The sequence below is a fragment of the Zingiber officinale genome, chromosome 4B, assembly GCF_018446385.1.
Source record: "Zingiber officinale cultivar Zhangliang chromosome 4B, Zo_v1.1, whole genome shotgun sequence".
Taxonomy (NCBI): Eukaryota; Viridiplantae; Streptophyta; class Magnoliopsida; order Zingiberales; family Zingiberaceae; genus Zingiber; species Zingiber officinale.
The window spans coordinates 13,572,727-13,644,815 of record NC_055993.1 but is presented as its reverse complement, the minus strand read 5'-3'; the positions used below and the strand labels follow the sequence as shown (position 1 = coordinate 13,644,815).

Genomic DNA, 72,089 nt, shown 5'->3' with positions numbered 1-72,089 from the left:
CGAACGAATTAGTCAAAAGCATTATTCACCCCCTCCCCCTCTAGTGTTTTTCAATCCTACAATTGGTATCAAAGCTAGACCACTCTGATTTGGTGAAACCACCAATCGAGTAGGGGGATTCTTTTTCAAAAATAAAATTACATATTGGGGATTAAGCACAGGCCCACCGTCCTCGATACAGGGAGTAATCAAATTGACTCTCAAGGGATGAGCAGAAGCTGAGCCGAGCGGCTCCTCCGCTCAGTCTAGCATCAGACTCGACGAGCACGCTGATAGTGAACTACTCACCGAGCGGCTATCCCGCTCGGCTCAGCAATCGAGCATGTGGGCAGTGGGCTTCCGGCCGAATGGCTGTTACGCTCAGCCCGACAACGGACGACACTTGGACAATGAACTTTAAGCCGGGCGGCTATCTCGCTCGGCACGACAGCGGACTTTTAGTCGAGCAGCTATCTCGCTCGACGTGACAGCAGACAGCATAGGGATAGTAGAATTTCGGCCGAGCTGTCATTCCGCTTGGCCAAGCAACATACACAGTAGGATATCTTTCGATATCCTTTTGGGAGCTAGTGCCATTGACAGGCGGCATGGTCAGACAGAAGATCGTCGACGGAAGCTTTCACTATCACTTCAGAAATATGTTCGGCCCGTTAAAGTACTGTGTTAGTGACACTTTACTGACACGCCTTTTCAGGGAAAGCTTTAAGATGCATGCTCATCTTGGGAATCATGCACGTATGCTTCCAGGGCTCAATATAATGGGGGTCTAAGTATCGACGGAGGTATGCTTGACACACGATTTCTGCTATTGTGCTACAGTTCTTTCTTCTTGTTTCTTGCTTTGTCGAAGACTGACTTGAGCGTCGGAGGGCTATCGCCGGAACCTCTTCCCTGGTTCAGCATTGACACTGCTTGTGTTGCAGGTGGGAGAGAAGTCCATAGGAGGTCAGCAGGAGCGCCACGTCCCCAGCATCCATCTCATCGACCTACGGACAGGATCAATTATTATTATTATTATTATTATGTCATATTTAATATTTTTATTATTAGTTAAATAATTTATATAAATAAGTCTTTTAATTTTATTAATAAAATTATTCAGAAATAATTTTTTTTATTTACTTTATTTCAATCTCGGGTAACTCGGCCACATTTTTTTAGACTAATGTATCTCAAATGTGTCTTTTAGAATATATAAAATTGTCATTTTCTAGACGTCAGTTTAAACTAGATTACTTATCAATAAAAACTTTGATGTTAGTAACTTTTCAGGAGGGGCTGAGGCACCACTTTGAACTTTTAGCTGGTTAGGAAATTTGGTCGCTCAAGAAGGCGTATGAAGAAAAAGTATTCCTTCCAGTGTTTGTTGGAGGTCGACATCTTGTTGAAAAAGACTAGACCAACTCACGACTAGAAGAGGAAGGTCCTCGGATCAGACAGTTTAAGGTAATAAAAGTAATGAAAGACCTGGGGATAAGAGGAATACTGTGCAAACGAAATAAGATAATGTCTTCGCACAGCAGCCGAAAGCAGTTCGACACAAGTTGAGGAAGGGAAATGCGAAAGTATTTACAAACTGCTGGAATGAAAGGATGAAGAGGAAATCATAGACCGACAACAAATTGGTCTCAGAAGAAACAAAGGCAGCCGGTCGGCGGGAAATTGGGCCGATCAGACGAAAAAGGTAGAATGATCTGATGATCGAAAGAAATTTCAAAAGCCTCGCACAGGCTCTCTGCGTCACCCCCATCAAACCTAGACTCCATTGATGAGTACCAGAGTCCAAGGATAGGAGCAAGCGCCTGAGAAGAGTTGGCCATCGCAAAAATAGGCGCAAAAAGGAAGAAATGCGATAGAAAAGATAGAAAAAGATCGTTGGAAGGTCGCCGGAATAAGGAGAAAGGTCGATAAAGGATCAAAGACAAACGTGATGGGGAGAAAGCTTACGAGAGAAGGGTCACCAGGAAAACCGGGATCGCCGGAGAAGAAGCACCAAAGATTGTCGGAGATCGAAGGAAGCCAGAACTCAAGCACCTGGAACTCGCACGTGAAGTGTACGAAGGAAGCGGCGTAGCGGGCATATAAGGCCCAGGCTTGGCCGACCGAAGCCGTCCAATTTAGGTCGTGAAAACCCAGACCAAGATCTCATCATTGAATTCAAATCGTCAAATGCCACATCATGCCTGTCATGTCAGGCGTGCGGCGACAATAGGCACGACATGTGGCGTGCCACCACGAGTCGACATTTAATGATGGCATGGAAGCACGTTCAGCTTTAATGTGCAGGGATTTGCATGATTTCTAAGAAATTTGTGTGACGTCAACCGAATCACGCTCGCCCGAGTCAGCTCAAGGAGAATTTTTACAAGTGCAAACCTTCGTCATGTCGATCAGATAGAGGGAGCGCACTTATGCCCATTCGACAAGCTCCAACTGGTCGATCGGCTAGGTCGGGCCCATCCCGATCGGAAGTCACGTAGTAATAAAGGCCGATTGGAAGGGAATCTACTCACACAACTGTCCAGTCAGTCGGACTACAGCCTCCTTCTACTAGACTTGAAGGGGAGGCTTGTATGCGGTGATGATGAGGGGCCCCATCCTACTACCACGGGGGAGGTCAAAGTCATGATGGTCAACGGGTGGACGGTGTTGGCCGGTGGGGCAAGTCATACGTCGATCGAGGATTAAGCACGAACTCACCGTCCTCGGCACAGGGAGTAATCAAATCGACGCTTAAGGGGCGCGCAGAAGCCGAGCGGAGCGGCTCCTCTGCTCAGTCTAGCATCAGACTCGACAATAGCTGAGCACGCTGACAGTGAACTACCCGCCGAGTGGATATCCCGCTCGGCTCAACAATCAACCATGTGGACAGTGGACTTTCGGCCGAGCGGCTATCTTGCTCGGCCCAACAACGGACGACACTTGGACAATGGACTTTCAGCAAGGCGGCTATCCCGATTGGCGCGACAGCGAACTTTCAGCCGAGTAACTATCTCGCTCGACGTGACAGCAGACAGCGCAGGGATAGCAGAATTCTGGCCGAGCGGCCATTCCGCTCGGCCAAGCAATAGATACAGTAGGATATCTTTCGACATCCTTTTGGGAGCTAGAACCGCTGACAGGCGGCATGGTCAGACAGAAGATCGTAGGGCGGAAGCTTCCACTGTCACTTCAGAGATATGTTCGGTCCGTTAAGGTACTGTGTCAGGAACACTTTACTGACACGTCTTTTCAGGAAAAGCTTTGAGATACGTGCTCTTCTTGGGAAGCATGCATGCGCGCTTCCAGGACTCTATATAAAGGGGGTCCAAGTATCGGCGGAGGTATGCTTGACATGCAATTTCTACTGTTACGCTACAGTTCTTTCTTCTTGTTTCTTGCTTTGCCGGAGACTGATTTGAGCATTGGAGGGTCATCGCCGAGGACTCATTCCCTGACTCGGCACTGACGCTGCTTGTGTTGCAGGAGGGAGAGAAGTTCACAGGAGATCAGCAAGAGCGCCACGTCTCCAACATCCATCTCATAGACCTACGGACATGATCAATTAATATTATTATTATTATTATTATTATTATATCATATTTAATATTTTTATTATTATATTTAATATTTTATTATTAGTTAAATAATTTATATAAATAAGTCTTTTAATTTTATTAATAAAATTATTCAAAAATAATTATTTTTTATTTACTTGATTTCTACCTTAGATAACTCAGCCACATTTTTTAGACTAATGTTTCTCGAACGTGTCTTTTAGAATATATAAAATCCTCATTTTCTAGACGTCGGTCTAAACTAGATTACTTATCAACGAAAACTTAGGCCGTTATAGGGATGATAATTTTCTCTACGGGTTCGGGGTCCCGCAGGAAAAACTTGAAATGGAGATGAAGATCCCTGATTTTTCAGGGATGGGACGGGTTTGGGACGGGTATAGGAATACTATCCCCATCCCCGAATCTACCCCGAATATTATTATTATTAATAAATACTAATAAGATTTTTTTTAAAAAGTATTAATAATAATATTATTAATAATATTGATATTAATATTATCATTAATAATAATAATAATAATTAAATATAGGAATGAGGCGGGGATGAAGATTTGATCCCCGTAGATTCGGATTCGGGGAATTCTCGAATCTAAAAAACATGAGAACGAGACGAAGATGGGAATGACAAATCCACCCCACCCCGCTCTATTACCATCCTTAGGCGGTTAGTAAATTTTGGAGAAAATTCAAAGGCGTTCTTTCTTTTAAAATCAATAATATTATTTTATTTATTGTATCTTCCATCATTTTGTCTCTTTACCATAACTCTTAAATAAAAAATTTCGTTTAATTTTGGTAGAATAGTAGATGCACTAAATAATCTTTGAATCAGTAAGAATAACTATAGGTTAAACAGAAAAATCTGAATAATAATCCAGATAAAACAAAAAGATGTAATAGATATATTAAAGTCTGTAAAGCTCGTGTCCCTTCAAATAAAAATAAAAATAGGAGCATTTATTTTATAACTTTAAATTTTCCCTTCCTTCCAACTACCCTCATTAGAAAATACTACTTCATAAAAATTTAAGGTTAGAAATCATCTATAAATATAATCTAACAAACCGCAGATGGCTCTCAGGCTTTTCAAAATTATATACAAGTCATGGAACTTGTTGATACTCCATCACTCAAGGCTTTCGAAGACGTGGTTGTTGATCGCCAGGTTGCAGGTTTCGATCTCAGTTTTTGGGGTGACTACTTTATTACAAATCAGAAATCACAGGTATCTATTTATACACATCACTATTTATTTGTATCGTTTCAATGCTTTGGATGATGTATCATTATCTGTTTGGAATGATATGGAATTCAATTCCTTTTAAAATTGGAATTGAATTACATGCTTTGGAATGATTTTTTAGCTAAGAATTGATATGGAATTCAATTCCAATTCCATCAAACAAGGCAAAAGTAAATTACACCTCTTTATGTGTGATTTAGATAGGGAATTCAATTCTTCATATTATGTTCATTGTGCCCTCATTCTCTCTTCTTTGTAAAAAAAAAAAAAAAAAAAAAAGAGAGAGAAGGATAAAATGGTAAAATATAAGAATTATATAACTTAAGTTGCAATTCATTCCAAACATGAGAATTGAATTCAATTTCTTATGGAATTTAATTCAATTCTATGACTTAAGTTATTTCCAAATAGGTTATCAGAAAACATAGCATATTAATTAGTATTGCATTATATACAGTAATCGATCAATATATATAATTCACTATATAGTTAATATATCAATTCCCCCCTGCATGTAGTCTGAGGCATGGATGAATGAAAGAGCTGAAGAACTCAAGAATGAAGTAAGGAGCATGTTCCAAAACGTGTCAACTGACGTACTACAAACCATGAATCTAATTGATACAATTCAACTTCTTGGACTTGATTACCATTTCACGGAGGAAATAGACAGAGCTTTAGACCATCTCAAGGATATTGACATGAGCAAATACGGGCTCTATGAGGTTGCTCTTCATTTTCGACTGCTTAGACAAAAAGGATTCAACATTTCTTCAGGTATTTAATTAATGTTACATTCTTATATATTTAAAGACCTAGCTAGATGATTATTTATATATTTAGTGCATAATATATACATATTGTTTAATTTGCAGATGTATTTAAAAAGTACAAGGATAATGAGGGAAAATTTATGGAAAAACTAAAAGATGATGCTAAGGGGCTTCTGAGCTTATATAATGCGGCTTACCTTGGAACTAAAAAAGAGACTATACTCGACGAAGCCATTTCATTTACTAAGGACAAGCTTACATCTTTGTTAAAAGATCTAAATCCTACATTTGCAAAGCTAGTGTCTCTCACTCTCAAGACACCTATTCAACGAAACATGAAACGGCTTTTCACAAGATGCTATATCTCTATTTACCAAGATGAACTGACTCGAAATGAAACAATACTTGAGCTTGCAAAGTTGGACTTCAACATGTTACAATGTCTCCACCAGGAAGAACTCAGGAAAGCATGCATGTAAGCTTGTCGTACAAGAGTTCAAGTACGTTTAGTTTGACAAATTTATAAGGCACCTTATTGACATGCAGGTGGTGGAAGAAGTTGAATTTAGACATTATGCATCTAAATTTTATTCGAGAACGAGTGGTGGAATGTTATTGTTGGTCGATGGTGATACGTCATGAACCTAGTTGTTCTCGTGCTCGACTGATATCGACTAAGCTACTTATGTTAATTACTGTCTTGGACGACATCTATGATAGCTACAGCACACTAGAAGAGAGTCTACTACTTACAGATGCAATCCAAAGGCATATTTGACATCTATTGTGAACTGTAACTGCTACAATGAAATCATGTTTTATTTTTTTAAGATTAGCCAATTTTTAACTCATGCAGGTGGAGCCCTGATGCAGTAGATCGACTACCAGAGTACATGAGGGATTTCTTTCTCAAAATGTTGAGCATTTTTCAAGAATTAGAAAATGAACTTGCACCGGCGGAGAAGTTTCGAATATTATACCTCAAGGAACAAGTATGTCGACTATGCTTCCCGGATGCATTTATTTTCACACAGGTCTTATTATGATCTGTTAATTATACTATATGTGCAGTGGAAAATTCTAGCACAACATTACATCACGGAATGCAAATGGAGGGATGACAATTATGTGCCTAAGTTAGAAGAGCACATGCGTGTCTCAATCAAAAGTGTGGGATATGTCTGGTTTTATTGCTCATTTTTGACCGGCATGGAGGAGGCAGTGGCCACAAAGGATGCATTTGAATGGTTCGCAAGCTTTCCTAAGATTGTGGAAGCTTGTGCAATAATTGTTCGTATCACTAATGACATAACTTCAAAGGAGGTACACAATAACGTAACCATAACTTAGAGATAATTCATAATCCAAAAGGAAATCTAGAACATATGCAAGTTCATATATAAATGGTTGATAGATTTTTTTTTTTTTGGATGAAGCGAGAACAAAAGAGGGAACATGTTGCCTCAACGGTAGATTGCTATATGAAGGAATATGGAACATCAAAAGATGTTGCATGCGAGAAGCTCCTAGGCTTTGTTGAAGATGCATGGAAGACTATCAACGAGGAACTCCTTAATGCAACTGGATTGTCGAGGGAAGTAATTAAACTATCACTCCACTCTTCGCGATCTACCGAATTGATATACAAGCATGTCGACGCATTCACAGAGCCTAATACCACGATGAAGGAAAATATATTCTCTCTACTTGTTCATCCTATCCCTATTTGATGACAGTAGTTGCTGCAGATCATGATATCTTATATTTTTGTGTGCTTAAGTTATTATTACAGAAATAAAAGGGCGAGAAATAACTTGTCATGTTATTGCTGAAGCCAGATAAGCAGCTTATATGTACAAGTTGTTGTACACAATGTCATAAATAATGATAATATTAACTATGGTATGCAATCTTAGAATTATGGTGACAAGAATTATGATAATTGCATACCTAATATATTAAATTGTATGTTAAATTCTTGTTGATAGGAATAGATTGTAAATTTTGTCACAACTGCTACAATGATGCTATATATTGGTGATGGACATTGAGTTTAGTTGCTAACAAGAAATCATTGCAATATTAATTGTGTGGTAATGATATCAACAATCTCATCATACATAGAGATAGAGGATATGAGTAGTACATTTTGCCACATGCTCCTAAAAAATAATATTTAATTTTAAGAAGTCATAGAGGCATCTTGGCTTCGGAAATCATGAAAGTTCCAGAAACAAGGAAGTCTCAATCATTTTTGAGACTCCAAATGAAAAAAAAAATTGATGCCTTAATAATTTTTTTAAAAAATTAATATTAATTTTTTTAAAAATGTATTTTTAAATAAAAATTAATTTTTTGACTTTTTGAAAAGTTACTAATTAATTTTTTTTATTCAAACTTTGATAATAAACATTTTTCAATTGGTAAAATTATTAAATTATTTTATATTTCTTGAAATATTGTTAAGTGTAAATAAGATTTATTAATTTTAATTAAAACAATCTTTCTTTTGAAACTATACTGACAAGTGATCCAGTTCGGAAGTTAGGGGGTTGGTGACGAGAGTGAGAACATTAACGGAGAGAAGACTGGGCTCTAGGACTCGAAGACGTGTTGCAAGATTTAGATCTTTGAGAAGAGCAGGGGAGGAAGTACTCGTGGACCCGCATACAACACAGAAGAATCACACAAGATCGTTAAGGCGAGAACCAAAGAAAAGATCCCTGGTGCAAGCACTCAGATGCTCAAGTCAGAAGCAGGATAACGTAAAAAATGTAGGAAGAAAATAAATAGTAAAACTGTAGTAGATATGTACGTGCGTGCGTACCTGGGCAACAGAGAGAAACCCTTTTTATACTACTTCTCATAACTTTCGTCATAATGAGACATTAAAAAATATCTAGTGTCAGGGTATGCCAGATGATAGAGGTTGTATGATAGACTTCTATTGGGTAGAGTAAGGTTCCGTGGCATGCATGTGGTAGAGTATCAAAATATTCCCTGACAAATAGCTGTTATTTTTTGACAGGTGGTTGCGATTCTCTAACAGAGTTGTTCCCTGGCGATGGTTCAACTGGTGCAGAGGCCGACTGGTAGTAAACTGGGAGCCGTTCTCAAGAGAAGTGAGGGACTAAGCCCTGGGGGTCCGATCGACGCTTGGGGCCGACAGGGAGTAGACTGAGAACCGTGGCCATGAGAAGTAAGGGACTGACCTTGGGGTCTGACTGATGCTTGAGCTGAATGGGAGTAGACTGGGAGCCATACCCATGAGAAGTGAGAGATTGAGCCTTGTGGGTCCGACCGGGAGTAGACTGGGAGTCATGCCAGCCCATGAAAAGTGAGGGATTGAGCTTGAGATTCCAGCCGACTCTGGGGCCGACCGGGAGTCATGTCTAGGAGAAGTGAGGGCAAAGCCCTGGCTGACCGGGAATGGACTAGGAGCTGTGCCCATGAAAAATGAGGGGCTAGGCCCTGGAGTTTGATCGGCTCTAGGCCAGTTCGAATACATACTCCTTGGCCTTGACTTCTATATTCTCTTGACTTTTGACCATCACATCACCTTGATCATTAGCCCCATATTATCCCTGGAGCCACCCACTATGCGCTTGTGATCTATGGGTCGTATCACAAGCCTCCCTTTCAAGTCTAGTCAAAAGAGGCTCATGACTGACTGACTAGACTCAAGTCATGCTGCCATCCTATTGTTTGACTGGGCATCCACTCCGATGGCTTCTCCTCGACGTAACTGAGAACCTTATCTTTTTTAAAAAAAAATGCTCGTCAAACATTTGTCAGCCATTTTAAATGCAAGGTAGGGCATCGGTGACAACATATCAGTGCAATGATTTGTTGTACCATCCATAAAAAAAAACAATGCTTTTTAAAAAAATTGTTGTCTTTTAAGTGTTTGAAAATCTCAATTTTCTTGTAGTGTTCGCCTCTGACTCGTCCTTGGTATGCCCCTTTTGCCACCGCATCACAAGTCTTCCCCTCAAATTTAGTTCGACTGACTGGAGAAGCAGTGTCTTCAGTGATCTTTCCGCCCGATCGGACATTCTCTATTCTAGAGCCGTCGATCAGCTCACATCTTCGTTAATCAAGAGTTGTGAGTCTTTGGTATGCCTCTTTTACCACCACATTATCTATATTTTTAATTTATTTAGGAATTTTAGAATTGTGATTATTTTTCCTTTTTTATTAGGATTCCTTTCCTTTCTTCACAAGTTAGGAATTGAGATCTATAAATTGAAATTTATTTTCTTTTTTAGATATTAGGGTCTAGAATCTATATAAACATTTGTTTAGCTGTTGAGAAATTAATCCAACTCAGTTGGTATCAAAGCTGGCAATGTCTGATTGAGGAAACCGAGCGACAGATCCAATGGAAAGTTAATTGTGGTGGTGGTGCTTGTCGTCATGCCAAGCAGGTTCCAATTGAGGAAGCCTCGCACCATTGTCGTAGCACCCAAGACGTGGTTAAGGATTTATAGAGGCAAGTTGTAAATTCAATCTAGCATGATTTACAGAGGCAAGTTGCAAATATATCCTAGCGCCTAGCAGAGATGGTGCAAATTCGTGAAGATAGTGAGGTACGTGGTCGAGATGATTGATATGGAGATCTCAAACTTTGAGTTGATTTATCTAAATTGTTGGTATGTTACAGATAGAGAATTTTGTTGATTGGATCAATAAAGTAGAGCAGATTTTTAACTATAAGCAAGTTTCAGAACGGATGAAGGTAAAGTTGGTTGTCTTCAAGCTGTCCAACATTGATATGATGGGAGCACTTGCGACGCTTACGGAATTGACAAGGACAATGCCAAAATCAAGGATTGTGAGAAGATGAAGAAGATGAAGAAGAAGCAGATGAAAGGTCACTTTCTTCTCTTTAATTATACTTAAACTTCGTCCAGGAACGATTATGCTTTGTCATAGAGAGTGATAGCTTCGACACTCAAGATGATCTTGATGGATTTGAAGATGATTTAGAGGAAGAATTTGACTAGAAAAAGTTAATGAACCTGACATACTATAAGTTGAGAAAGATGCAATAATTGAAGAGGAATCTTGATCTTAAATTAGAGATGACGACGAGATCGAATTATTTAGTGATCCAACTTACGACGAAGATGAGACCAAGCCAACTAGTGAGCCAATATATGATGAGGTACTTGATGATGATGATGATGATGATGATGATGAGGGTAATCAACAATGCAATCAAGGTTCGATAGCTGCCAAGCTGTGGAGGTCTCAGGTGTGACCATCTCTTCTCTTGGTGATCGTCCCAACATGGACAAAATTCATTTACAGAACTTTGTGGGTGTCATAATCTACAATTGGATAAACATAGCAGAAATAGTTGAGCAAATCATAACTGAGGGTGTCACGCCCCGAGAGTAAGGTTGTCCGACGAAAATCGGATAGCACCTCCCCTGTAGTAGTGACAAAAGAAACCGGTATACATCACCAACAGATAATACGTATGCAAATAGAATCACAACCACGCAGATAATATACAGCCCACACGGCTGGAAAATCAAACACAGCGGAAAACAAAATAACAAGTATAAAGTAACAAAAACTCACCGCTGGCCGGCCCGGCTTGACTCCTCGACAAAACAACCAAATACAAAATAAACAAGTCCACTAGCCAATTATTACAACGCTAAATTCAAAGGTTCAACTCACAATAACATGAAAACCAAAATCATAAAACCGTCCTCGGAAGTGATGTGGGACTGGCAGTTGGGATCCTCCTCCAAGCGTACTAGCATCGCTATCAGCTACCTGGTGAAATTACCAATGCGGGTGGTGAGTATAAAAACTCAGCGGGTAATAGAGTAGACAGTGCATGAGTATCATAAATAGCTAAGAGTACAACAGGATACAGTCTCGGGAAAGATAAATAGCAGATACTACTGTGTAAACAAAGTACATAACCATACCTGAAACCATATTCTAGGCTAACAGTGTAAGGTCTGAGATAACAGAAACTGCTACAGTACTGCTCATAACTACATGGTATCGTGTGAGGTATATACATGTCAACAGTAAGTAAGTCAGTATCTAAACACATATCACAGGTATAAATCTCAACCGAAGTAAACATAACAGCATAAATAAAAGATAGCAGAATAATCTAATAATGGCAGCATAGATAAACAACACCAGCATAAGAAAACAACCAGCAGATATAAACAAAAGCGTATGTACGAATGGTCACCCCGCCCACCTCTCTGCACCACGACCCCTGTATGGTCGAGAGGCCGGATCGATGACAAACTGTACCACCCAAAGGCCGCCACTACTCTCGAGTGACCGGATGGACAGGTGCATAGTAGCTGAATAGCTACGTCTGCGATGGGGGTCCCTGCTGCCGCAACTCCAGCCGCCACTACCCATGAGTGACCGAGTGTGACAGGACAGGACAAGCGGCACGCTCCAGCTACCACTACCCATGAGTGGCCGAGCGTGCGGCCCAGGCCAACGACCGCCTCAACCACAAGGGAGACAGGGTCGTCGGCAATGCATGCAATGACATGATGCAAACAATGCAACAGTCATCATATATATATATATATAAACAGAAACAGGTATGCTACATGAAGCCAGCATGCTCAGTAAGGTGTGTAAATAAACAGCAATCAAAGCATATAAACATGGTATCAGGTGTCTATATATCCAATACCTAATATCTAATGTCTGACATCTGGTATCTGGTATCTGATACCTAGTAATATAGTATCTGCTAAATATCATCGATAGCAACGAGAGACTGTATAGATACAGAAACGAGTAGCTCAAAGATTGAGTGGATAAAGTATCAAGCACAAGAGATAAGACGAGTGGAGTCAAGATAAATACTACGTATATGAAACTAACTCATGCACTAAGATCGATATCTAAAGAAGCAAGTCAAGAAGTACCCGCCTCTAGGTGTAGGTTGAATCCGACGTCTATCTCGTCACGACGCTCGTCCTGATCAAAGTCCTGCGTCAACATATCAATTTTAGTTGATCCAACACATGAGACAGATAACTAATCCAGATTTATTCATTACTTAAACACATTATCATTGATCTACTCCCAACCAATCCATAGCCCTAATTTATGCCTTCACATCACAAGATTTCCAGTAGGATCTTAACACTGCTAGAATTTCCAAATCACCACCTTGTTTTCTTGACACAGGTGAACAATCTACTGAATAACACATCCCTTAAACAAAACCCTACAGATAAATCTTCTAGGTATCAATCAAACAAACCTCTCAATTATTTCCACATTTCAAATTTCTAACAAATACACATACCTTACCACAACTCCCCTACATTGTCCTATCAAAATTGAGCTAGCAAATCATGCATTCATTCCTTAAACCCAACTATCACTGTTACAGCTTATCTTATATCAAAACTTACCTCTGGTGATTCCCTGCCCGAAGGTAAAAATTGCTGGCACAGGTCCTCTAGTGATAACTGCTGCCAAGAACCACAAATAGAGCTCCTACAGTGCTACATACACCACAAGCAACTCAAATCAATACATAATCACCTTTGGTGCACAACCCCTATGCCTCAGATCCATGTTCAAGGCTGAAAATGCCTTACCTAACAATCCATGGCCGGAAATCCCACTGCTGAAGAAGTCCACCGGTGTCCGTCTGCTGCTGGAGAATCCCGGCCAAGCTCCTCACAGTGTGACACTGCCGGGACAACACCTCAATCAACGCCACATCCCAATCTAACCTCAAATCACAAAACTAAAGTCTTAAAACCCTAATCGAGCCATTCCATAACACCACTTACCTCACTGGCGGAAACCCTCACAGTCGGTGACAAGCACCCCACGGAATCAGCTCGATGCGAGGCTACACTCCGGAGAAAGCTCCACTGTTGCAGCCCTCGTTAAGGAGTTGAGAAGCTCGGAGACTCGATTTGCGACTAGATGCCGGCGATCGGGTGTGGTGTGAGTCGGAGCTGTGTCCGTCGGCGAGAATCGGGGGAGGGTGGCGAGAGGTCGGCGGAACCAAAGGAAAGGAAGCACGAGCGGGTTAGGGCACTGTTGCCCTTATGTAAGGGTTTAACTTAACTCCCAATTAGCCCCTTCAAACAATAAATTTTCCATTGCCTCCCTAGACTCAATAATTTATCCTCTTAAACTCTACCTCACAACCTCCAAATAAGTCGGGAAAAATATCTAAAAATTCCCATAAATCATTATAGGTTATTTTGTTTTGCCGTATCTCACATTCTCCCCCTCTAATAAAAATTTGGTCCCCAAATTTACAACCTAAATGTGTTAAACACAAATGACATGTTTCCCGGCCATCCACTCAAGGCCCAAGGAAAGGTCAAGTCCCATCACTTCCAACTTATAGATCCACCACCCGTGTCTAACCATCGAAAACCACATAACAACCTCTGACTTCTTGACGTACAACAAGTACCTCTCCAGACGGTAAAGATACCGCTATGTCACGTGTCTAGCGTATAGATAACACCCCTCGAAAAGATACTTGAGAGATGAACAAATGGGTTCCACTAGCATCTATCAACAGTCCTATAATAAACGTATAAAGTAAAATAATACCTCGGAAAACCGATCTCTCAGCTCCCTGTGCCTCCTCTCGTGTGACAGCATAAACGCGACCCTCCTCTGAGCTCAGCTGAGGCATGCCTGGGGTGGTCTGTGCTGGAATCGAAGGTGCAAGAATCGGCTGCTGCTGGAACGCTGAGTAGGGCTGAGGTGGATGAAAAACCTGCTGTACCGGAAATGCCTGATGAGAAGATGCTGTGGCAGAATACTGTGTAGTCGCTGGTTCCTGACCCTGCACATGATATATCTGTCCCTGAGTAGGCTGAGGTCTCTGCTGACGAGAAGCACCCTGATTCGTTTGAGATCCTCTCTGCTGCCATGGCTGAGTGGGTCGATCTCCCTGACAGGTAACTTTAGTAGTCTCTAACTGAGCCTTCAAGGAACATTCCTGACTTTCATGGCCCGGAAGCTTACAGTAGAAGCATATCGAATGATCCAACGGACAATCGGGTTTGAGGTGACTTTTCGAACCGCACTGGAAACACCTAGTTCCACCACTGTCCTTCTTCCGATCTCTTAGGAAACAAGTAGACCTGCTCGTGGTTCGCCTCGATTGCGGGTGAAGATCCTTCGGAGGTAACTTGCAAGTCTGACCCTTATTCTCTCTTCTGCGACAACCGCTTGTCATTACTTTTCCCGACACGCCGCTGTTATCTCGATAAATGGCACGATCCAAAACTTCTGTGAGGAGCACCGGAAATCCGACATCCCGAGTCGAATATATGCTGCTAAACCTCGGGTGAAGCTGTCATCCGATCATAATCCGCACCACTAAGTGAGGACAAAATTCGCCAACCTCCGAATTCAAGATTGTACTCCATCGACCCGTCGCCCGCTTGAGATTCAAATCGACGCCGCCTGACGTAAAGTCGGAAATATTGCCGCCAAACGCGCCTCTAACATCACCCATGTGATGCGCCGCTCTCCAAAGATCGTCTTCGCATGTCCCACCATGTGATTGCCGATCCCGGAGATGATACGCCAGTTCCACTTTCTCCTCGTCTGCAACCAGTACCAAAGGTGCTCTAAATTCTTCAACCACTGAAAAGAGGACTGCCTCCGCCCAAATATAAGGTAAATCTGTCCTTGACGGACCTCGCTAGCAACGGTATCCGAGCTTTATCCCTCATCCAATCAGTGGTAGCAGGAGTAGGAAGTGCTGATGGTATCCCGGAGGGAATCCCCTGAGGCTGAAATTCCCGATCTCTACCCAATGGTACGACTGAAGGGATCTCCTGAGGCTGACGTCCCTGATCTCTAGGAGTCTGATGGGTCTGTCCTCGACTAACCGTCTCAACATCAGCTGGATCCCTAGAAGAATCTGCCTCCTGAGTCATTGGTTTTGGTTCCTCAGCCTCAATTGGTTGTTTCCGTGGTCGTCCCGGACCACGACGAGGACCGGCTACCGCTCGACCACGTCTCATACCTGGTGTAAACCACTAATAAGTACTACAAACAATATAAGTTCGTACTTATAAACTTACTGCCAATAACTTGGAGGTGTTCCGCCGCCGCCTGGTCCCAAATCCCAAAAAGTCACTTCGAGGAATAAAATAATGAGAAATCTGACATCGTAAAACCTGTAGCTCTGATACCAATAAATTGTCACGCCCCGAGAGTAAGGTTGTCCGACGAAAATCGGACAGCACCTCCCCTGTAGCAGTGACAAAAGAAATCGGTATACATCACCAACAGATAATACGTATGCAAATAGAATCACAACCACGCAGATAATATACAGCCCACATGGCTGGAAAATCAAACACAGCGGAAAACAAAATAACAAGTATAAAGTAACAAAAACTCACCGCGGGCCGGCCCGGCTTGACTCCTCGACAAAACAACCAAATACAAAATAAACAAGTCCACTACCCAATTATTACAACGCTAAATTCAAAGGTTCAACTCACAATAACATGAAAACCAAAATCATAAAATCGTCCTCGGAAGTGATGTGGGACCGGCAGTCGGGATCCTCCTCCAAGCGTACTAGCATCGCTATCAGCTACCTGGTGAAATTACCAATGCGGGTGGTGAGTATAAAAACTCAGCGGGTAATAGAGTAGACAGTGCATGAGTATCATAAATAGTTAAGGTATACAGTCTCGAAAGGAAATAGCAAATACTACAGTGTAAACAAAATAAGTAACCATACCTGAAACCATATCCTAGGCTAGTAGTAAAAGGTAAAGTATAACAAAGTCCTGCTACAGTACTGCTCATAACTACATGGTATCGTGTGAGGTATATACATGTCAACAGTAAGTAAGTCAGTGTCTAAACACATATCACAGGTATAAATCTCAACCGAAGTAAACATAACAGCATAAATAAAAGATAGCAGAATAATCTAATAACGGCAGCATAGATAAACAACACCAGCATAAGAAAACAACCAGCAGATATAAACAAAAGCGTATGTACGGATGGTCACCCCGTCCACCTCTCTGCACCACGACCCCTGTATGGTCGAGAGGTCGGATCGATGACAAACTGTACCACCCAAAGGGATAAACTACCGCACTATCCGAAGGGATAAAACTATGATACCATGAATCAAGGGTAGGAAGAGTTGTCCCCATCCTTTATCAATAAAAGTAACATGAATATGTTCCAATTAGATCAATTTGACCTTTGACCATCATTGGCAAATGTGATCATGCCGATAATCAAAAACATAAAGTGACTAAAATCCAGCCGACATGCTAATATATTTTATAAATTTGGTGTGAGATAATTTTTCTGTTATATCATCATTAATATTATTTTAAATTTATGGATGAATTTTTTTAATATGGTATGATTGATATAAGAGAATTTATATATTATTATTATTATTTTAATAATTTTATCATTTTTATATTTTTTTATATTTAGGATACTTTTATTCTTTAGGATATTTTTAATAATTTTTTACTTTTTATATTTTTAATTTGTTGAAGGATTTTAGAATTGTTAGTTGTTTTTCTTTTTTTTTTTTGGAGATTTTATTTTTTTTATGAGTTAGGAATTGAGATCTATGTTAGAATTATTTTCTTCTTTAGATATTAAATTTTAGAGTTTATATAAATATCAGCTTAGTTTAACACGGTGTTATTTCATCCTCTCCTTAAACTCATTTTCTTATTAATTTCACATAATAATTATTATTCTATCCGGCGTTAGAGACAAATTTATTTTGCGCTCCGTCAATCTTTGAACTCTAGTCACATAGGAATTCTCAAGTTGTGCTTCACATTAGCATATAAAATTTTAAAGACGACAACGGGCCAATCTTTATCCTTCGAGGAGGCTCCCACATTAGCATTAGGGTGCTGGTGATTTTTCAACGCTGATATGAATGTTTGCACTATGCTAAAATATTATTCTTCTCAATTATATTCGTGTTTTTTCTTCTTATTTTATTTTATTTTATTTTGATAATTCCTGTATTCAACTTTTATTAATTCTATGAGTGTTCATCGACCACTAAATTAAATTAAAAAAATATAGATAAGTTTGTAATCGACTATTCAACATCACAAATAATTTTAATTCCTTAAGTATATCCTAGTGGTTCAAATGTAGACGATAAATTTTACTTACCACCGCACAGTCCGAGGGCTCAAAATGATGTACTTATGATATGTACCGTTTAACCAATAATTTCTCAGTATCAATAATAATATTAAGGTTCGGAATATTAATTATATATAAAATATTAAATAGAAAAAAAATTCTCACACCTTTTGATATTCGGCAATTTATCAATGGGCAAATTTCTAAATTTACCAAAAGACGTATATTACTTTTGCATTCACCAAAGAACGTAACTTTTTAAGTGCATTTTCTATTTTATCCTTCTGATTTTTTTCTTTTTACTGTCGTTTCTTACTTTCTCTTCTATTTACATTTTCCTATGCACACAACCAATCTAATTTTTCCTCTCTGCTATTCGCTTTCCTCTTTTTTATTCCATGTGTGCATGTATAACATAGGCTTGATATTTAAATCATATCAGGCCACAACGTTTAGAGTTTAGTTTCTTTTTTGATAACATTTTAATATATTTGGAGAAGTCGAAATAATCAATAGATGACATATTTGAATTATTTGCAACCCCAGAAATCAACAGAAACTAATCCATTATTTATTTTGGCTTCTACGGAGGTATAAAATTATAATAATCATGAATTGGTAAATATCCTCATGTGTGGGCCTGATATAATTCATATCAGGCTCAACGTATAGGGATTATTTTGTTGATTTTTTCTTATTATATTTTAATATCTTTTAGAAGTCAAAATAAATAGTGGATAGTATATTTGAACTTCTTGTAACATTAGAAATACACAGGAACTAAAATGGGTGCAATCAGAGTTCTCTAAGTCCATCAGTGAGTTTTAACCGAAATCCACTGATCGACCCAGAGACCTCAGATTGCAGCCATTTAAGGTCATATGGATTTTTAAAATTGCAAGGAGTCTAAATATGTTCTCCATTATTATTTTTAATATTCCTAGTGGTAGACCAGAGGTTTTGAAAATACTAAATATCTCTTTTTTCCTTTTTTTCCTTTTTTCTTTTATTTTTCTATTATTGGGTCTGATATTAAGAGATATCAAGCTCACGTTAGGCCTGATATCTCTTCATATCAGGCCCAACAACAAAAAATAAAATAAAAGGAAAAAAGAAAGAAAGAAAGATTTAGTTTTTTCAAAACTTCTGGTCTATCAGTAGGAATGTCAAAAATAACAATGGAGAGCATATTTGGACTCCTTGCAATTTTAGAAATCCATAGGACCTGAATTGGCTGCAATATGAGGTATCTAGGTTGATCAATGTGTTTCGGTCAAAATCCACTAATAGACCTAGAGAGCTCCGATTGCACCCATTTCAGTTCTTATGGATTTCTGATGTTGCAAGGAGTTCAAATATACTCTCCATTATTATTTTTGGCATTTCTAATAGTGGACCAGAGGTTTTGAAAAAGTTATATCTCTCTTTCTTTCTTTTTTCTTTTTTTCTATTGTTGGACCTGATATTTCCCTATATTAGGTCTACATTGGGCTTGATATAGGGAGATATCAGGTCCACATTGGGACTGATATCTCTTCATATCAGGTCCAATAATAGAAAAAAAAAAGAAAAAAGGAAAAAAATAGAAAAATGAGAGATTTAGTTTTTTTCAAAACCTCTAGTCTATTATTAGGAATGTCGAAAATAACAATGGAGCATATTTGGACTCCTTGCAATTTTAGAGATCCACAAGACCCGAAATGACTACAATTTGAGGTCTTTAGGTCCATCAGTAGATTTCGATCAAAACCCACTGATCGACCTAGAGACCTCATATTGTAACTATTTTAGGTACTATAGATTTTAAAAATTACAAGCAGTCTAAATATACTCTCCATTGTTATTCTTGGCATTCCTAGTGGTGGACCAGAGGTTTTGAAAAACCTAAATCTCTCTTTCTTTCTTTTTTCCTTTTTTTTCTATTGTTGGGTCTGATATCTCCATATATCTGCTCCACAAGCCCAACATAGGTCTGATCTCCTATAACAGGATTGAGAAAAAAAATTGAAAAAAAAAAGAAAAAGATAAAACAGAGGATAAGAAAAAGAAAATACTTTGCATGCATGGGAGAAAAACAAGAAAAGAGAGAAATTATAAAGAAAAAAAATAAAAATAATTAAATTTGTCAAGAGGATAGAATGAAAAAATTATTATAAAAATACAACTTTTAATAAATATTAAAATAATATCTACGTTTTAGTAAATTTAATATTTAATAGTGGTGCGGTTATAATTTTTTTTTTTTATTTTGAGATGGATGTCATGTGCAGGAGAAACATAATCATATCGTGTTTTTTTTTTTGCTGTATATAAAATATTAAAGACGACATCGTGCCATCTTTATCCTTCGAGGGGGCTTTCACATCCATCAGCGTGAGTTGATTTTTCAACGCTAATTAATGAATGTTTACAATATGGTAAAAGATCTTTCTTCACAATTGTATTCTTCATTTTTCTTCCCAATTATTTATTTATTTTATTTTATGATAATTAAGATATCCGGCCCTTTTAAATCATTGAAGTGACCGATTGACACTAAATCAACTAAATTAAATTGGAAATGTAGATAGTGCTAAGGACATCTCAACGCTACAAATAATTTAAACTCATTAAGTGTGTCTCATTCGTTCAAATATGGAAGATAAATTTTTTTGAATTCCTTATATATATTTTTGAATGCTAAGTTCATAAAAAGTCTGACGATATTGATGTTCTTATCATTTATAGTCCAAAGCTCAAAATGATCCATTTATGATATGTACTGACTCATAATTTATAGGTAACTAATGGTTACTCTAATGTTTTGGGTCAATTTTTAACGAAAATAAAATACATTAGATTTCACCTCATATAAAAAGACTCTAATCGGGTCTTTCGCTCCAGCTCCGCTAGCTTGGGTGATCTCGGTCATCCAGAATAGGGTTCACCCAAACTCAAGTTCTGACCTTCTCCTCGAGCAGTCTTCCTTCCCGGTTTCTCGTCCTTCGAACGTCGCGTACGTTTTTCTCATCCACCGGTGTACTCTTCCGCGGTCACCTCATCCCTCGGATGCACCGAGCCCGTCGGTTCTCTCCCGTGCCATCCTTCTCGCTAATCGCGTCTTCCGCTCGACTTCTTGTGTTCCTAAGCTCTTGTACACTTAGACACAAAGGTTAAACCACACAAGACCTAACTTAACTTGTTTGATCACATCAAAACACCTTGGGATTCCAACAATTTCCCCATTTTTAAGCTAGGGTAAAATAAACATAATATAAAAACAAATAATGTTGAAAAATAAGTGTAAGTAAGATTTTTCAATGAAAGAAAATTTAAATACACCTCCCCCTAGACTTAACATTCTTCTCTCCCTTTGATCACATAAAAAATGGGGTGCTTTAAACAAGTCTAAGGTAATTTTAAAAAAAATTCTAAGTAAAAAAAACACATTTTAAAAAAATTCTAAGTTTAGAATTTAGTGCAACGGAATAAGAAAAAAAATATTTTTCAAGGTTTTAGACATATTTCAACATTTTCAACATAAAATCAAAATTTTCATAAGTGTTGAAGTAAAAATTAAAAAAAAAATTCTAAGTTTTCGTAAACATGAATATTTTTGAAAATATTTTCTAAGAAAAAATGTTTAAAAGACTTTTTAAAGTATTATTAGATTTCAACCTTAATGCTTTGTCAAAAAGTTAATTAAACATTTTATTTCAATATTTTGACTTCCAGGTCATGACGAGGCACTAGGCCTTCTTAGTTATTGGAGCAACAACCGCTTCCTTAGACAAATCCTTATAAAGAAATTCACTGTTTAATTTTCTCACGGAAAAACGCTAAATTTAATTAACAGTTCAAGTTAAACATGACTTTGGAACCCAATATAGATTCCATCCTACAGGGTTAATCAGGTATTTTCTAGGTACATAAACTTTTGATTTTTTTAATCTGACTTTTATGAAACCTATAGTACGAGTTTAATCCCTTATAATTTCTAAAAGCAGAAAAATTTGAACAGATAGAGTTTTTCAATTTTTCTATTTCTTCTTTTAATTTAACATTTTTAAGTTTAAGTTTATCAAAATCCTCTATTAGACAAGATTTTGCTAAAGTTCTTTTTATTTCTAAGTTTTCATTTTTCAATTTAGTATTTTCACTTTTTAATTTATACATAGACTTTGCCATAGCCTTAATACCGAAATAAATCTGATCAGGAGGTAAGAGACATACCTAACTTACCATATCAGACTTGAAGCCTGACTCTCCCCCTATTTCGCTGCATTCATCTAAAGACTCTGCCCCTTCATCGATGCTGGGTTCCGATGTACTTTGCCCTTCATAGCTTGCCATCAGTGCTAGTCCAGTATATTCTTGTACTTCAAATTCAGATGATGAAGTGTCGTCCCAAGTAGCTTTTAGATTCTTGTGCTTCTTGGGTATCTTGACTTTATTTTTCTTAAGTTCTGGGCAATCCTCTTTTAAGTGTCCTTCCTTTTGACACTGGTAGCAACGAACCCTTCCTCCATTTCTCGGATTCTTCTTATTTTGCATTTCTTTAAATTTATTAGATCGAATGAATTTTTTAAAATTCCTTACCATATACGCTTCTTGATCTTCTTCTGAGTCTGACTCAGATTCATCCTTTTTGGTTGCGTTTAGCGTCATTATCTGACTTGATTTCTTTGTTGTCCCTGCACATCTGGTTTCATGTAATTTAAGAGTAGAAAATAACTCCTCGAGTGTACTTACCTCCAGGTCTTCTGAAATGTAGTAGGTGTCGATGATTGAAGTCCATTCTGGAGTTCTGGAAAAAGCGTTGAGTGTGTAACGTATGGTGTCCCGGTTGGTTACCGTTTCACCAAGATTCTCGAGTCCAGTAATTAACTCTTTTACCTTTGCATGTAGATCGACTACTTTCTCACCTCTTTCCAGACGGATGTTCATCAGTTTGTTCCGAAGTATATCTCTCCTTGCGAGTTTGGCTTCGGATGTGCCTTCGTGCTCTAGGAACTTTTCCCCAGAGTTCTTTGGCCGACGAGTAGCTTCTGATGCAGTTGACTTCTTGATGTGGCAACACGCTCAGCAAGTGATACTCCGCTCAGTTATTTGGTACGGAATTATTTTGCTCCTTCTTCGTCTAAAGACTCTCTTCTTTTTCTTCTCCATTTTGATTTGTCGGAGCTACAAAACCGTACTTTATTATTAAACGAATTTCAAAATCATTTTTTAGAAATACCTCCATACGACGCTTCCAGTGTGCGAACTCCCCCTCGAATTTTGGTGGAACGATGTTTGGTCCGGCCAATGGTTCCTTGCTTCGATCGGCGATTAGTCCTTCTGAATCGTCCTTGTTCTGATACCACTTTTTGGTCCCTCTGGAGGCCGGCAAGAGAAGGGGGGGGGTGAATTGCCCTAAAAAATAAAATAACCCTTTGTCGGATTTTCAACTAAATTAATAGGACCTGTAATTAAAACAGAAAGAGACTAAAAGAAATAGACATAAAAGAATTACTTGGTTTGCAATTAGAGGATTGCTAATCCAAGGAAAGTGTAGCGCACTATCTGACGATCTCCTTCGGGCGGAGTAGCCTCTTTACAGCGTTTACAGCACAAACGAAAATGTAGAAATGAAAGAACTGGATTACAAGTGAGTTGCTTTTTGATTGTTGAAAAGCTTCTGGACCAAGGCTGTATTTATAGTCTTGGTCGGGGCGCCCCGAAGGGGTTCCGGGTGCCCTGGGGGGATAAAACTTTATCCCCAATGCAACGGATCACGTTTGACGTGATCTGGTCAAAAACCCAACTCTGAGCGCCCGGAATAGTTCCGGGCGCTCGGACAGTCCGGGCTCCCGGAATGGATCCGAGCGCCCAGACCACTAAGTCAACCCTATTGACTTTTTACGGTCCGGTTCTTATGCTCTGGTTCAGCTCGTCTCGGTCCAAGTCTTCCGCTCCGGCTCCGTTAGCTTGGGTGATCTCGGCCATCCGGAATATGGCTCACCCGAACCCAAGTTCCGGCATTCTCCTCAAGCAGCCTTCCTTCCCAGTTTCTCGTCCCTCGAATGTCGCGTACGTTCTTCTCATCCACCGGTGTACTCTTCCGCAGTCACCTCGTCCCTCAGACGCACTGAGCCCGTCGGCTCTCTCCCGTGTCGTCCTTCTCACTAGCCGCGTCTTCCGCTTGACTTCCTGTGTTCCTAAGCTCCTGCACACTTAGACACAAGGGTTAAACCACACAGGACCTAACTTAACTTGTTTGATTACATCAAAATACCTTAGGGTTCCAACAGAGGGTTGGCAGCGTCTAGTGATTATGTGATGATGTCGATCGGCTGCATCTAGCAATGGCACAAGAAGGGCGATCAGGCAGCGCAGACACGACGATAAGATCGGGATCGACACATGGATGCATGAGGGAGAGGATAAGAAAATCGAGAGAATGAGATTATAAAACTTAAGTATTAGGTTTATATACTTTGGTTATTAATAACAACTTTAGGTTAATTAATCTAATCAACTCCCAACTTAATTGGAGTATCCAAATAGGCTTTCTCCAAGTCTAATTAATCTACTCCATTAAATGCCTCCTTTGATCCCAGATTAAATCTAGAAAAAATTTAAAAAATTCCCAAAAATTCCTATAAGTTTATTTCTCAGATAACTTTATTATTTAATTATTATTTGTGTGTCATATTTTACATAGTCATTTGACCTGTTAAAACTTCTTGACTAATATTCGATCAACCTTGACTTGCCCAGGCTTCTTCACAAAGTGTTTGGTTCTCCTTGATTCATTTGGACTTTTCTCTTACTAACTTCTTGTTGGACTTCCCTTTGGATAACATCTAATTAGGATTTTGTTTTACCTAACCTCCAGTTAAGACTTTTCGTTAGATAATCTTTAGTTAGGACTTTCCTAATTAAATAGTTAATCTTTCCTTGACTTATTTTTTGCCTTGGAATTTCTAGAGTTCTCTTTTTCTTGAAAAGCATGCCCTATAAGTTTATATTGTGTAAACTTTGTGAGATCTTTTGTTTCCTAATAACAACAACTATGTGCTCAAATTTCTAAGAAAACCCTTCGACAAATTATCAAATTCATTCCATAAGTTTTGTAAATTTATTTATTAGGACCAAAGAATTTATATATCTACATAATGATATGATATTGTCCACTTTGAACTTAAGTCCTTGTGAATATATTTTTGAACTCTACCTAAAAGGTTTCATATCAATGGAGAAGTATATTTGGACTCCTTGTAATTTTAGAGATCCATAGGACCTTAAATGGTTGCAATATGAGGTCTCTAGGTCGATTAGTAGATTTCGGACAACATTCACTGATCGATCTAGAGATCTTAGATTGCAATCATTTTAGGTCCTGTGGATTTCTAAAATTGCAAGAAGTCTAAATATACTCTCCATTGTTATTTTCGGTATTCCTAGTGGTGGACGTTTTGAAAAGCCTAAATTTCTTTTTCTTTTTTTTTCCCTTTTTTTTTCTGTTGTTGGACCTAATATCTCCACATATCAGGCCCGCATGCCCAACGTGGGCCTAATCTCATATAACAGGGTTAGAAAAAAAAATGAAAACAAAGAGAAGATAAAACGGAGGACAGGAAAGAGAAGATGCGTGACATGCATGGGAAGAAAGAGAAAAGAGAGAAATAACAGAGAAAAGAAAAAGAAAATCAGTTAAATTTGTGAAGAAAGTAGAATGGAAAGACCATTATAAAAAGATGTGTCCTTTAGTAAAAACTAAAATAGTGTACATCTTTTAATAAAATTTAAAATCTAAATATATTTTTTGATAATTTTTTTTTTATTTATGAATAGATAGGAAAAACGTAATCATATTGTGTTTTTTTACTGCATATAAAATATTAAAGACGACATCGTGCATCTTTATCCTTCGAGGAGACTTTCACATCCATCAGCGTGACTGCGTGAGTTGATTTTTCGACGCTAATTAATGAAAGTTTACACTATGCTAAAAGAACTTTCTTCACAATTGTATTCTTCATTTTCCTTCCCAATTATTTATTTATTTTATTTTATGATAATTAAGATATCCGGCCCTTTTTAATCATTGAAGTGACCGATTGCCACTAAATCAACTAAATTAAATTGGAAATGTAGATAGTGCTAAGGACATCTCAACGCCACAAATAATTTAAACTCATTAAGTGTGTCTCATTCGTTCAAATATGGAAGATAATTTTTTTTGAATTCCTTATATTTTTCAACGCTAAGTGCATAAAAAGTATTACGATATTGATGTTCTTACCATTTATAGTCCGAAGCTCAAAATGATCCATTTATGATATAAATGTACTAACTCATAATTTATAGGTAACTGATAGTTATTCTAATGTTTTGGGTCAAATTTTTAACGGATATAAAATATATTAAATTTCTGACCTCATATAAAACTCTTATGTTAAAATAAAATATCTTTATAATTTATTTATATATGTTTAATTCAGTAACGATACTATATTAATTTTTTTTCATAATAATCTTTAGATTCAGAATATTAATTATATATAAAATATTAAATGCGACAACGAAGAGGCGGCTTTCACATTTTATTTTATTTTTTATGAAAGAGTCAACAAGGTGACGGTTCCATTTTTACTTCCATAAATAAATAATAGATAAATTCTTTTAATTTTTAGTACAATGATAGATTTCACCGTCACCTTCAAAAAATAATACATGCATTAACATGTTTAGAGATAGCCCACACCTTCATAAAAAACAAAATAAGAGCATTTATTTTATAGTTATAAAATAAAGAATAACGCCCCTGGTTTCCTTCCTTCCGACTACTCCCTTTATAAAATTCAATTTTCATTGGGAATTAAGACTAGAATTCATCTATAAAATCAGACCAACATGCAGATGGCTCTTCAGGCTTTTCAAAATCATATTCAAGTCATGGAACTTGTTAATACTCCATCAGTCAAGGTTTTGGAAGAAGACGTCGTTGTTGATCGCAGGCTTCGATCCCAACTTTTGGGGTGACTACTTTATTACAAATCAAAAATCACATGTATCTATCTATACACATCATCCAATGGAGATATTTTTTATCTTTTAAACTCATGATCTCTTTTATTATTTTCAAGGTGAGATTTTTATTATATTTCTAATATTTTTGACCCTTGATACTCTATTTTTAGAGTTTCTAAATTTCTTTGGTCTTCTTGATGTCAAAAATCCTTGGATAAATAATTTTGCTTATCCCTTGTTGGATAATCCTCAATGTTGAAATATTTTTCTTCACATTCTCTTTGTATTCCTTCTCTTTTTCTTTCGTCCGAGAAGAGGTACCATGTCTCTCTTTGTATCCATCTTCAATCATGTTCTATATATCTTGTGAAAAAAGATGATTTCCATTTGAAAATTTCAATAATCATAATGCTCTCCTTTAAAAATTAGAATCTAACTTGCTGGGTATAAGAAAATAGAGTTTTGATAAAATCATCTTTTCTTATAATTAATAGATGCGAATGCTGTTTCCAAGCACGCCTCTTTTTTTTCCAAGTTATTCCAAGCACGCCTCTAGAATACATTATCGTTCTATTCAACGGAGACATTCTTTCTTTTAAAATCAATAATTGTACTATTTTATTTATTGCATCGCATCATGATCAATATGTCTCCCTTTTGCAAAACTTATAAATAAATAAATAATTATATTTAGAATTATTTATTTTACCAATTTGATATAAACAATAATTTTGATTTTTCATACAATAGTAAATCTACTAAAATAATCTTTTAATCAGTATGAATAAGTATAAATTATAACTTAAATGTTAAACTGGAAAATCGGAATAAAGAAATCCAGATAAAATATATATTAGATATATTTTATAATTTTAAAATCAAAATAAAAGGCATTTATTTTATAATTTAAAATAAAGAATAACTGCCCTTTGTTTCAATTGTCAGACATACTATTTAAATTTCCTTTTCATCCAACTACTCCCTTTGAAAAATTCAATTTTAAATTTAAGACTAGAAATCATCTATAAAATCAGACAACAAACAGGTGTCTCTTCATGCTTTTCAAAATCATATACAAATCATGGAGCTTGTTGATACTCCATCACTCAAGGCTTTCGAAGACGTGGTTGTTGATCGTCAGGTTGCAGGCTTCGATCCTAGCTCTTGGGGTGACTATTTTATTACAAATCAGAAATCACAGGTATCTATACACATCAGTACTTAGCTTGTTCGTATCGTTTCAATGCTTTGGATGATGCATCCTTCAGATATTAATTAGTATTGCATTGCAGTAATCGATCAATATATACATAATTCAGTATATATATAGTTAATATATCAATTTTCTCTTGCATCCATGATGTAGTCTGAGGCATGGATGAATGAAAGAGCTGAAGAGCTCAAGAACGAAGTAAGGAGTATGTTCCAAAACGTGACTGGCATCCTACAAACCATGAATCTAATTGATACAATTCAACTTCTTGGACTTGATTACCATTTCATGGAGGAAATAGCCAAAGCTTTAGACCATCTCAAGGATGTTGACATGAGCAAATACGGGCTCTATGAGGTTGCTCTTCATTTTCGACTGCTTAGACAAAAAGGATTCAACATTTCTTCAGGTATATATTCAATGTTCTATTCTTATATATTTAGAGACCTAGCTAGATGATTTATCACGTCCCGGGGGAGTCTTTGTCAGAAAAAATTTCGATAACATCTCCCCTGTACGAATGACAATATGAAACTTGACTACATCAATACAGATACCTCGGCCAACACGCTTGGAACATATGTATAATAATATACCACGCAGTTTAGTATCACAATCCACTAAAACAACGATAAGGAAAATCATCCCAAATATCCTACTCCACTACACTCATAAAACTCAAATCATATTCCTACTCAACTACACCCATAAAATTTAAATAACAATGACGCAAATAAAATCAACTCACATTTTCTGCTATCCAGACAGGCATGTAGCAGAACATATCCAAATAAACCCCATCGACAAATAAAGGACCATACAAGATCCAAGTGCCAAAAAGATACAAGTCTAAAACATAGTATAGATAGTATAATAAGAAAAACCAAAAGACTAAAAAACATCCTTGCGATCTGCAGGGGGACTAGCGACTGAAATCCTCCGAACAGCCTCAACCTGAAATAATAATATCAACGGGCACTACAACAAAAACTACAAACGACAACGGATATTATCCGTTGTCGTAGGGTCAAAAAATCGTTGTAACTGAGGGTGTTGTAGAATGTATTGCCCTACGACAACGGTTTTGAATCCGTTGTCTTTGTAGACATTTGACAACGATTTTTATCCGTTGTTGTTTATATGCTCAAAATTTGGCTACGAAGGATACGACAACGTTTTAAAACCGTTGTGGTAGATAATTTCAACAACAGAAATAAATCATTGTGGTAAACATTTTTTACAACAGATATAAACTGTTGTGGTAGATAATATTTGACACGTTTTATTTTTTTTTACAATAGTTTTAATATATTTGTATAATAAGAAAAACCAAAAGACTAAACAAACATCCTTGCGATCTGCAGGGGGACTAGCGACTGAAATCCTCTGGACAGCCTCAATCTGAAATAATAATATCAACGGGCACTACAACAAAAACTGCAAACGACAACGGATATTATCCGTTGTCGTAGGGTCAAAAAATCGTTGTAACTGAGGGTGTTGTAGAATGTATTGCCCTACGACAACGGTTTTGAATCCGTTGTCTTTGTAGACATTTGACAACGATTTTTATCCGTTGTTGTTTATATGCTCAAAATTTGGCTACGAAGGATACGACAACGTTTTAAAACCGTTGTGGTAGATAATTTCAACAACAGAAATAAACCATTGTGGTAGACATTTTTTACAACAGATATAAACTGTTGTGGTAGATAATATTTGACACGTTTTATTATTTTTTACAATAGTTTTAATATATTTGTATAATAAGAAAAACCAAAAGACTAAACAAACATCCTTGCGATCTGCAGGGGGACTAGCGACTGAAATCCTCCGGACGGCCTCAACCTGAAATAATAATATCAACGAGCACTACAACAAAAACTGCAAACGACAACGGATATTATCTGTTGTCGTAGGGTCAAAAAATCGTTGTAACTGAGGGTGTTGTAGAATGTATTGCTCTACGACAACGGTTTTGAATCCGTTGTCTTTGTAGACATTTGACAACGATTTTTATCCGTTGTTGTTTATATGCTCAAGATTTGGCTTCGAAGGATACGACAACGTTTTAAAACCGTTGTGGTAGATAATTTCAACAACAGAAATAAACCATTGTGGTAGACATTTTTTACAACAGATATAAACTGTTGTGGTAGATAATATTTGACACGTTTTATTTTTTTTACTATAGTTTTAATATATTTGTATAATAAGAAAAACCGAAAGACTACACAAACATCCTTGCGATCTGCAGGGGGACTAGCGACTGAAATCCTCCGGACTGCCTCAACCTGAAATAATAATATCAACGGGCACTACAACAAAAACTGCAAACGACAACGGATATTATCCGTTGTCGTAGGGTCAAAAAATCGTTGTAACTGAGGGTGTTGTAGAATGTATTGCCCTACGACAACGGTTTTGAATCCGTTGTCTTTGTAGACATTTGACAACGATTTTTATCCGTTGTTGTTTATATGCTCAAAATTTGGCTACGAAGGATACGACAACGTTTTAAAACCGTTGTGGTAGATAATTTCAACAACAGAAATAAACCATTGTGGTAGACATTTTTTACAACAGAAATAAACTGTTGTGGTAGATAATATTTGACACGTTTTATTTTTTTTTACAATAGTTTTAATATATTTGTATAATAAGAAAAACCAAAAGACTAAACAAACATCCTTGCGATCTGCAGGGGGACTAGCGACTGAAATCCTCCGGACAGCCTCAATCTGAAATAATAATATCAACGGGCACTACAACAAAAACTGCAAACGACAACGGATATTATCCGTTGTCGTAGGGTCAAAAAATCATTGTAACTGAGGGTGTTGTAGAATGTATTGCCCTACGACAACGGTTTTGAATCCGTTGTCTTTGTAGACATTTGACAACGATTTTTATCCGTTGTTGTTTATATGCTCAAAATTTGGCTACGAAGGATACGACAACGTTTTAAAACCGTTGTGGTAGATAATTTCAACAACAGAAATAAACCATTGATATTGACATTTTTTACAACAGAAATAAACTGTTGTGGTAGATAATATTTGACACGTTTTATTTTTTTTTACAATAGTTTTAATATATTTGTATAATAAGAAAAACCAAAAGACTAAACAAACATCCTTGCGATCTGCAGGGGGACTAGCGACTGAAATCCTCCGGACAGCCTCAATCTGAAATAATAATATCAACGGGCACTACAACAAAAACTGCAAACGACAACGGATATTATCCGTTGTCGTAGGGTCAAAAAATCGTTGTAACTGAGGGTGTTGTAGAATGTATTGCCCTACGACAACGGTTTTGAATCCGTTGTCTTTGTAGACATTTGACAACGATTTTTATCCGTTGTTGTTTATATGCTCAAAATTTGGCTACGAAGGATACGACAACGTTTTAAAACCGTTGTGGTAGATAATTTCAACAACAGAAATAAACCATTGTGGTAGACATTTTTTACAACAGATATAAACTGTTGTGGTAGATAATATTTGACACGTTTTATTTTTTTTACAATAGTTTTAATATATTTGTATAATAAGAAAAACCAAAAGACTAAACAAACATCCTTGCGATCTGCAGGGGGACTAGCGACTGAAATCCTCCGGACGGCCTCAACCTGAAATAATAATATCAACGAGCACTACAACAAAAATTGCAAACGACAACGGATATTATCCGTTGTCGTAGGGTCAAAAAATCGTTGTAACTGAGGGTGTTGTAGAATGTATTGCCCTACGACAACGGTTTTGAATCCGTTGTCTTTGTAGACATTTGACAACGATTTTTATCCGTTGTTGTTTATATGCTCAAGATTTGGCTTCGAAGGATACGACAACGTTTTAAAACCGTTGTGGTAGATAATTTCAACAACAGAAATAAACCATTGTGGTAGACATTTTTTACAACAGATATAAACTGTTGTGGTAGATAATATTTGACACGTTTTATTTTTTTTTACAATAGTTTTAATATATTTGTATAATAAGAAAAACCAAAAGACTAAACAAACATCCTTGCGATCTGCAGGGGGACTAGCGACTGAAATCCTCCGGACAGCCTCAACCTGAAATAATAATATCAACGGGCACTACAACAAAAACTGCAAACGACAACGGATATTATCCGTTGTCGTAGGGTCAAAAAATCGTTGTAACTGAGGGTGTTGTAGAATGTATTGCCCTACGACAACGGTTTTGAATCCGTTGTCTTTGTAGACATTTGACATCGATTTTTATCCGTTGTTGTTTATATGCTCAAAATTTGGCTACGAAGGATACGACAACGTTTTAAAACCGTTGTGGTAGATAATTTCAACAACAGAAATAAACCATTGTGGTAGACATTTTTTACAACAGATATAAACTGTTGTGGTAGATAATATTTGACACGTTTTATTTTTTTTTACAATAGTTTTAATATATTTGTATAATAAGAAAAACCAAAAGACTAAACAAACATCCTTGCGATCTGCAGGGGGACTAGCGACTGAAATCCTCCGGACAGCCTCAACCTGAAATAATAATATCAACGGGCACTACAACAAAAACTGCAAACGACAACGGATATTATCCGTTGTCGTAGGGTCAAAAAATCGTTGTAACTGAGGGTGTTGTAGAATGTATTGCCCTACGACAACGGTTTTGAATCCGTTGTCTTTGTAGACATTTGACAACGATTTTTATCCGTTGTTGTTTATATGCTCAAAATTTGGCTACGAAGGATACGACAACGTTTTAAAACCGTTGTGGTAGATAATTTCAACAACAGAAATAAACCATTGTGGTAGACATTTTTTACAACAGATATAAACTGTTGTGGTAGATAATATTTGACACGTTTTATTTTTTTTTTACAATAGTTTTAATATATTTTACAACGGATAAAATCGTTGTCTTTTATCACTTTTTACAAAAAAATTTCGTTGTGGTTTACCTAGTTTTTACAACATTTTTAACTGTTGTCTTTAATGTTCATTAATACCAAACAACCAATCTTATTTTATTATAAGCAAACCACCAATATAAAACTAAATATTTACTAAATTAAATCCAAAATAAACATCCATATATAATTCATCTTGTAGTCACACATATACAAGATGAGTAGTATCAAACCATGCATAAATCACATGTTTTCTAGTACTGTTCTCCATATGACTTTTACACATTAGCAAGGCAATTTACAACCTAACAAAGCTCACTCCTTGCATCAAAAGTCTCAAGCTACACGAATTGACAGAGTTACGTACCTGCAACAAAAAAATTAAACAAAACTTATCAATTCCAAATTTAGATTTATTCATATAAATCTACATAAAAAACAAGCAATATAACCAACTTATGGTCTAAGAAATAAAACTTATGCAATACAAACTTATGCAATACAAGCAATTCCAGGATTTTGCATAGCTCTAATATAAAACAATTCCATGACAACGGGCAATTAATACCAGAATTCCAGAATTCTGATTTAGATTTATTCATATAAATCTACATAAAATACAAGCAATATAACCAACTTATAGTCTCAGAATTTAACTTATGCAATACAAACTTATGCAATACAAGCAATTCCAGGATTTCAGATAGCTCTAATATAAAGCAATTCAATGACAACGGTCAATACCAAAATTCCAGAATTCTGATTTAGATGTATTCATATAAATCTACATAAAATACAAGCAATATAACCAACTTATAGTCTCAGAATTTAACTTATGAAATACAAACTTATGCAACACAAGCAATTCCATGATTTCGCATAGGTCTAATATAAAACAATTCCAGGACAACACTCATTTCCAGAATTCCAGAATAGGTTTATTCATATAAATCTACATAAAATACAAGCAATGTAACCAACTTATAGTCTCAGAATGTAACTTATGCAATACAAACTAATGCAATACAAACTAATACAATACAAACTAATAAAATACAAGCAATTTAACCAACTTAGAGTTATCTTGGTAACTTCCATTGGAAAACTTATGCACATAGATTTAAATTCGCAGAATAAGTTTACTCTGCCTGTGCCTGTCTATTAGATCAATGAATGTCATTGACCTTGCCATTGAGTTTCTAAATAATCAGTCAAAAATATTCTTAAAAGATACTCATGGCAATAAGAAATTAACTAAACCTGCGGAAAATGCATCTAAACATTGATTTAGGATGCAGACTTGTTGAGTTATAGGCAAGATTGACAAAATGACAAGAACTTGTCTAGGCAAATGTTGAAAACAGACAAGGAAATTAAAATCAATTAAGTTCACTATCAACATTCAAAATATATATATGCGAACTTTAATACAAATTCTCTGTGTTGTAGAGAAAAAATAGCAATCTATGGAAGGTTCAAGGAAACAAACAATTAGAGAACCCGACTATTAGAATTACACAAGGAAACAAGTAACGTTATCTGTTAGAAGTATTGTTATAACAATTATATCTTCAATTAAGAAACAAAGCAAATGGAAGAGAGACAACTAACTGAGCAAATGGAAGCAAATGGAGGTATTGATTTCCTATGCTCTGGATGTCAATACAACAACCTACAAAGAAAGAAAAACAAACATCATCAAGAACAATATATCAAAAAAAATCCTTAAAATATTCTATGAGAACAGTTTCTATGCATCTTTATGAAGGTCTTAACCAAAAGACAGTTTAATCAGATTAGTATCACTGAATTATTGAATCTGCAATCTGAGTTATCGATGCTCACCTGCTATTTCAAGCAACAGAATGCGTAGATCTTCATGCCAAATAGAGCACGAATGGTACTGCAAGGCATGTAAACAAAATCAGCTACTAATGCATTGTGTACAGTAAGAAGAGGCATTCACCATTTGTTGCAGTCCCGATAACTTGCATAGTGAGGTTAGTATCTAAATTAACTTTCTACCTACTCCTGCCTTGATGATTCTTCTAGGTGATACAACTAAAGGAATGGAACATATCAATTCCTAGAAACTTGTGCCTGCAAGTGATAAATGGACGAAGATGTGCTTGCATAGTGAGGCGTGAATGACTTGGTTTATCACCTGCAAGTGAAAATTTATTAGTGTGTTGCAACTACAGACATCACAAGCTAGGACGCTTCATCCTAAGTTGAGAATTTTGCATACCAGGCACAGTTTCAGAGAGGAGTGAATGGCTTGGTTTATCTCCTGCAAGTTTAGAGAGGAGTGAATGGCTTGGTTTATCTTGTGAATTATGTACTCCTGCCAGTTCATCTCCTACAAGTGAAACTTTTTTAGAGAGGCACGAATGGCTTGGTTTATCTTGTCCATTATGTACTTCTGATGGTTCATCTCCTACAAGTGAAACTTTTTTGGAGAGGGGTGAATGACATGATTTATCTTGTACATTATGTACTCCTTGTGGTTTATCACCTGCAAGTGAAATATTTATTAGAGTGTGTTGCAGCTATAGACATCACAAAGTAGGACGTTTCATCCTAAGTTGAGAATTTTTCATAATAAGCACATTTTTAGGTGATGGTCTATGTTGAATAATGTTGCCAATAGCAGCATCCATCTCTTGAAAAAGGCTCACCATCCTTTCTACGTGAAAAGTATGCCTAGTGTCTGCAAAATTTAGAAGAAAGGCTAACACATGAAATGATTTATAATTTCAGAGCTGTGTAAAAATTATCACTACAAGAAAAAAGCTAAACAACAACGCTTTTTTGGCGTTGTCGTATGTACTTAAAAAGTGATGTTGTAGATGGTGTTGTAGAAAGTCATATCAAAGACAACGCTTTAAAAGAGTTGTGGTTGGTCAAAAAGACAACGCTTTTTAAGCGTTGTCTTTTCGTTCTTAAAAAGCGTTGTTATAGATGCTGTTGTAAAAATGCACATATCAAAGACAACGCTTTAAAAGCGTTGTGGTTGGTCACAAAGACAACGCTTTTTAAGCGTTGTCTATTCGTTCTTAAAAAGCGTTGTTAAAGATGCTGTTGTAAAAATGCACATATCAAAGACAACGCTTTAAAAGCGTTGTGGTTGGTCTCAAGGACATTGTTTTTTAAGCGTTGTCTTTTATTACTTAAAAACGTTGTGGTTGGTCTCAAAGACATTGTTTTTTAAGCGTTGTCCAAATACTCAAAATTATAAAAATACTCAAAATTTACATATAATTGAATATCCACAACCACAATCATTTTTATAATAAGACTATTTAACAAATAAATAAAACTTTATATTATACAAACAAAATGTATACATATTGATCCACAAATTAAATTTGTATCATACAAGTTATCCTTAACTTCATGACAATAATTTTTCAAACACACAAGTTTTACAAAACCTCATCATTGACTAATCGCTGTTGTTGGTGTCCATCGCATGGAATTGCTTCTTTAAGTCCAGCAATCTCTTCTTCTGAAAGGCTTTCAGCTATCACTCTTAGAGCCATCTTCTTCAACATGTCATCAGCACACCTGGGGTTGTAGGCAATCAAGAAATTTTGTATGAAAACTTTCATACATGTAAATCTCGTACTAAATAATATGTCAATGTTATATATACATGTAATTCATACCGTAAGTGTGTTTATATCGTAACTGACAAGTTTTCTTTAGGGCCAACTTCTACTCAAGCTCTTTAAACACTGCATCAAAATAAAAAAATTGGCATTAGTTCTGTGCTAAATGAAAATCATATTTAGAGGAAAAAGCGGGAGTGCTGTAGATGGATATATTAACCAAGCATATTAATGTTTGACCTGTCTTTACAAGTTCTAAGCATATATATTAACCAAGCATATAACCTAAGAGGAATAAGTTACAAAATGCTACTTGATGTTTGACCTGTCTTTATTGGATTTTGCGGCCCCGGTCTTCTTGTAGCTAGGCACAATGTAATACTTGATGTTGACTCTACCTTTGCAGTTGTTTCGGCTTGAGGAGTGGCAAAGAATGGTGGAGTAGAGGATGGATTTCAGGTATTCATCCGTGCCATCGAGGAAATGACTCCAGTAGGTGACTAGCATGTTGACCAGGGCATGCTTGGAGAAGATGACTTGTTTCAGAAGCTTTTTAGATCAAAGATACGAAGTGCATTGTTATAAAACTAGATGCACGAACACTTGCTTATACGGTTCTTGAAATAAAATACATTCGTAACCGTCACCAGCCCAAGCTCAATAAGGAAAATTCACGGTAAATGTGCATAGTATACCTCAGATACTGCAGATGATAGGGAAGGCCAGAAGATAGTTTGACGCAAATATTGAGATTGCCCAAGCCAATCCATGGTACTAATCCTGACAGCTCCTCCAAATCGCACTGACTTGATTGTGTCCACCCATCCTTGTTCATCAGCTTGGAACCTTTGAAATGAAAGCTGCATTGGGTACATGGAAAAAACAACAAAAAGGGAGGATAAATGATAGCCACCAACCTAATTGTTCACAAATATCTGTATAAGTTATTAAGGGTGTTCATAGAAGTTGATCCTTTAGCCGTGTCTGTTAGATGGTCAAATCTAGGCGCCAACTCAAAAATGTTGGCGTCCAAGTGTTAGTGTTCAACTACTTCTGATTTTCTTCATCTTTGAATTGTTAAATACATAGGGTACATATCTAAATAAATACATGAACCAATATTAAATGACATACATTCATCATCCGAAGAGTCATTCATGAATCCTCCAATATTCATGCTCCATATGACCATACATTAGATTATAAGTCCAATTAATTTGATTGCAAGGTTGTAAACAGTCCTTGATGGCTATTGATAGTGATTCCAAAACACTCAAGGGATTCACTTCAACTTTCCTAAACCAAAGAAGAAACAGATGGATTACAAAAGAAAACAATTTGCACCATCAAACTGAAACTTATAATAAGCCTTAATAAATTAATGAAAAAAGAATTGTTTAGAAGTTCACTGAGAAACATATGAAAATACAACAAATGCAACTGCAAAAAAAAAAATAAAAAACTAGTATCCAATTAACTTTTTTTTATACTTTCAGATCAAAAGGTCAAATTTATATACTTTGGTTCATGTTCAAGCAAGAGGATAACAATCTCATCGACAGTTAGTATTTCCTTTTAATATAGAACACTAAAAAGAAGGAATATCAATGATGAAACGAGAATAAGCTCGTTCAACGAAGACCAATCAAATATACAAATCCTAAGATGAAAGCCTAATGAAGTAGTTAAATTATTCTACTTTAACTGATTATCAAACCTACAACTTCTTGCTCAGTATTTTGCTGCACGAGTAATTATTAGAAAAACAAATTACATTGCTTTGTACTTGCATATTAATCCAGAAAACATCCTTTCACCTAAGTGACAATTTTTCCAAAACATCATCATTCACAAAACATCATCATTCACTAAAAATTTTCACAAGTTTTTAAACTTCAGTGACAACTTTTCTTTGGGGTCAACTGCTCAAGGTCGATCTGGTAACTATGCACTGCATCAAAAAAATTGGCATTAACTATGATTCCACCAAAAAAACCACCATTCCATGAACTTAAATCTAAATAGAATTATGGCAACTATCATTCCATACCTATTCATAAATATGATCTTGTATGCACTCCGCCAACTCGGACCGAACCTCATCAATTTGTTCACGAGAGTACCCTATTTTTGTGAACTGTGAGCATACACAATTTATGTTAATGGACTTTGCAATTTTAAATAGTTTATGTCAAATAATTTGAGATAAGCTAAATAATGTTACTATTGATTGCAGCGAATATCTCTCAATAGTCTCAACTTCTTCAATAATTTCTCTCATAAAGCGCATCACAAAAAAACCACATTGTTTCGCATCCGGTTGTTGAGGAGCCTATATATAGTAATTAGAGTCAAATTGTTAATGAAAATTATACACATTACAATATATGTTAAACAAAAGTACACATACCTTAACTACTTCCCACTTAACATTTTTCCTACCTTTCCTTCCCTTGGTTGAATTAAACAATTTTAAGGCCCTTCATACGTTAAGAATATTTGTTAAATAAGATTTTTATTATAATAAATATTTACTAAAAGAAATCTGAACTCACATTTCCATTACGTATTTTGAATCATCATCGCGAATGCGGCAACTTAGGGAATCCAGCAGGTAAATAGCATCCTTGTAAGGTTCAATAACACTAAGATTCCAATGGAAACTAGGCAAATACATAGGATTAGATCATAAAATTGAATAAATTATCGAAAGGAAGCAATTGAAAGTGATGTTTTACTTCTTGCTTACCCGACATTACATGGCACTAACACTAGTTGATCTGTTGATGCACTTGTCAGCTTATCTGCTAAAAGAGTTGCCCTTTGATTCAGGGTTTCAAGCTTAACTGATTTGTCTTGTGCCGTTTTTGCCCGATATGGGAGTTTGTGAGGATTCATAAATCTGAATTTCTTTGTCTTGGTATCTTTCACCATCTTTTTATACAGACACCTATCATTGCAAAGAAAAAAAATATTTAGATACTAAATAATAAAATTTAGATACAAAACACTCATAATAAGTTGGAAAAAATAATGATCACTCATAACACTAAGTTATGGCTGATGATAGTAACATCCATACATGAGAACTTACTATGAACAGTCTTGCATATTAAACATACCAGAAATGTATACATGCAAATTCTTTTATTTCTTGAGGACAAGCACATTTAAGATACTTAAAAATATACAAGAAAAAGATATGAGCAAAGTACTTCCTGTCTAGAAGAACAAATGGCAAAAGGCAAACATTAAGGGCCGGTTGAAAATGAATGAGCTATATTTATGTAAAGTGTACCACATCAATTGATATTAGTAAACCTCTCAATAGAAATGATGAACTATTAACTTAATGAGAATAACATGGTATGAGAAAATTACTAGAAGTTGAAAAGAGTAAACTTGTTCACACAACAATATTAGTAAACTTCTTGCAGTTCAAATCAGGGATTTTCTGTCTTGCTAGATATTAGAATTTCCCAGCAAACATAAAGCAATGCAGTAATTTCCCAGCATAAGTAAAGCAATGCAGTTGCAACTGAGAAAATAATATTTAGATACTAAATAATAAAATTTAGATACAAAACAATCATGTGGATTAAAAAATAATGATCACTCATAATAAGTTGGTGAAATTGTAACAATAAACCATAATAAGTTGCTAAAATTGGGAAGCAAACATGTGATGAAAAAGTTGCTGAAATTGCTTAAATAAACTTACTTACCATATGTAGGCAACGATCAAATTTCCTGAAATTGACTCCAAATGATACAAAGAATTGATGTCCTCAAGGTCAAGAAAAAGTTCACAATCTTCATCAAACACTTCATTATCTAAGCACATTGATATACATTTTCCTCCATCTAGAGCATGCTTCCTGTAACAATATAACATATGTAATGCTCTTGGGACACTTGTTGACAAAGTAGGTTTTGATTTTTTTCGTTCAAACTTCTTCCTTCTAGGCTTCTAATAATTTCAAATATAAACAAGTTAGATAGCTAGGTTGAATAATAATAAAGTGGCAATATAATTAGAAATATAATAATAAAGTGACAATATAATTAGAAATATAATATCTCATATACCTCATCTTGCTTCACAATCTGCTGTTCAGGCCAAGCCACAACAGTTCCTATGGCATCACCAATTACTTCACATTCACTTGGAATTGGATATGGCAAAGGAGCGGATTTGTCCACTGCTTGATCAATGGAGACTCGAATGCAATTCTTGGGAAATGGAATACCATGAAGCATTTTTTCCATGCCATTAAAACAAACAATTGTACCATATGCAGCAATATTTGAGCAAGATTCCAATGTCAATGCAACTGATTGACCCTAAAATATTAAAAAAAAAACATGTCGATTATATTTAGTTTATAATGCTATAATAATAATGAATATCACTATAACTTGTATTTTACCTGTAAAATTTCGTCTTTACCCACAATCTGTACGTCATCTTCTTCAATATTCTTCTGATGAAACTTCACCGAGCAACTGCCTTTGTCATCAATTGAATTGTCCCATGCACCCCTTTTATGCATTAATGCTTCAAGTTTTTGGATGCGTACATCTTGTTCTAAAATTTGCATCTTCGCCTCCTTCAGCTCCCTTTTATGCTCAGCGATTATATCTAGGGTAACATCATATTTCTTCCTTGTTCTACCAACATTGAAATAGATTGTTGGGTTGATATGACCTCCGATACCCCGGACACGCCCAGAATATTCCTGAGTTTCAAGTGCCTTGGTAAGAATATCCTCTTTTGCTCCTTCGCATTGCAGCTTACCCTCCCTCTTTTGCTGTATATATTCATCCTGTAATGCAACATTAAAAAGAATTATCAGTACTTTACCAAGGATAATTACCAAGGATATGCAATATTGGTTTAAAAAATACTGATGTCCAGGCCGGTTCTTCCCGTGATAGCTCAAGTCAAGTGCTTAGTAAGTCATATTGAACAAATATGAAGTTGACTTTGAAATATTTTTTCCTTTTTTGGCATTCAATCATATATTTACTTCTGCACAGTTCTAAAAAAGGCACATATTTGATTGAGCAATTGACTACAAGTTTAATAAAATGACAAAATTTTAATAAATTTTCACTACACAAACCCATAAAGAGAGGACCACCACATAATTGAAGCTAATTGTCTGGAGTTGCAGGAAAGAATAATCAAAAGTAAAGTTGTTCCCAACCTCTCAAGTTCCGATTCATGAATCTTATGCTTTAATTCAAACTAAAACAACACAAAGAGAATGCTCAAGGAGACAAGGAGCTTTATTTGTCACCAATCAAGTGGGAAAACATAATAGAAGCTTCAGAGCAATGGTCTGGGGAACAACTTTACTGGCCCTTGGGTTACTGAAGCTTACAAATTGCTTACTGCCAAGAACGTTTCAAACCTGGTTGATTTATCTGCATCTGTTCTATAGAAACTCTAGCTATCACCTCTAAGTTCTCAATGCATTCACCATTAATTGATTGCAGCAAAAGGAAACCACTGCATGTAATAGACTTTTCGACTTGATCTCTTCTCCAAGTAAGAACATTTCAAACCTAGATACCTAGTAAATCCACATCTGTTCTATATAAACCCGTCACCTCTAAGCTCTCAATGCATTCATTCACCATTTACTTCCTCAATACATGCTCTAGTACTGAGAATTCAAGCTATGCAAGGAATGGCTGTTAAACTCCTCATTGCACTGCTTGCCTTGGCTTCCTCACGCAAAGGGTATGCATGCATGCAACTTTACTCTCGAAAACTAGAAGATATATTGAAGTCATTATCAGAAGAACATGAAAATTTACTTACAATCTTGTGTACTGTGTCCACCAAATCTTCACCTTCAAACTCTCCTCCTTGGTTGGCGCGTCCTTTCTTCCACATAATAGCTCTATTGATGTCATTATCATCACATAATTCAGTCCCCTACAACAAAGAAAAATCAAATAACAAATGTGAAATAATTTAATGTGAATCAATTAGAGGGTTCTTAGAGGAAATATATTTTAAAAATACTTACAATTTCTTCAGCAAAGCGTGCATACCCTTTGCGTGAGAGTCGATGAGGATATCTATTTTTTTTCCTTTGCTCTTTTTGTTGATCATTGAGTTTCTAGTTATTTCAAACAGGCGACATATCAAATTTGAATAATACATAATGAATTATGATCGAATAGTTTCAAAAGAAAAAATTTAGAATCTTACAATGAAATCTTCAGAAATGCGACTAATGACAAACGCACGCCAATCTTCTCTTGTAATTTCAAAGCCAACAGGTGGCTCATTCAACTCCTCAGGTTTGTCACGCCTGCTTAAAATAAATTTTTGGGTGAGATGGGTCTTGTATTGCCTCCACTTACTGTTTGCAGACCTCAAACATCCCTTTTTCCACTTTGAGTCAACATTATAAATCAACTGTACATCAAATAAGTGGAAAACATTAATAAGATTAATTAAGACAAACATAAAATATATCTATCATTAGTAGTGAAATATTATAATTGTTAAAACATGCTAACTTGCTTACATTGACTGATTCCCATATTAATTCTTTGACAGCAATTGGGACTTGCTTCCATGTCTTGTATTTAATATTAACCTTTTGCCGAGCCAAGACACCAATGTAACTTTGCATGGCTACAGCAGCTGGTCCTATCGGTTGTCCAAAATTATTGAATGACACCTCATTTCTAATACCTTGCATTCTTTGCTTTGTAATCTTATCCAACTGTGTGCGACCTCTAGAAGTTCTTGAGGAGATAGTGTCTTTGGAATCCAACACTTTATCACCCTCGCAACTCTCTTCACGGGCAGCTGTAATGACTTCTTTACCCTTGTCCAACTTTGCAAGTTGCCCTATTCTCTTACTCTTTCTAGTAGAATCCATTGATCTATAACAACTTAGACTGATCAACATAAGTTTAGTTAGAAACATGCATAAACTCACAGCAAGATGATATATTTACACCAACAAATTCACAACAGTATGAAAAAAAATAAAAGATAAAAGCAGAAACTTGCAGCAACATCACAACATATCTGATTCGAATTAAAGTGAGGAATATAACATATTAATATTGTCCACAAATTCATCCTCATAGGTAAATTGTTTACACACTTATATTCAAAAGCAAAAATTCAGCAATTAAATATTGTCAATCCAACTTCCATCTCAGTCTTTATCAAAACGATAGTGGATAGCAGTGTCCTCTAACTCTTCGCCCTTTAGGTATTCAAAGTAGTCTCTGTTTGGTGTTGCAAGTACAACACTCCATAAAGGATCTTCAGGATCTTCAATGTAAAATACTTGCTTTGCTTGGCTTGCCAGGATAAAAGCGTCAGATTTGAATCCAAGTCTATTGAGGTTTACCAATGTGAAACCAAGATCATCCTACCCATATTTCTTCTATAACTCCATAAAAAATCATATCTGACACAATAGGATTTTTATCCTTTGCACTTGCAACTTGCATTGTCTTTGCAACTAAGCTGACTCCGGAGTTTTGAACAACTCGTATAGCATCACGCTCTTTTGTAGCATAAGTAACCCCATCAATCAAATAGCTAGAGTATTTTAGTACTTGCTTGTTAGGCCCGCGAGCTATCCACATCAATCTTTCTGAAACTTGATGAGTGGAATGGTCAACTACATCAGCAACCTAAATTTTTTATGCAATAAATTTTTAATTATGCATAAATATGAAAATGAATGTATGCCAATATGTAATACTAAAGAAACTTACACGATCACGCAACCAAGTAATAAACGTTCGATTATGCTCATCTTGTAACCACTTCTTGGACTTAGCCTTACGAGGAAATCTTGCATTCAAATACGTCATGTGTTCCCTAATCAAATTATTTGGTATAAATAAACCAACAGAATGTAAGCAAACCACATTAAAATATTAATAAGTTAGATACATTACTCGATATAGAGATCAATCTCAACATCATTTGCCAATACATAACGATGTGCTTGCGTCAACTCATCGTGAGTAGTGGAGTAGACTACTGCACCTGATAAAGGCTTAGTAAGTTCTATTTGTCGATGACTTGATGGGATCCCAATTGTGTGCACACTAGACAGATAGTCTGAGCAAAATTCAACAGCAATATAAGATTCAGCCATACACCCTTCAGGTCGATTGCGATTTCGCACATAACCTTTCAAAATCTTCATGTATCTTTCAAATGGATACATATACCTATACCAAACCGGTCCACACAGTTTCACCTCCCGCACAAGATGAACACTTAAATGAATCATTATATCAAAAAATGAAGGAGGGAAATACTTTTCAAGTAAACACAATATTGTCACAATCTCTCTTTGCATATCATCCATCCTTGAAACATCTATCACTTTATTACATAACACATTGAAGAAGAAACACAAGCGAGTGATAGTGTCTCTAACATGTTTGGGCAAAACACCACGTATCGCCACAGGAAGCAATTGTTGCATTAAAGCGTGGTAGTCGTGTGACTTAAGGCCAATAAGTTTTAAGTCCTTCAACGACACGAGGTTTTTAACATTAGATGAGTAACATGATGGAAGTTGTATTCCAAACAAAGAATTCAAAATTTTCCTTTTCTCATCCTTACTAAGTGTATAATGTTTTCTTCTCCCCCATCCTTGGTGTCAAATCTGTCCTGACATTCATTTCCAAAAGGTCTAATCTCGCTGCTACTCCATCCTTTGTTTTTCCTGGAATATCAAGTAACGTTCCGATAAGACTTTCACAAATATTCTTTTCAATGTGCATCACATCAAGAACATGTCGAATGTATAGATGTTTCCAATACTGAAGTTCAAAGAAAATTGATTTTTTTTCCAGCATGATTTTACATCATCATTCGACTGAGACTTTCTACTCATTTTTCCCCAATGACAATTAATTCTTTCAACTCTTTCAAAAACTTCATCGCCACTTAATGGTTTTGGAGCAGGGTTAAATTCTTGGTTCCCATTAAATGCCTTCCGTTGCCTTCGATAAGGATGAGTTGCAGGTAGAAACCTTCTATGACCTGTATAAGACATTTTCCTACTATGCTTCAACCTTGTTGAATAGGTATCTTCACCACAAATAGGACATGCATGATATCCTTTCACAATGCATCCTGACATGTTCCCATATGCAGGAAAATCATTGATCGTCCATAATAAGATAGCCCTAAGCATAAAAGTTTCTTGGCGATATGCATCATATGCTTCGACACCTATATCCCATAAGCATTTTAAGTCATCAATTAGAGGTGCTAAGTAAACATCAATTCATTTCTTTAAATTAACAATGTGAGCATCATAAATTTTCTCTTCATACACAACCATGGAGGAAGATTATAAGTAATCATTAAAACTGGCCAACAACTATATGCAGAACTCATTAAACCATGAGGATTCATCCCATCAGCTGATATAGCCAATCTGAGATTTCTTGCCTCAATACCAAAATCTGGCCATTTGCGATCAACTATTTTCCAAGAAGGTGTATCAGCTGGATGGCGTAAATATCCATCACAAAGTCTTTTTTCGGCATGCCAAGTCAACTCCTTAGATATCTCTTTATTCCGAAACATTCTTTGAAATCTTGGAATAGGGGGGAAGTACCACAAAACCTTGGCAGGAATTCCTTCATTTATCATATTTTTTTTCCCAACTTCCACCTTGACATCCCGCAAGTAGGGCAATTAGTTAAATCCTCATACTCCTTCTGGTATAAGATACAATCATTAGGACAAGCGTGAATTTTTACATAATCCATCCCTAATGCAGATAAGCTTTTCTTTGCATCATACAGAGATAAAGGCAATTTATTGTCATCTGGAAGTATTTCTCCTAACAAACTGAGTAGGTCAGTGAAACTTTTATCACTCCAACTATATTTGGCCTTCAAGTTGAATAATTTCACAATTGCAGATAACCTTGTAAATTTAGTGCATCCCGGATATAAAGGTGTCTCGGCATCTTCAAGAAGCTTATTGAATTGGGTTGGATTCTCAGCATAACTATCATATGCATCATGAACCATATTTATTGGTTCCTCACGAACATATTCATTTGGCCCTACTTGGTCACTTTCATTTTGTGAAATCCCTATCGTAGATCTTTCGCCGTACCATATCCATGTATGATATGTCATATCTATACCGTTACAATACAGATGTGCCCTGATAGTTTGTATATTTTTCTTCTTTAGATTGCCACATTTTGCACATGGGCAAGATATTCCCATATTCGGATCATTAGTGTTTTCCATTGCAAATTGCAAGAAAGACTCAACTCCATTCTCATATTCATGTGATAGTCTATCCTTTGACATCCAATCTTTGTCCATTCTTTATAACTAATCAATCAACAATGAGCTAATACCTAAAAATATTAACACAAACAATAGTGTGAAACTATAACAAAATATTTAAACAATTAATCAAAATTCTATTTCTACCTGAAAATTTTTGACCATACAGGTTTCTCATCAAAATGCAATCCCAATAGCAAATTTCTCACTTGGGGAGATAACCTAGTTATCTATATTATCCATATGTACATGTTTGTTAGAGTCTACGTATAGGTAGTTAGGTACTTTTGCCTTGGTATAAATTGTAGAGTCATATAATATTGGAGCATTCACCAAAACATATTCTCTATTGAAACATGTTAACCTTTAGTTGAAAAATGAAACCATTCCAGGAAAATGCTTGAATTATAACTTATAATAAGCAACTTTGTTTCTTTAGCACTTGAGAATCTGCAACTTCCTCAAAGGGACATCAACATAAGCAACTCAATGCAATAGTGCATGATGTATTAAATCATACTTAAGCCATTAAGCTCTTAGAAGGCAAGTGACATAAATATAACAATAGTAGTTGATATAAATTCAACAAACTGAGTAGGCACAAGTCACTGCCCAGAATTAAGATGAGATAATGCAGAACACAAGTTTTAGATACAATAAAAATGAGAGATATTCTCTGCGCATTAAGGGTACACAATAAAAATAATAGTAGAATAACACTAGAGATTGATTAATTTCAAGCTGCACATTATACCTGACGACAAAGAAAGGCTGGAATGTGAATAATATCTGCAACTTGGCCAACAGCTTCACACTGAATTTGAGAAAAAAGGATAGCATGTTATATGCTTCATGCTATTTTTAAGGATTAATACCTACTGCCAAAGTCTATAGCTAAACGTTTAAAAATTCCAGATTAAATCATGAGAAAATACAATCAGGGGAGGGGGAAAATTGATGCAGTATGAATCCGGCAAAATGGCTAGTTCGGAAAATAATCAAAAATAAACAAAATCTTATTCTAGAGGGATGGAAGAAATTTTACCTTTCTTTCTTCCGTTCCTCCTACTCTCGAATCTGCTCTGCGAGGAAGGAACTAAGATCGAAGGGTTCAGAGGAGTTGAGGAGCCGTGAGAAGATTAGGAAGGGTAAGCTGACTTTGATTGAGGAGATGGGGAAATGCGAGATTAGGGATCTCGACTTGGAGGAGTTGGGCCGGCGTGAGGAGTTTTGCGTGAGGAGTTTGGGTCGAGATTAGGGTTCAGAGGAGATCACGCGGCAAGGAGAGGAGAAGGCGCTCGTGGAGAGGAGTGGAGAGGAGAAGGCGCTCGTGGAGAGGAGAAGGAGAGGAGAAGGCACTCGTGGAGAGGAGAAGGAGAGGAGAACTCGTGGAGAGGAGTGGTGAGGAGAAGGCGCGCGCGCGTTGAGGGTTTAGAGTTTAGCAAAGCGAGGGCTGCGAATTTATTTTAAGTGAGTTTAGGGGAAACATACACAACACTTTAAAAAACGTTTTTTAAAAAAATGTTGTCTTTGACCATAAACAACAACACTAAAGACAACACTTCATTAAAAACCGTTGTCTTTAGTAAAAAGTAAATACCATAGACAACGCTTTTCACTAAAAGCGTTGTAAAACAAAGAACGACAACGTTTTTATTAAAAAGCGTTGTCTATTGGGTGTTGTTGAATGCAAAAATTCTTGTAGTGTATTAATTGTAACAAATTTATACCTTCGTATCGAAAAGGGTTTTGACAAGAAAGGCAAACAGAACGTTCACTGGTTAAAGGAGTGATAATACAGTCACTGAATACGCTCAGAGCAATAACTTTGTATTTAGTATTATCTATGATTAGATTTGGAATAACACAGAAATGAACACAAATACCTGCAAACTATGTGATTACAAGGTAATAATTTTGGTGTTCTAAGCAAACCATTGCTGCAAGAAAATAAACGATAATAAGACATATTATTTCATTCTAAATAAACTCTCAAATGAAAAGAAAATTATTCTTATCACTGAAGCTAGAGAATTGAAGCCTTAGAATGACTGAATAACACTACCATATGAAGCATTTCAGCTCCTTCTCTAATTTGATGAGATAATTGAGAAATGGACTCCACAATTGGGATATCTCTTCCGCATCAATCATCTTTGTAACACTATTAAAAGAAGGAAAACATTAAAAAGAGAAATCCACATGAGTTCTTCCATTTTACATCTACGTAGCCTCCATTGTAGATTTGAAAGTAAACACAATAGAATTACCTCCTTAATCACGTGGCTTGTAGCTTACAAAAAGGTTGGTCTTTGGGTGCGTTGACTGAAAACGTAGAGATATTATGACGAAGGGGGAGACGATGAACAAAATAATAGTATAAGGTAGGAGTCTCTCCTGCTATGATTTCTTTTTTCTAATAAAAGAAGTAGCACTGAGGAAGAAATGCATAGACGTAAATATAAGAACAGAATTTAAGGCTTTGCTTCTGCCTTAAATTCTGATAAATGGACGGAGAGTGGAAAAAAAAGACACATCTTCACTCTAAATCTTAAAGTAAAAAAAAATCAAGCACGACCACTTGTCCAATATTTTCCTTTTCATTTTTGTATTTTCCTACTATTTGCTCATGAAAGACATCCACTAGTACATTAACAGTCTCTTTTTCAACGTTTAGGAAAAGAAGATGAGTCGGAGTACAGTAAATGGATTTTTTTTACCTTCACGTTAGCCTCATGAAAACCCAGGTAGAAGAACAAACAAATCTTTGGCAAACAAATTCATTGATCCAAATCAAAGTATAAATAAAAGATCAAAACTTGGAGACGGACGGCTAGCCCCACTCCGGGAAAAACCAAATAAATCTAATTGGTTTCAAGAAAACCTAAACACTAAAATATATCGATCGAAGTTCCCTGCCGAAGTTCCTTGCCCAACATCGACAACTGCAAGGTTTTATGGCTTTCTACGAGAAATTGGAACAACCCAATGAAATCAAACACAAATCATAGAACATAAAATTAAAATAAATAAAAATGCTCCACCTGCGGTGCGTCGAGCGCGAGCTGCTAAATATCCTCCCTGGCCGTTTCAGCAGACAAATCAACTCCTCCTCCTCCTCTTCCGACGGCAGTGAAGATGGCCCGGTGAGTGCGAAACCTGGTAGTGTTTTGGGCAGGATCGGGAGAGGGAGGAAGATCCAGCAGAGGCGGACGGTCGGTCGACGGCGGCGTGAAGAGATTGTATGAGGAGAGGGAAAGAAAAATGGCTAGGGTTGAACGCGAAGGGGAAGACACGGCGCCAAAAAGATATTGAGAGAGAGGGAAAGCAAAAACTGCGCCCGAGGGGAAAAAAGACCAAAGTCAAATACAGCAGTTTTATCAAAACTGTTGTTGTAACCCCTAAAAACACGGATAAAGACAATGGTTTATAAAATCGTTGTAAAAAGTGTTGTCATTTTAAAAAGAAGTCGCTCAATGACAATAGTTTTCACAAAACCGTTGTCTTTTATATTTAATGGGGAGTTCAAAGACAACGGTTTTGGCAAAAACCGTTGTCTTTGAGCAAATACGCAACACTTTCTCTTAAAACCGTTGTCGTAGGGGTGTTGTCTTATAACATTTTTGTTGTAGTGGGGGTGAGTCAACTCCTCAGCGGATAACTATTGACATGCATAGTAAGAAATAACAACTAATAATAAATATGCGTACAGTCTCCTGAATATATATCATATGAAAAATGTAAAATTGTGAGCAAGAGTATCTGTACTAACCAAGACCTGGGTAAAGGGATAACAAGGTCGTCAGACTGAGAGTATCATAAATCCTGTATGCATGTCAAACATATGCATCCACCAAATATGCAGCATATAAAGTGCATCAAATACAAGCAATAAATGCATCAATGCGTATGATGCCAATGACATGTCCTGGTCACCCCTACTGCCAGTTAGCCGTCTCACACACGATGGTGAGACCGAGTGGGTAGAGCTGTCACAACCGTGCACTCTGCCATCACTACTCCTGATGAGTGTCCGAGTGGACGGGATGCTGTCGAAGTACACCTATTCTCCTTACCCCAAATCATAAGTGGGGGAGTTCAATGTTCTTATCTCCTTGAGCCAATCCAGAGGAGGGATCCCTGTCCTGCTATCACGCTGCGTCACACTACCAATGAGTGGACCAACGGGGCCCTTGATAGAGTAACCTACTGCAACACACTCTGCCTGATAAAAACTACTAACCCATGAGTGGTTGTGTGTGCAGATCCATGTAACTGGCGATGTGCTCAATAATAATGGAGCCAACAATCGCACAACATGCAATCATGCGAGCTGATGCATGACACTAAGCATGGAAATATCTTGATCCTATCCATCTCTACCAAAATATGTACCAAAGATATATGGATCAAATAATATGATCTAGGTACATAGGTCACGTATGGTAAAATAAATCAATGTTCTGAATATAATAAGACATGGTATGTCATTACCTTAAGGTCATATATAATCAAAGGAACATGAATGCAACAGCAGAAAATAAATACAGCATGCTCAGGTAATAGATAATGGCATACCAATGCAAAAATGAACATAAATATTACTATTTGTTAAATATTACTAAGCATATCAACATGACATATCAAAATAGATAAGTCAAGGTACCCACCTCCAATAAGAGGATCGTATCCAAAATAGCTCCCTCGTCGAAACACCGTCTCGAATCAAAGTCCTGTGATATCAAACATAATGTATTTAGCTATATAGCTAAATAAAAGATCTCCAAACCTATTTAATAATCTTATCCTTCCTTTATATTTAAAATCTTTGAATTAAACAAATTCTAACTATTTCACCTTCCAATTAGGATTTGCAACTAGCATTATCAACCTAAACTTAATTCTTTTACCTCAAACTCACAGCCAAGTGACTGCTGGAGAAGGGTAGCTGTTGGAAATTGTGGTCGGAGTTACTGCTATCATAGTTTTGTTGTCGTCACTACCCAGGAACCACTGCTAGGCATTCTTCACAGTTAGACCATTCCCATAATGATATCAAAATGCGAACCTCTGCGAATCTTGAACCCAAAAGTAAATAGACTTACCCAACCGGCAGTTTTACTCTCTGGCAGAATAGCGCAGTGAAGAGAGGCGAAGCGTCGGCTGCGCCAAGAGGTGCCGAGGGGTTCTGGGCGGTGTCGGCCGATCAGCGGCGGCAGTAGCCAGTGGTGAGCGGAAGACGGCTAGGGCACGACTCTCTGCCCTTGGTTGAAGATCGTCCCGTGCAGAGGTGCAGCGGCAAGATCTAGGGCATGACTCAATGTTGCTTGGAGCGAGGAGATGAACAGATCGGAGGGGGCAACTGCCGAATGGAACTCGACAATCGAAAGAGAAGGTTGCTCGGGTGTCCTGCAACCGGAGAGTGCAGTGGAGACACGATGAAGAGGACTCGGGCTCCTTTCTCAGGCCTACCGCACCACTTCCTATGATGGCCGCTGCGTTGTTGGTGAGTCTCACACGAAGTGGTGATGATGCCCAGGTGATCGGCCGGAGCAGGCAGCAGCAGTGGCTAGTATCTAGTGAGAGGGAGACGGCGGTGGTGGAGACAGCTAGGGCAGAGAGAAAGAAGGGGAAAAAGAATCGACGCAAGGGGAAGGCTCTGGTTCGAAGCTTTTGTACTCGTGGAGAAGAAGAGGAAGTGACGCAAGGGAGGGCAGCGTCGGTTTGGGAGAAGGAGCGGTTAGGGCATGAGAGGAAGAGAGGCTCGGCGTGAGGAGGTTAGGGCACGGGTTCGGCGGGGGAGAAAAGAAAAAGAAAATAAAAAGAAAAACCAAACTTTTCCTCGTTTCAATGGGGTAGCCTAAACAGGCTTTACCGGGGCCCAATATTTGATCCTCTTAAACTCGTCATACGATTTCTGAAAAATTTCCAGAAAATTTCTAAAAATTCTAGAAAATTTCGTTATGGTTATTTGCACTTTTTTCGATATTTTACATTCTCGTTATCTATGATCAGCAAGTACTAAAAGTAAATAGATAGTATAAATGCTGAATGGAAATATAACTTACATACCTCAAGTAAAAAAGGTGGGGGTATCAAACTCGGATCATATCCTCGAGCTCCCAGGTAGCCTCCTCGTCCGAATGATGTTGTCATCCGGCTTTAACCAGCCGGATAGTCTTGTTCTGCAACTGACGCTCTTTTCGGTCCAGGATCCGTACCGGAACCTCCTCATAAGTAACGTCAAGCTGAATGAGAACTGAGATATCTGTTAGCACATGTGTCGGGTTGAATATATATCTCCTCAGCATAGTCACATGGAATACGTCGTGAACACCTGCCAGGGACGGTGGTAGTGCCAGCTGGTAAGCTACTACTCCAATCCTCTCCAAGATCTAGAAAGGTCCATGTATCGCGGAGCTAGCTTACCTCGGAGGCCAAATCTCTTCACCCATTTTGTGGGTGAGACTCGTAGAAATATATGGTCGCCAGCAGAGAACTCCAAGGGTCTCCGTCTCCAATCAGCATAACTCTTCTGACGATCCTGCGCCTCTAACATCCTCTGTCTGATAGTACGGACCAACTTTACCTCATGCTGAGCGCTATGAGACCCTAGCAGTTGGACCTCCCTAACCTCCTCCTAGAGAGTGGGTGTCTGACAAGGCCTACCATACAACACTTCAAACGGTGCCATCTGGATAGCCGAATGAAAGCTGTTGTTGTAGGTGAACTCTACCAATGACAAATGGTTCTCCCAACTGCCTCCGAAATCCAATACACAAGACCTCAGCAAGTCCTCTAGAGTCTGAATGGTCCGCTCTGACTATCCATAAGTCTGCGGATGGAAAGCTGTACTGAAACGAAGCTGAGTGCCCAAGGCCTGCTGTAGACTCTGCCAGAATTGAGACGTGAATCGAGGGTCCCTATTCGAAATAATACTCAAAGGAACTTCATGTAATTTCATGATCTCTCGGCAATACAAATCTACCAATCGATCCAGGGAATCAATCTTCCAGATCGCTAAGAAGTGCGCCGATTTGGTTAATCGATCAACGATTACCCAAATTGTGTCATGGCCTCGTCATGTCCTAGGCAAACCCACCACAAAATCCATGGTAATGTGTTCCCATTTCCAGTCAAGAATAGGAATCCGCTGAAGTAATCCGGTAGGTCTCTGGTGCTCAGCCTTCACCTGCTGATAGACAAGACATCTTGCTACGAATTCCACGATGTCTTTCTTCATGCTGTTCCACCAATAGGAACGCCTCAAATCCCGATACATGTGGGTCCCGCCTGGGTAGATAGCAAATCAGGAGCGATGAGCCTCTTGAAGTAACTCTTCCCTGACCGGGTGAGATGGAGGTACGCATAATCGACCTCGAAAATATATAATACCCGCATCATCTCGGGTGAACCCTGTCTGCTGCCCGGAAGCTATCTGGCTGCCAATGAACTGAAAATGTTGATCACTGGCCTGGACCTCTCAGATCCTCGTCCTGATCGACGACTGAGCAACCATAGTAACCAAAAGACCTTGCTCTGTCTGTCCCTGCTCCTCAAGGCCCAACTCAGAGAAACCCTGAATCAAGTCCGTGACTGAAGCTCGGTGGCAAGCCAAAGTCCCTCTGGACTTCCTACTGAGTGCATCGGCAACCACATTAGCTTCCCCTGGGTGATAGCTAATGGTACAATCGTAATCCTTTAGGAACCCCATCCATCTCCTCTGTTAGAGATTTAGTTCCTTCTGGATAAAAATATATTTGAGACTCTTATGATCCGTGAGAATGTCAAAGGTAATGCCGCCAAATCTTGAAAGCAAAGATGATGGTGGCTAGATCCAGATCACATACTGGGTGGTTCTTCTCATGCTCCTTCAACTGACGAGAAGCATAGGAGACTACTCTGCCGTGCTATATCAGAACAATGCCCAAATCCTAAAGAGATACGTCAGTGTAAAGTACGAATCCATCCTCTCCAACGGGCAAAACCAAAACTGGAGCCGACACTAATCTCCACTTTAGCTCCTGGAAGCTGGTCTCATAGGCCTCGAACCACGTGAACTTCACGCCTTTCTTGGTCAGGCGTGTCAGTGGCATAGCTATGTGGGAGAAACCCACAACAAAACGTCTGTAATATCCTGCCAGCCCCAAGAAACTCTGAATCTCCTGTACTGATTTCGGCTGCTCCCAGCTGGTGACAGCCTCTATCTTCTGAGAGTCTACTGAAATACCTCGGTTAGAGACCATGTGACCCAGAAAACTGACTGAAGATAGCCAGAAGGCACACTTGCTGAACTTCGCATATAGCTGATGTCGTCGAAGAGTCTCCAAGACTGTGTGAAGATGCTACACATGTTCCTCCTCGGAACGCGAGTAAACCAATATGTCATCGATGAAAATGATAACAAACTAATCAAGATACTCCAGGAAGACGCGGTTCATCAAATCCATAAATACTGCTGGAGCATTGGTAAGCCCAAATGACATTACTAAAAACTCATAATGGTCGTATCTGGTATGGAATGCTGTCTTCTGAATATCAGATTATTTGACTCTCAACTGATGATATCCGGACCGCAGATCAATCTTAGCATACACTGATGTACCTCTGAGCTGATCAAATAAATCCTTGATCCGAGGTAAGAGGTACTTATTTCTGATGGTCACTGCATTCAGCTGTCTATAATCTATGCACAACCTCAGAGTACCATCTTTTTTCTTGACAAATAATACCAGAGAACCCCACGGAGAAGCACTAGGGCGTATAAATCCCCGGTCTAAAAGTTCCAGGAGTTAAACCTTCAGTTCGTTCAACTCTTTTGGTGTCATACGGTAAGGAGCTTTCGATATCGGCGTGGTTCCCGGAATCAACTCAATAGCAAACTCCACTTGCTTCTGGGAGGCAAACCTGGTAGCTCCTCTGGAAATACATCCGGATACTCTCGAACTACTGGAACATCGGAGAGTTGAGAACTACTGCCATCTTCAGTATTAATCAAAGATAACAGAAAACCCTGACAACCATGTGACATCAGCTTTTGAGCCTGAATCGCCGAAATAGTCGATATGTCGTCGTCTCTAATGCCAGTGAAATCCCATGAGGGTTGGTTCGGAGGCTGGAATGTGACCACCCTCGTCTGGCAATCAACAATGATATAATATGCTGACAGTCAATCCATGCCAAGAATAATATCAAACTCGACCATTTCCAGTACTAAAAGATCTACCATAGGTATCTTGTCGCCAAAGTCTAACGGGCAACCTCTGACCTCCTGGGTGACGTCCAAAGTATCACCGGATGGTAGAGAGATGGATAGTTGCTATGGTCTAATAGTGGGTAATCTACCAATCTCCCTCATAAAGGTACTGGATATAAAAGAATACGAACTACCAGTATCTATCAGCATATCAGCAGATAAGGCATAAATGAAAATTGTACCACGGAAAATGGATCCGTCGGCCCATTGCGCATCCTCTATGGTGACCGCATGAATCCGTCCAGTCTCTGGCGGAGGTGGAGGTGGTAGCGCTACCAGCAGCGGTTACATCTGGGCAAGAGTCGGCCACTGAGGCGGTGTTGGATACGAGGCCAGAGGTGGAAGAGAGGACTGCGACTGATACTGTACTAGTGGTTGTGACTGCGTCTGGTACTAAACCAGAGGCTAGGGCTGCCAATACTGGACTAGGGGCTGAGGCTGCAACTGATATAGAGATCCCACGACAGAACTCTGTGGTACTATGAGGGCATTGGGTGCTCCTGTCCATGCATGCCACAAGCAGTAACTGCAGGGGGAGCTATCCTCTACTGGCGATGCGAAGTTTGAGCTCTATGCCCTCCTCGCTGAGTCCCTAGCTGACTGAGCTAAACTCCATAACCAGAAACTCCGGAAGCAATATGCTGAGCCTTCAGCGAACAATCTCGGCTCATCTGCCCAGGCAGTTTGCAATAATAGCAAATTGACTGTCCTAAGGTGCAGGCTGATGTGGTGTGCTCTCTGGACCCACACCGGGCGCAATGGATGTCACCGGCGGGTTGTTTCCTAGTCTGTTGAGGACGCCGAAAACGTCCTAATGAAAATCGCCTCGATTTATGAGGCTGACCAGATGCCGCAGAAGTTCCTTGACCTGTCCGATTACGACCACTCTGCTGCTGTGTAGCCTGTGGCTGCTGGATCTGTCTAGATGTCCAATCCGTCTTTTTCTTTTTCTTGTCCGGGTATGCTCTCTAGTAAGCTGATTCTATCATCAGAGCTCTCTCCAATGTCTCTAAATAGGAAGAATTTCCAAAACTGGCAAGCTTTACTTGCAGATGCTCATCCAATCCCTAGATAAACTGAAGCATACGGGACCTGTCCTCAGCACCTAATTCTGGACAAAACCTGGCCAACCGATTAAACTTCGCATTGTACTCTGTCACCGAGCGATTGTTTTGCCGTAGACTTAGAAAATCCTACCGACGAGTCATCTGATATGCTCGTGGACAATACCGGCTCTCAAAAGCCTCTCTGAAACTCGCCCAGGTAATATTCTGCTCGTTTATAATGGAACGTTGCATATCCCACCAGGTGTCGACCTCATCCCATAGATGGAAAGCAGCTTGCTCCGCTTTCTCCCACTCGGAGCAAGCCATGTAGAAGAAGGTCCGCTCCATAGTTTCAATCCAGGACTGGGTCACACTCGAATCAGTCTCTTCACGGAATAATGTGAATCGACTCTTCATCGACTCTACTAATGTTAGAATCCGGACTCGTGCCACGATGATATTAGTGAGGTAGGTAGGGATCGTCGCGGAAACTGGCAAAATCACTGGAGCTAGTACTACAGGTGGTACCGCTGGATATACCTGGGGAGGTACTCTCGGTGCTGCTGCATAAACTGGGGCATATACCATTGGTGGTACTGCAGGATCGATATGAGTGGCCGCAGTTGGAGGTACGGTAGGTGGTGGTACCGGAAATGGCACAATCGGTACCGCTAGTGAGGGTGCTAGGTACACTATAGGCACTGGGGGTGCGGGTGCCGCTGGTGCCGGGTACACGGTAGGTCCAGGTGGCGGTGGTGCCGGGTACGCCGCAGCCTCTGCTGGTGGAGGTATCGGGTTTGCGACGGGTGGTACAGTGTGTACGGTATGGGTGGGTACCTCTAACGAAGCCACCAGAGTCTGAGAGCCCGACACACCCATAGTATCTTGAGTCTGTCCCTAACCGACAGGCTCAAGCCTAGTAGGGATCTCTGGCGAGTCCGTTGCCAGAGATTCCAAAGTCCTCATACGTGGTCGTCCAACACCACGTCTCGCAGATATTGCCCGTGTAGATCTCCTCATATCTGTTAATTTATAACTCAGATATTACCAAAAGTAACAAAAATTATAAACTTACCTTTTTACCTATTTGGCATCAGGAGATGTTCCGCCGTTGTCTAGTCCCCACATATAACCTCGGAATCCCGTACGAGAAAATCGACGGAAACCCGTACAAATCCGAAAAATAAATATCCAAGTTAACTAGCAAACTTGGGCTAACTTTCAAATCCAGAACACGAAAAGCAGGTATCGTAACCCGCTCTGATACCAAATAAATTGGTATCAGATTAACACACAAAACCAAAATCCGAATACCAAGCATCAGGAACTTGGCTCTGATACCAAATAAATTGTCACGCCTCGGGAGAATCCCTTCCAGAAGAAATTTCGGCAGCATCTCCCCTGTACGGATGACAATATGAAACTTGACTACATCAATCCAGATTCCTTAGCCAACACGGCCGTAACATATGTATAATAACATACCACGCAGTTTAGTATCACAATCCACTAAAACAACGATAAGGAAAATCATCCCAAATATCCTACTCCATTATGCTCATAAAACTCAAATCATATTCCTACTCAACTACACCCATAAAATTCAAATCACAATGACGCAAATAAAATCAACTCACCTCTTCTGCTGTCCAGGCAGATATGTAGCAAAACATATCCAAATAAAACTCTATCGACAAATAAAGGACCATACAAGATCCAAGTGCCAAAAAGATACAAGTCTAAAACATAGTATAGATAGTATAATAAGAAAAACCAAAAGACTAAACAAACATCCTTGCGATCTGCAGGGGGACTAGCGATTGGAAATCCTTCGGACAGCCGCAACCTGAAATAGTATTATCAACGGGGTGAGTCAACTCCTCAATGGGTAACTACTGACATGCATAGTAAAAAATAACAACTAATAATAAATATGTGTACAGCCTCCTGGATATATATCATATGAAAAATGCAAAACTGTGAGCAGGAGTATCAGTACTAACCAGGACCTAGGTAAAGGGATAACAAGGTCGTCAGACCGAGAGTATTATAAATCCTGTATACATGTCAAACATATGCATCCACCGAATATGCAGCATATAAAGTACAGCAAACACAAGCAATAAAAGCATCAATGCGTATGATGCCAATGACATGTCCTGGTAACCCCTACTGCAGTCAGTCGTCTCACACACGATGGTGAGACCGAATGGGTAGGGCTGTGACAACCGTGCACTCTGCCATCACTGCTCCTGATGAGTGGTCGAGTGGACGGGATGCTGTCGGAGTACACCTATCCTCCTTACCCCAAATCATAAGTGAGGGAGCTCAATGCTCTCATCTCCCTGAGCCAATCCAAAGGAGGGATCCCTATCCTGCTACCATGCAGTGTCATACTACCCATGAGTGTACCAACGGAGCCCTTGATAGAGCAACCTGCTGCAACACACCCTGCCTGATAAAAACCACTAACCCATGAGTGGTTGTGTGTGCAGATCCATGTAACTAGCGATGTGCTCAATAATAATAGAGCCAACAATCGCACAGCATGCAATCATGCGAGATGATGTATAACACTAAGCATGGAAATATCCTGATCATATCCATCTCTACCAAAATGTGTACCAAAGATATATGGATCAAATAATATGATCTAGGTACATAGGTCAGGTATGATAAAATAAATCAATGTCCTGAACATAATAAGACATGGTATGTCATTACCTTAAGGTCATATATAATCAAAGGAACATGAATGCAACAACAGAAAATAAATACAGCATGCTTAGGTAATAGATAATGATATACCGATGCAAAAATGAACATAAATATTACTATTTGTTAAATATTACTAAGCATATCAACATGACATATCAAAATAGATAAGTCAAGGTACCCACTTCCAATAAGAGGATCGTATCCAAAATAGATTCCTCGTCGAGACACCGTCTCGAATCAAAGTCCTATGATATCAAACATAATGTATTTAGCTATATAGCTAAATAAAAATCTCCAAACATATTTAATAATATTATCCTTCCTTTATATTTAAAATTCTTGAATTAAACAAATTCTAACTATTTCACCTTCCAATTAGGATTTGCAACTAGCATTATCAACCTAAACTTAATTCTCTTACCTCAAATTCACAGCCAAGTGACTGCTGGAGAAGGGTAGCTGCTAGAAATTGTGGCCGGAGTTACTGCTATCACAGTTTTGTTGCCGTCACTACCTAGGAACCACTGCCAGGCATTCTTCACAGTTATACCATTCCCATAATGATATCAAAACGCAAACCTCTGCGAATCTTGAACCCAAAAGTAAACAGACTTACCCAACCGGCAGTTTCCCTCTCTGGCAGAATCGGCGCAGTGAAGAGAGGCGAGGCGTCGGCTGCGCCAAGAGGTGCTGAGGGGTTCTGGGTGGTGTCGGCCGATCAGTTGTGGCAGTAGCCAGTGGCGAGCGGAAGACGGCTAAGGCACGACTCTCTGCCCTTGGTTAAAGATTGCCCATTGCAGAGGTGCAGTGGCGAGATCTAGGGCACGACTCAATGTTGCTTGGCGCGAGGAGATGAGCGAATCGGAGGGGGCAACTGTCGAACGGAACTCGACAATCGAAAGAGAAGGTTGCTCGGGTGGCTTGCAATCGGAGAGTGCAATGGAGACACAATGAAGAGGACTCGGGCTCCTTGCTCAGGCCGACCGCACCACTTCCTACGACGGCCACTACGTTGTTGGTGAGTCTCACACGAAGTGGGCGGCAGTGGCTAGTATCTGGCGAGAGGGAGACGACGATGGTGGAGACGGCTAGGGCAGAGGGAAAGAAGGGGAAAAAGAATCGACGCAAGGGGAAGGCTCGGGTTCGAAGCTTTTGTACTCGTGGAGAAGAAGAGGAAGTGACGTGAGGGAGGGCGGCGCCGGTTTGGGAGGAGCGGTTAGGGCGTGAGAGGAGAAGAGGCTCGGAGTTTAGGGCATGGGTTTTGGGGGGGGGGGGGGGGGGGGGGGAAAAAAAAAAAATAAAAAGGAAAAGGAAAATTAAATTTTTTTTCTCGTTTAAATGGCGTAGTCTAAACATGCTTTTCCGTGGACCAATATTTGATCTCCTTATATTCATTATACGAGATCCGAAAAATTTTCAGAAAATTTTTAAATATTCTGAAAAAATTTCTTATGGTTATTTGCCTTTTTTTTTTTTTTTGGTATTTTACATGATTATTTATATATTTAGTGCATAATATATAATGCAGATGTATTTAAAAAGTACAAGGATGAGGGAAAATTTATGGAAGAACTAAAAGATGATGCTAAGGGTCTCCTGAGCTTATATAATGCGGCTTACCTTGGAACTAAAAAAGAGACTCTACTCCATGAAGCCATTTCTTTTACTAAAGATAATCTTACATCTTTGTTAAAAGATCTAAATCCAACATTTGCAAAGTTAGTGTCTCTCACTCTCAAGACACCTATTCAACGAAGCATGAAACGAATTTTCACAAGAAGCTACATCCCTATTTACCAAGATGAACCAACACTAAATGAAACAATACTCGAGCTTGCAAAGTTGGACTTCAACATATTACAACGTCTCCACCAGGAGGAGCTCAAGGAAATATGCACGTAAGTTTTTGGGTAAAATGAGTCACATATTTTGATGTACGTGTGAGTATTTAAACCATTTTATAAAGGCACCCTACTTATATATGACACTGGCATGCATGCAGGTGGTGGAAGAATCTGAATTTAGACATTATGCATCTAAATTTTGTTCGAGACCGGGTGGTGGAATCTTTCTGTTGGTTGATGGTGATACGTCATGAACCCAGTTGTTCTCGTGCTCGACTGTTTGCGACTAAGCTACTTATGTTCATTACTGTCTTGGATGACTTCTACGATAGCTACAGCACACTAGAAGAGAGTCGACTACTGACAGACGCAATCCAAAGGCATGATTGACATCTATTGTGAACTGTAACTACAATAAAATTAAATCACGTTTTAATTTTTTTAAGATTAACAACCAATTTTTTATTCATGCAGGTGGAGCTCTAGTGCAGTAGATCAACTACCAGAATACTTAAGGGATTTCTTTCTCAAAATGTTGAGCACTTTTCAGGAATTTGAAAATGAACTTGCACCGGAGGAGACGTTTCGAATATTGTACCTCAAGGAACATGTATGTCTATGCTTCCTAGCTACATTTTTTCCCACTTTATATATATATATATATATATATATATATATATATATAACCAGGTCTTAGTTATAATTATTCTCTGTTAATTAACTATGTGTAGTGGAAATTTCAAGCTCAAACTTACTTCAAGGAATGCCAATGGAGGGATGACAAGTATGTGCCCAAGTTAGAAGAGCACATGCGTGTTTCAATCATAAGTGTTGGATTTATCTTGTTTTCCTGCGTACTTTTGAGTGGCATGGAGGAGGCAATGGCCACAAAGGAAGCATTTGAATGGTTCGAAGGCTCACCAAAGATCGCAGAAGCTTGTGGAACAATTGCCCGTATCACTAATGACATAGCTTCAAAGGAGGTATATATATATATAGTAACCATAACTTAAGTTTTTTTTTTTTTTTTGTGTATGGGAATTTATAATCCCAATAGGAACCCTAGAACATAGCAAATTTATATATGCTTGATAGACACCTTTTTCTTTTTTTGGGTTGAAGCGAGAACAAAAGAGGATACATGTTGCCTCAACAGTAGATTGCTATATGAAGGAACATGGAACATCAGAAGATGTTGCATGTGAGAAGCTCCTAGGCTTTGTTGAAGATGCATGGAAGACTATGAACGAGGAGCTCCTTATTGCAACTGGATTGTCTAGAGAAGTAACTGAAGTATTACTCCACTTTACGCGAAGTACAGAAGTTATATACAAGCATGGCGATGGATTCACAGAACCTGACACTTCGATGAAGGAAATCATCTTTTCTCTACTTGTTCATCCTATTCCTATTTGATGACAGTATCGTTACAATCATGTACTATCTGATATCTTATATTGTTGTGTGCCTAAGTTATTATCGTAGAAATAAAAGGGGGAGAAAGAGGGAAATAATTTGTTCTTGTTATTGTTGAAGCCAAATAAGCCCATATATACAAGTTGTTTACGAGTTGCATGTATACAATGTGATAAATTATGATGATATTAATTATGGCATGCAATCTTAGAATTATGGTGACAATAAGAATTATGATAATTGCATACCTAATATGAATTGTATGTTAAGCTCTTGTTGACAATTGTAATTTTTATAGATATGTAAATTTTATCATTACTACTACTTTTCTGTATCCAATTTTATTGGATGTCTTCGAAGAGACTCATTACTACTACTTTTGCTATCATTACCCCTTGCTTTTTAGCAAAATTAAGGTAATTACACTCATCTCAAGTTTCCTTCACAATTCGTCTCTAGATTATATGGAGGTAAATCATGAGACCGTTGGGAAGTGATCCATTATCTATTGTAACAAAGATGCCATCCTCTTACATACTTAATGACATTATAGAGGTGATGAATATGTTGAGTTTGGATGCCAATAAGAAATCATTGTCTTATTAATGGTGTGGTGAAGGTATTTGAAATCTTATCATACATGGAGATATAGAAAATAAGTTGTTGTCAATTCACCACATGTTTGTTTTTTAAAAAATAAAAATTAATTTCCAGATACCATATTTGTAACAAGATATGTAATGCTAATATTGTCATACAAAATTTTAAATATATTAATGGTATCCAAATGTTATTCAGAGAGAAAATTTAAAGCTAAATGACCTCAAACATTCTGGCTTTATATTCAATTTTAGTGTTGGACTAAGATATGATAGGTTACATTTTAGAAAACATGATATGATACTTCATCTGTAAAATATTGCAAAACAACTAGTGGAATGTACTATTTGATATCTTTTATCTACTTCTTCATCTTATTCCTGTTTGATGACACTATCGTTACAATCATGTACTATTGATATTGTAAAATACCGAAAATGATGGATAACTATAAGGAAATTTTTAGGGATTTTTTGAAAAATTTTCGGAGCTCGGATGACGTATTTTAAGGAGATGAGTTTATATGCTTGGGAAAAGCTTGTTTGGAATATCCAAAAGTGGGAGTTGATTAAGGAATTAACCTAGAATTTAATTAGAGATACCTAAGTTTATAATATTTCATTTTCTCTCATTTCCTCATGCCCTAGCCATCTTCACCCGCGCCATCTCCCTCCCCTCTCGCCCGACGCTGCCTCTCCCTCTCATAGCGTGGAGCTCCTCCTCTTCCTCGAACCCGATTGTCTCTCCCAACCTGTCGACGCTTCGCTTCCTCTTGTTCCACGAGTACAAAACTCATCCCTCCCCCTTGCGTCATCGTCTTCCATCCTTCTCCACCTCACACCTACAGCCATCTGATCTCCTTGTGCGCTCCCGCCGACCTTTTTCTCTGTTGGACCGCTGGGGTCGGCTAGAAGGGGGGTTGAATAACCTGAAAAATAATATAATGAAACCCTTCTCGAACTTTCAACAGAATAACACTTGCATAAAGTAAATTAACTAAACAGAACAGAAAGAAGAGGCAAGAGAATTTTTACTTGGTTATAACCGGGGAGGTTGTTAATCCAAGGAAAGTGTAGTGCTAAATACTCCTTCAAACAGAGAAGCCTCTTACAGCAGTGAAGCGCAAAAACAAAGAAGCTAATCTAAAAATGAAGCGTACAAGTGTTGGAAAATGAATTGCTTGAGTTGAATAAAAGCTTCTAGACCAAGGTTGTGTTAGAGTATATACTAAAAGTCTAGCTTTTTGTATAAACATTTATAAGAATCACATTGGTCAAATGTCTACATTTATGCTAAGTGTAGTTGTTCAAATAATTTATATTGTAGATAACATGGTGTGTGGTGCCACACACAGAAGATCATGTTATCAGTTCCTTATAAATTATAAATAGTTGCTCACAACCAAGATGGAATGGGATAAACCATAGGAGTGGTTGTAGTGTAATTAGGTATTAGTTTATCTTGACTAATAAATTACACTAGTACACTATGAGTGTATTGAGCAGGACCATTTGAGGTAGTTTTTTTTATACTGACTATATAAAAGAACAATATCTCTGTTATTATGAAAGTGTGTACTCTTAATCATGATATAATAACAAGCACATATACTTAATATTTATTTCTTTAATTTATCAAAGGGTGCGATTTAGCTCGTTAAACTAATATGCCCGATAAGTTGGGAAATGATATTATTTATATGGTGTGTTATTGATTATAGAATGAAACTGTGTCCTAGTAATCTAGGTTGATGATGCCCCCTTAAGGAACTCATAAGGATTGTCATGTAAACCCTGCAGGTGAACTTAGTCCGGCATGACAATAAAGTTGAGTGGCACTACTCTTGGAGCTAGATATTAATTAAGTGAGTTGTCAGTAACTTATTTAATTAGTGGACATTCTATATCTTAAACACAGGGAGACTAACACACTCGTGATAAGAAAGAGCCCATATAGTAATATGGGATTGGTGCGGTAGGTCAATAATAACTCTTTAGTGGTATGAGTTATTATTGATGAACTCGAGTTGGGTGTTCGGGGCGAACAGGGAAGCTCAAGTTCATTGGGAGACCAAAACTAATTCCTCCTCTCGATCCCTGTCGTAGCCTCTTATTTATAAAGTCTTATACCCACCTATACCCAACTTCTTACCCACCTTAAGGTGGCAGCCCAAGCCTAGCTTAGAGCCCAAACTAGGGTCGGCCAAACCAAGGCATGATGGGTCAAGTTGTCGCCGGCCCTAGCTTGAACCCAAGCTTAGGTGGTCGGCCAAAATAAAATAAAAGGGGAGTTTAAATTTAAATCTTTCCTAATGTGGAAGACATGATTTTAAAAGAGAGTTCTAAAATTAAATCTTTCCCTTTATAGCTTTCTACAAAGGATTAAGGAAAAGGTTTGATATCTTTCCTTATTTGTAGTTAAAAGGAAGATTTTAATTTTTGATAAAACTTTCCTTTTTGTAACCATCTCCATGGTTTTAAAAGAGAGTTTTAAAAATTATAAATTTTTTCCTTTTTAGTTTCTACAAAGGATTAAGAGAAATATTTGATATCTTTCCTTATTTGTAGTTAAAAGAAAGATTTTAATTTTGGAGAAAACTTTCCTTTTTGAAATCATCCACATGTTTTTAATAGAGAGATTTTAATTTATAAAAGTTTCCTTTTATAACCAACCATGAAGGGAATTTTTAAAAGAGAATTTTTTATTTTAAAATTTCTGGAAACAAATTAGGAAGTTTTAATTTTGTGTTTAAAACTTTCCTTATTTAGAGGATTTGATATGGTCGACCATTGAAAGAATTATAAGGAAGGTTTTATTAAATTTTCCTTCTTAGACATTGGCAAGGAAAATAAGGAAATTTTAATTATGTTTTAGAACTTTTCTTATTTACCAAGACCAAGGAATATAAAAGAGAGGGTAGAGGTGCATCATCTAACAACAACACATCTATTATTCCTCTCCTCTATTCCTTGGTGGTGGCCAACCCTCATCTTCTTCCTCTTCTCCTTTTCTTCTTCTTTGGTGGTCGGCAACATCAACTCTCAAGGAGATTTTGGTGGCCAGATTTGGCTTGGAGAAGAAGTAGAGAAAGGAGGCTTTGTTTCTTAGCATCCCTTGGAGCATGGTTGGTGGCCGAAGTTCTTCATCTCTAGGAGATTGTTGGTGGCTGAAACTTGCAAGGAGAAGAAGGAGGCTTGGGTGGATTTTCGTCTCGGTAGATCGTCGCCCACACGACGTCCGAGATAAGAAGAGGAATACGGCAGAAGATCGTGAGGTCTATAATCTACAAAAGGTATAACTAGTTATTAGTTTCCGCATCATAACTAGTTTATTCTTTTGTTTAGATCTTGAAATACCAAACACAAGAGACTAACGATTATAGGTTTCGGATTTATGATTCGACTTTGTGTTTCTTTTAGTTTTTTCGATCTTGTGATTCGATTGTTCTTAATGGTTAAACCTAGGGTTACTATAAGGAGATTAAATATTGAATTTCGTTGAAAGGTTTTGTCTAGGAAGTGGTGGATGATCCCATACCCAAGAAGGCCTAGTGCCTCGCCATGTTTAACCTGGAAGTCGATCTCTGAAATAAATATTTAATTGAATTTGTAACATAGGTGGATTTCGATTAATAATGTTAAGCATCATTTGCGATCCAAGTCTAAACCTCTAAGAACAGATAAGTTGAATTGAAATCAATAATGTTAAGTTCTATTTGCGATTCCAAATTTAATTTCTAAAGAACACAATAGGTTGTTAGGAAAGGTTCAGGACTTATACAAAATTTTTGTACAGGGGAACCGGTACGATATCCGAGTAGCAATCAACAGACTGTATTTATAGCCTTGGTTGGGGCACCCCGAAGGGTTCCAGGTGTGCTGGGGGGATAAAATTTTATCCCCAACGCATAGATCTCGGTTTGACCTGGATCTGGATATATTTTCGGTCCGGGCACCCCGAACTATTCCGGGCGCCCCGGATAGTTTCGGGCACCCCGAATGGGGAAAGTCAGCATCATTGACTTTTTCAGCCCAGGTCTTCTGCTCCGGCTCTATTCGCTCTCTTGGGTGATCTCGGCCATTCGGAATATGGCTCACCCGAACCCAACTTTCGGTCTTCTCGATCAGACTTACACTGCGGCTTCTCATCTCTCGAAATCGTCGCGTGCTTCCTTCTCATCGGCCAGTGTACTCATTGTTAGGATCTTGGATGGCTAGAGGGGGGTGAATAGCCTCTTCAAAAGCTAAAACTCAAAGATAAAACTCACACGAGTGGTTAGCGCAGCGGAAAACAAGTTAAGGACAGAATAAGAGAATAAGAGAAGAAACAAAGCAAACCACAGTGACTCAAGTGTTTACGAGGTTCGGGGATAACTTGCCCCTACTCCTCGGTGTCCGTAAGGTGGACAAGCCGATCTTCGGTAGATCAACCCCGGTGAACACCCGGCTATGAACTTTCTCCTTCTCGGTGGAGTGACCTCTCAACAAAATCTCAACAGGTATGTAGAATATAGCACAAGACTTACTGAGCTTGGTGACTTAGGAGAATGAAAATTAAGCTTACAGTCACGCGAAGGTCAGTGAAACAGAGAGCAAGTCGAGACAGCCCCGAGCGTCAAAGCTTTTGCACCGATCGACAGAGAGTGTTTTTTCTTCACCAAGAAAACTTCTGCATAACCCTCTCTTCAACCAGCCTTTTATGTCTCTGCCATCTCTGCCTTTCGCCCGCAACGGATCCCTGCCAAACTGCAGCAAATCTCTGCATCCAGCCATAGCATCGCCAATCACGCTTCTTTCTCATCTGATCATCTGAGCTCACACCAATGGAATTCTGGTCTTCACTGGTGTCTCTGAGCTCCACCCAATCACCATGAGTTGAGCTGATCGATGCCAGATCACCGCCAGATCGCAGCCATGACTTTGCTGCTTTAACAGGTTTACAGTAGAACATAGCAAAAGTCTCTCTGGTATCCTCTATTAATGAAGCTCAATTTGAAATCAACCAATTGCAAATTACCAGTAACCTGCACCTCAAAATCTTGCAGCAGATGGTTAGAAATATTTAGGCAAAAGCGACTTTGAATCAGAAAGAATCAGAGAAAGTGCATGCAAAACAGACTATAATATGGATCGGTCTGCAGACCGATCCATACGTTCAATTCTCTTTTTCGATCGTTACTGATCGGTCTGCGGACCGATCAGAAACTAACCTGATCGGTCCTCAGACCGATCAGGTGTCGCGCGCACAAGCCTGATCGGTCTCCGGACCGATCAGGCATCAATCTGACCGGTCCCGAGACCGGTCAGTATCGATACAGTAGCATACTGAGTATTCGCAGTATGCTACTGAGTTCTCACTGATCGGTCGGCGGACCGATCAGTAACAACACAGTATGCTACTGAGTGTTTACTGATCGGTCCGTAGACCGATCAGGACACACTTAGTGTCACTGGATCGGTCTGCCGACCGATCACCCGTGCCACTTGTGCCACTGGATCGGTCATCAGACCGATCCAAGGCTGTGATTTAAGAGGCAAGCTTCCAAGCTTGCTACCCTTAATCCTGACAGTCCAGAGACCGAGCTACCGAGCTCTTCTCCGACTATACATGCCAAGTTTCCATACTTGGACTTTCCCAACACCGGATGTCCGATCACCCTTGATCCATCTGGATTTTCCTGCCCGGCTTCACTCACGGGACTTTCCAAGTCTAGCTTCACTCACGGGACTTCCATTGCCCGGCTTCACTCACGTGACTTTCCAATTGCCGGCTTCACTCACCGAGACTTTCCAATTGCCGCTTCACTCACCGTGACTTTTCAATTGCCGGCTTCACTCATCGGGACTTTCCAATTGCCGCTTCACTCACGGGACTTTCCAATTGCTGGCTTCACTCACGGGACTTCTCCGTGCCAAGCTCCTTGCTCGGACTTTTCCCAATCAGATTAATCAGGTCAACCAAGTCAACCCTGATTTGTCTGAGTCAATTCAATATCTGATTGAAACTTAAATCAGTGTCAACATCAAAACAACATCCAGGTCAGACTGTATCAACAATCTCCCCCTTTTTGTTGTTTGACAACACGATTTAAGTTTAGATCAGAAATGCTTTCATATCCATAATTTTAGGGAAATCGGGATCCTTCCCCTAAGACGGATATATCTCAAATATCTTCTCCCCCTTTTTCATATTGAGTTTACAATTCGTCTCTAAACTTCAAATACTCTCTCCCCCTTTGTCAAACACCGAAAAGGTATATATAAAAAATATGAGGACTGACAAACACCTCCCCCTTAAACCCATATCATAATCCACAAAAAGAAGTAAGATATGATAGAACTCAAGCAATGTCATATACATAGCATGAAAAAGATATCATAGGAGTACAAAACGCATGAAAATAAACATAATGTCTAAAGTAGCAACCATCCAGGACAGGCAATCAACATCGTATCTAGAACAAAGTAGCACAATCAACAATCAATCACATAATCAAAATCAACTCGCATCCTCATCATGAGGAGCAGTGTCATCAGCAACAGGATAAGAGAATCCCTGAGGGGGCACGCCGCTGCCTGAAGATGGATCGTCTGTAGAAGGCTGAGGTGGTGGGTGGCTGGCCATCCATCCCATAAACGCCTGATGAGTAGCCAGCTGATGTCTCTGTAGGGTCTCAAAGCGTCGGTCAATGTGGAGACGTAGACCAACGAACTCAGCAGCCACCATCTCCTCGTGGCGATCAAATCGGTCCTCCAACTCCGCGATCTGCCAGCGCAGATCTGGATCCGCCTCGACAAGTGCAGCTGGAGCAGGAGCACGAGCACCCTGTCGTGGGAGTGGTAACTCACCCAGTGCCCTCCCATCCTTCCACCTAACCGTCCCATCCTGACTTAGGATTCCGGACTTGGAAAACGCACGTTTCCCAAGTCGACAATCCTGCCTGACCATCTTCACTATCCTCCCCCTAGAGACGTCAATACCCATGGACTCGAGCCAATCAGTAATTATATGCCCAAAAGGCATATAGATGTTGTCGCCGCTCGGTTCGCTATGGGAAATGATAGACATATAGACACTCGACATAATATCAAAATCTAGACGTCGACGTAACCCATAAAGCATCAGACAGTGATATGGTCGAATTTCCGCCAACGGTTTAGAGGTGATAGGTAGAAGACATTGTGTGACAATTTTGAAAAGAATGTAGTCAGGAGCAGAAAGTCTAAGGGCTGCAAATGTAGGAAAGTCGTCATCTAACTCATCTAAACCATCCAGTCTCGGATGACCAAAGAAGTACTCATAGATTGAGTCAGAAGAGACATTAAGAGGATGAGGTACGGGTTCAGGCAAAACAGGATAGATGGAGAACACCGTCCCCGAACACAAACGACAACCTAAATACCCAAAGAAGGCAATTATGTCGAGATCAATGTTTTGCTTAGCCACTCTTGTTCTATAACTACCATCAGGAGTCGGATGAAGGTTATTATAGAATTCCGAGACTAAGTCAAGGTTGATGTCTCTCTCCAAATATACCAAGGTGTCAAGTTTGTAGTAGGCGATAGTTTCGGTTATGGACGGACAAAATTCGTTCATGTACTTCTTATCAACCGACCTACACGGGAGCAACTTGAAAGTCCTGTCCTTAAAGTTTTTCTCAAACTGTTGGTTCGGGAATCTCCCCGAACTGGATGGTTGAGGTCGGGAAGAGGTAGGAACCTTAGATTTGGACTTATCCGACTTAGAGGTACCCTCCCCTGCAGATTTCTTCCTAAGGATGGGAAATGGGACATGACCGGGGTACACATGGGAGCACAAGACCACAACAGATGAGTACCGACCCAGAAACGCAAATGCAGTGAGAACCAAATTAAAAAAATGCTAAGGATGAATGGAGTGGGAAGAGGAAGTTACCTTGGAGGCATTACTTCGTTCGTCGGAGAAAGAAACGAGGGTCGGCCGGCGCTGGGAAGAAGAAACGAGAGAAGCGGAGAGGTAGGGTTCGCGTGAGACGCCAAAGAATGGGAGGTTTTAAGAGGGTAGGTGACCAACCCGATCGGACGGCCGTCCGATCAGGAGAAGAATTGAACGATCAGATCCTTGGATCGGAGATAGCGGATCGGTCCCTGGACCGATCAGGCATCCTTCAGATCGGTCCCGGGACCGTTCAAAACGCGAACAGAACCTATCGAAATTTCCTGATCGGTCGGCAGACCGATCAGGAAACCTCCTGATCGGTCCGCAAACTCTCTGTTCGATATCTGAACGGTCTGCAGACCGTTCAGATATGATTGTCGCAAGAGAGCCCCTGACCGGACTGTGGACCGATCAGGGAGTCTCCTGACCGGTCCAGCGACCGATCAGTGTCTGATACTTCAGACTTCTGATATCTGAAACTCGTATCAAAAGTCCTAAATTTTGTTCCAAC

At 38.4% G+C, this 72,089-nt stretch overlaps 2 protein-coding genes and 1 long non-coding RNA gene across 3 annotated transcripts; 2 read left to right on the top strand and 1 right to left on the bottom strand.

The window, feature by feature from the left end:
• The first annotated feature begins 4,637 nt into the window (after positions 1–4,637).
• On the top strand, positions 4,638–7,497 carry LOC121974764 ((S)-beta-bisabolene synthase-like). The gene is made up of 7 exons (XM_042525984.1): positions 4,638–4,785; positions 5,322–5,580; positions 5,679–6,051; positions 6,123–6,344; positions 6,433–6,568; positions 6,648–6,899; positions 7,013–7,497. Exons 1-7 carry the CDS (start codon positions 4,666–4,668, stop codon positions 7,304–7,306), a joined length of 1,656 nt encoding a protein of 551 aa, XP_042381918.1. The 5' UTR covers positions 4,638–4,665; the 3' UTR covers positions 7,307–7,497.
• A 20,314-nt stretch (positions 7,498–27,811) lies between these two features.
• On the top strand, positions 27,812–63,211 carry LOC121974761 ((S)-beta-bisabolene synthase-like). The gene is made up of 7 exons (XM_042525981.1): positions 27,812–27,933; positions 28,099–28,354; positions 61,330–61,699; positions 61,804–62,025; positions 62,120–62,255; positions 62,377–62,628; positions 62,768–63,211. The coding sequence occupies exons 1-7, from the start codon at positions 27,814–27,816 to the stop codon at positions 63,059–63,061; spliced, it is 1,650 nt and encodes a 549-aa protein (XP_042381915.1). The 5' UTR covers positions 27,812–27,813; the 3' UTR covers positions 63,062–63,211.
• LOC121974763 lies at positions 58,593–61,046 on the bottom strand. The gene is made up of 3 exons (XR_006110089.1): positions 60,418–61,046; positions 60,223–60,325; positions 58,593–58,929 (listed from the first exon to the last, which is right to left on the bottom strand). It is a non-coding gene; the product is annotated as an uncharacterized LOC121974763 (long non-coding RNA).
• Positions 63,212–72,089: the final 8,878 nt, after the last annotated feature.

Bases quoted from the DNA above. Each gene is read 5' to 3' on its own strand.
- LOC121974764 (XM_042525984.1), top strand. From the start codon at position 4,666: ATGGAACTTGTTGATACTCCATCACTCAAGGCTTTCGAAGACGTGGTT. The intron at 4,786-5,321 runs GTATCTATTTAT...CCCTGCATGTAG, and splicing joins TTACAAATCAGAAATCACAG to TCTGAGGCATGGATGAATGA. The intron at 6,345-6,432 runs GCATATTTGACA...TAACTCATGCAG, and splicing joins CTTACAGATGCAATCCAAAG to GTGGAGCCCTGATGCAGTAG.
- LOC121974761 (XM_042525981.1), top strand. From the start codon at position 27,814: ATGGAGCTTGTTGATACTCCATCACTCAAGGCTTTCGAAGACGTGGTT. The intron at 62,026-62,119 runs GCATGATTGACA...TTATTCATGCAG, and splicing joins CTGACAGACGCAATCCAAAG to GTGGAGCTCTAGTGCAGTAG. The intron at 62,256-62,376 runs GTATGTCTATGC...AACTATGTGTAG, and splicing joins TATTGTACCTCAAGGAACAT to TGGAAATTTCAAGCTCAAAC.